Source organism: Hemitrygon akajei, unplaced genomic scaffold, assembly GCF_048418815.1.
Source record: "Hemitrygon akajei unplaced genomic scaffold, sHemAka1.3 Scf000044, whole genome shotgun sequence".
NCBI lineage: Eukaryota > Metazoa > Chordata > Chondrichthyes > Myliobatiformes > Dasyatidae > Hemitrygon > Hemitrygon akajei.
This window is the reverse complement of record NW_027331930.1, coordinates 5,179,951-5,252,039: the sequence shown is the minus strand read 5'-3', so window position 1 is coordinate 5,252,039 and position 72,089 is coordinate 5,179,951. Positions and strand designations below refer to the sequence as shown.

At 45.6% G+C, this 72,089-nt stretch overlaps 1 protein-coding gene across 1 annotated transcript; it reads right to left on the bottom strand.

Moving 5' to 3' along the window:
• Positions 1-14,859: 14,859 nt before the first annotated feature.
• LOC140720525 (E3 ubiquitin-protein ligase TRIM39-like) lies at positions 14,860-43,918 on the bottom strand. The gene is made up of 6 exons (XM_073035367.1): positions 43,842-43,918; positions 40,653-40,711; positions 37,258-37,280; positions 22,052-22,074; positions 21,859-21,977; positions 14,860-15,975 (listed from the first exon to the last, which is right to left on the bottom strand). The coding sequence occupies exons 1-6, from the start codon at positions 43,916-43,918 to the stop codon at positions 15,422-15,424; spliced, it is 855 nt and encodes a 284-aa protein (XP_072891468.1). The 3' UTR covers positions 14,860-15,421.
• Between the last annotated feature and the right edge of the window lie 28,171 nt (positions 43,919-72,089).

Genomic DNA, 72,089 nt, shown 5'->3' with positions numbered 1-72,089 from the left:
GGGTGCAATCCCCGTGGTGACAGATTATGATTAAATAATTAACTAGTGCAATGTTTGGACTGTTTGTGTGAATTAGTTTGTCCCAACAAAGGTGACTGAACCTTCAGTAGTTTCTTATCAATTCAATGTGCTCCCACTGTAAATATGTACTTCAATGGAGCCAATTGAGAGACACAGAATATTGAAGTAAATTGTGTCATTGTAGCTTGTAAAATTGTATTGAATCACCTACTCTTACCATTCTCCTCGAGAGTATAAACACTTGAAATAGTTTCTGCTTGGGGGACTCTAACGAGGGGGTCGCCAAGAAAAGATCTGCTTGTGATGGTGAATAAACATTTTCATATCCACAAAACCCTCCAACATCTTCACTGACTTAGTGACAGTCAGAACATTTCGGTGCTCGTCCAGGGCCCACCCTTAACCCTAATACGTGGCCATAAAGTCTAGTAGGGGGTTAAGTATGTTTCAATCATATCACCACGTATGTGTTAAAGAACACGACGGAGCACTGGAGAGGCGGATAAGAAAGTGCAGTTCTGTGTAGCGTGTTTCTGTGTCTCTGTGTGGATCTACCTGCCTGACCCTGCCTGACGTATCCATCGTGGTCAATTTATCCCCTCGGTTCAGACCGTCCCATCTGTCTCCGTAAACTGCAGATGCTCTTGAACTATCATTACAAACACATCACAAAATGACTGCCTGAACCATAACCATCAAGAACAGAGGTCAAAATTCAAATTACATCCATTATTAATCTATGTACAAATGAAACAATTGAGATTCGTCAGAGCTCCGAATCAGCAGACACACCTGTACATTGGATCAGAGCAAAATCATTTCAAATAGTTCACAAAATGACTGCCTCTGCCTTAGAAAATATCAAGAACAAACTTCAACGTTCAACATGCATTTGTTGTTAAATTATCTCAAAATAAAACAAGTCTGATTGTCGTCACACCTCCAAATCCTCGGAACCATGAAATGCATACCCCAATGTATGCTTCAAAACCAGCGAACCCCCAAAATCCGTATGCACCCTGAAATCCACTGATATTCCCAAATCTCTGCACACACTGAAATTCACACCGACACAAAAATATGCGTGCAACCCAATTCCGTGGTGCATCTAAGCTCATGTGTGCCCTCAATCCGCATGTATCCCTAATATTATCTGGCAAACACCCGTTCCTGTCCACATTTCCAAATCCCTGTGCACCCTCCATATTCTACAAAGCACTTCTAATTGACCGCATATTCACAAATCCGTCATCACTCCCGAATCCGTTGCGCACCCTAACCCGCTGATTCTCCCACATGCATATTAGGTTATCCCAGCGAAGGAATCATTTCAAGTAGTTCACAAAATGGCTGCTTCCATTTCTAAAAACAAGCACAAAGGTCAAAGTTCATGTTGCGTTTCTCTATAAACGAAACAGCCTTGAGATTCGACACATCTCTAAATCCAACAGCTCCTCAAAGTCAGTGTTCACCCCGAATCCGCCATCACACCCAACTCTACATGAACCTGCAAATCAGTGTACACCCATAAATCTCTGCTCACCGGCAAACCCTCATTCAACCCTCAAATCAGTGTGCACCCCCAAAACAAGTGACACCCCAAAATCCCTGTGTACTCACACATTCGCTGACAAACTCCGAAATATTCTCATATCCCCAAATCCTAGCTCATCCCAAATCCGTGGTACACCTACACATGAGTCTTGCCCAGAGCAGGAAGCATTTCAAACACTTCTCAAAATAGCTGCCTCCACCTTAAAAATAGCAAGAACAAAGTTCAAAACCACATCCACATGTGTATTCACCCGCATATTCGTTGACGTCCCCTTAAATCAGCGCAAATCCCAAATCTGTATCCACCGAATCAGTGTGCACCCCAATTCCATGTGCATCCTAAACCCGCCAACACCCCGACATACGCATCAGATTATACCAGAGCCAGCATAATTTCAAACAGGTCCGCCTTAATAATTTAGCAAGAAAAAAATTCAGCGTTCAAGCTGCACTTATTGTCAAAATCATCTATAAATGAAACAACTTTTTATTCACCACACCGCCACATCTTGAGTACCGTGAAATACGCGCGCACCCCAAATCTATGAACACCTCCAAGTCTACCAAATCCCAAAATCCGTGTGGAACCCCAAATCCTCTGACATTTCCAAATCTTCGCACGTCTGCAAACCCATCTTCATGTCAGTAGATGCCCCTAAATCCACTGACACCCCCCTATTCGCTGACAACCCCCTATTTCTGCACACATCCACAAATAACTCTGCACCCCCATAATCGCTAAAACACCCCTAAGTCAGCGCAATCTTCTAATCAGTCTGCACCCCCAATTCCGTGCTCACCCCAACCTGCCAACACTCTAAAATCTAACGACATAAACAACTCTGTTCACACTCCATCCCAACGACACCCCCACATGCACATTAGATTATCCCAGAACAAGACTCACTTCAAACAATTCACAGAATAGAAGCTTAAATTAAATAGAAAAATCACAGTTCAAAGTGCATTCGTTATTAAATTATTGATAAATGAAACAACCTTGAGAATCATCACACCCCCATATCGACGGACTCCCCAAAACATTGTACACCCCCAAATCCGCCGACACACCCAGATCCGTGTGCAAACCCAAATCCATGTGCACCCTGAAACGCGCAGGCGACATGTCACCCCCAAATTCATCAACGCTCCGAAATCCGTGCGGACCCCAAATGCACCGACACATCCTGAAATATGCGCACATCCGCGAATCAGTGTGCCCCATTTCCATGTGCACCCCTAAACCCGACGATATCCCCACAGGCACATTAGATTTTCCAGGAGCAAGATTAATTTCAAACAATTTGCAAAATAGCTGCCTGCATCTTGAGAGAGTTCAAAGTTTCAAATGCATTCCTTATTAAAATATCTATATGCGTCTGCACCTCTGTGTGTTTGTATGTGTCCACATGTGTGTCTGTCCATCTCTTTGTGTGTGTGAGTGTTTGTGTCGGAGGCCAGCGAGCAGACAGCTCTTAGTCTTTGTCGTGATGGTGTAACTACTGAGAACAGATGGCGAGTGTGGAGGAAACCCTTCAGGACACCAGAGTGATGTGTGGACACTGGCTCAGGGAACTGGATAACATTCTATTGCTTGTCAGTGATACAGACATATCATGGGCTTAATTCTGAAGAGGGGAGAGCTCGGACAGTCTTTACGCAATGCATTGGGGAGGCTGAAAAGGGAAGGAGAGACTGAACCTATGAGGAGCGCTTGATGGCTCCAGGCCGGAACTCGATGAGTTTAGAAAAGTGAGGGAGAAATCGGATTGAAACCCGCCGAATATTGAATGCAGACCGAACAGAGTGGAGACCTGGGGGCGGAGAGGGGGAGAGAGGGAGAGGGAGAGGGAGGGAGAGGGAGAGGGAGAGGGAAAGGGAGAGGGAGAGGAGAGGGAGAGGGAGAGGGAGAGGGAGAGGGAGAGAGAGAGAGAGAGAGAGAGAGAGAGAGAGAGAGAGAGAGAGAGAGAGAGAGAGAGAGAGAGAGAGAGAGAGAGAGAGAGAGAGAGAGAGAGAAGAGAGAGAGATGGGGGAGAGTGGGAGAGAGAGAGAAAGAGAACCTACCTGTACCTATGTGGACGTCTGTGTCTCTTTGCACTTTGAAAACTTTAATATCCCGGGCCCCAATCGCCTCACTTTGACCTGGATGTCTAGCACCTATTAACTTCTATCCCTAGCAGGAAAGCCTTAAAACACATCGCTTGCTTCCCGACAACAGACACAACCAGTTCCCCTTCATGGACACTTTATTTGGAGTCAGAGGGCACTATAACAAACAAACAAACCCTTTTTTCCCATTTGGTCCGTACCGAATTGTTATTCTGCCAAGTCCCATAACCGCAGCTGGAACATGGCCCTCAATATCCCTCCCTTCCGTGTACCGATCCAAACTTCTCTGCAGTGAAATCCATAACTTCCACTAACAGCTCTTCCCACACCCTCACCACCCTCTGAGTGAAGGAAATCCCACTCAGGTTCCTCATAAATATTTCACCTTTCACCCTTAAACTGCGACCTCCAGTTCCCATCTGACCCAACCTCAGAGGAAAAATCCTGCCTGCATTTACCCTGTCAACAACACTCATAATTTTGTATAAATCTGCAAAATCCCCTTTCATTTTCCAACACTAAAGGCAATAAAGTCCTCAGCTTTTCCTAAAGCTCGAGTCCTCAAGTCCCAGCAAACGTATTGTAAATTTCTCTGCACTCTTTCAATTTTGTTGATAATTTTCCTTCAGGCCAGTAACAAAAACTACACACAATACTCCAGATTAGGCCTGACCAACGTCTTATACAACTTCAACGTAACATCCCATCTCCTGTACTCAATACTTTGATTTCTGAAGTCCAATATGCCAAAAGCTCTCATTTCGATGCTATCTACCTGTGATGCCACTTTCAAGTAATTATGAATCTGTGTTCCCAGATCCCTCTGGTCCACCGACTCCTCAGGACCCGACTGCTCACCGTGTCTTCATGCACCCCAAATTAGTGCACACACCGAATGCAGTCCTCTGAATATGAAGCAATGTTTGATGAGTTTCCAGCAGTAAATCTGAGCTGCTGTGAGAATGACAGACTCTTCAAAAGACTATTCAAACCAAAAGGGAATCTGAACAAATTACACCTTCCATGGACAAATTTCCTCCACCCACTGTAAGCACGAAATGATGGCAAGTGATTCTGATGTTTAATCCTGATAAATGGTTGCTAAGTCGTTTCTTTATTGTTACCAATAATTCACACATTACACAGCAACAACAACATTCCGAGTTAAATTATATTTTGATTCTTCTGGGAAAACGGTTAAACTATCTCAATAAATTTTCTTAATATATACTGAACCAACAAATTCTCAGGCAGAACAGAGTCATTAGACTTCATTAAATCGTGTGTCCTATAATCAAATAAAGGCATTGGAAGAAACAAAGTGGGGTTACCGAGAATGTGACTGTGGGACAATTTGCATAACCCAACTGTTACCTACCCGTGGGTATCTTGTACTCGTCACGTGACAGTGGTGTTGCAGATATACTGGACTTAAGGTAGTGGTCTTGTGATGGTGGAGTGACGTCATTTCCTGCCAGTAGAGGTCGCGTTACAGTTTTTCAACAGGGTATAAAAGTAGGGGCAGTTCGTTGATGGATTTTCCATTTCTGACTCCATGCTACTGCGTGGTCCAATATTATTACGCAGTTCTGTTGAAAGGTGGAGTTTTATTTAGTGCCTAAAGTTTAAAAAGTCATTGCCGGCAGTTTCGTTATAATACTGCCAGTTAAAAATCAGTGGAGAGTGAAGATCGGAGTTCGGGAGCAAAAAGATGGAGGAAAGTCGATTGAGACGGTGAAACAGGTTCGACCTTAACACCAACAAACACATATTTCAAGCATGATAAGAACCCAGGCACCCCAAACTAAAAACACTCTTGTTGTGAGTTTCCCAACAGTCCTCCAACACACCTTTAACAGCATGATCATTTCTTCCCCCTTAAATTAATCCAGTATGTTAACATTAAATTCAAACTCCACAATTTCAAGCAGTAAAGCCGAAACAGGGAACGACCTGACTGCACCACGACACAATCTCAAAGCCTGTGCTTGTATCACACCCAAACATTATAAAGTTGAAGATGAAGCTGATCGATAAACCACAACCATAATCAAGAACAGATCCAATTAAACAAACAAAATTGGTCAACAAATATTTTCATGTAACACCCCAGAATACCCACAGAGATAGCTGAAAATATTTAATGTTTCTTTATATTTATCAATTATTTTCTGATCCGGTGCTTCCATGTCAGCTTATTATCCGTCCACATGCCTGGAAATCTCACCACTGACACCTTTTCAGGAGTTTGACCATATCAGTTCCTATCATTTCCAATCAATTGCAGGTCCATTACTCCTGCTTGTAAAACTCATAAGTTGTCCCATCTATTTGCCGACTGTTTGACCTTACTAATTGCTAATGCATCCTATACACAGTCAAATTGAAATTTCTACCTCGAACCCATAAACTTCCATCATTTGCATATAGTGATTTACAAACTCCAAAACCTATCTCAGAGAAAAATATTATTAATTATAATATGAAATAATAAATACTGCCTTGTGGGATCCCAATCTCTATCTCATAACAACCGGAATATAACTTGCCCACCCATACCTGACACAAGACGTCCAACTAAAACCCTCAGAAAAAGTTAGATAATCGCCCCTCCATCCTCACTTCCACAAATTCATTAAAATTCTTTCCTTCCATAAATACCATCTGCCTTTTGAATAGTAAAAATACTGCTGTTACAACATCTGTATTTAACTGGCTTTACTAATACCATCTTCCAAATATAAAAATGAATTCAATGTCATACTTGCACACTCAAACCTTTACAAGATGTACAAATAAAGGCAATCAGGATAAATTGTACAATAGCCCCCTCAATTGCATTTCCAAAAATTAATCAGAAGTCCATCCTGCAATAAATATCATTTGCCTTTTCAATATCACAAAATATTCCACAAGTTTACATAAATAAGACGTTAATGGTATTGGCCTATAACAAGGAGGATCAGACGGGGAGCTCCAGGTTTTAGAATGGGCACTACTACAACCATTTTCCATCAGGAAAGTTGGTGGCCAAACCTCTAAATACGATTCAAAAAGTTAATATTTTCACAAAAGAAAATTGCATACATACTGTGGAATCAAGAATTTCTACTGCAAGTTCGTCATTTATTTTATTCCCATTCAAAACTCTATACCCTGTCCCTTTCCTTATAAAACTGGCAACACCACCCCTCTACCAACTAACCTGTCAAGCCTAACGACAATATAATCCTGCACAGGAATAAAAACTTAAAATGTGCTGGTTTCCTGAACAGATATAACATCCGAAGAAACTGAAAAACAGAAATGAACTTCTTAAAGTCTTGACCATTATAAATCAGAGTTCTCGCATTTCATTGCAATATTTTAATCCTATTGTGTATGCTCCCAAGTAGACTGGGATACAGAGGCCCCACCCAACAAAACTTCATTTAAAGCTTCCCACAAAACACCAGTTACACCAAGATACCTTTCTGCAGCTTTCACAATAATTTTAATTTCCTCAGTAGGATGAGATGTCTGAGCAGGACAATTCATTACATTGGTTATAAACATCACAAACTTCATTTTATCCAGTAGTGAAGTATCTTTGGTGAGAGAACTGTGATGCCGGCATATATCCACTGACGTCACAGTCTGTTCTCTGAGTGGAATCACTTTATCCAGTTTACCTGCTCTGCTTGCTGTACTTGTCCTTGAACAGGCCCTTCTGCTCACTGTGTTGTTCTGAACCCATTGAACTGGTCACTTCGTGCCTTACTAAACCAATCCCTTCTGCCTACACAAGGAACACATCCCTCCATTCTCCTCACATCCACGTGGGATCTAATAGCCTCTTTCACGTCTGCCTCCATCACCACCCGATATTCACTCCAGACACCCACCACTATGGGAATGAAAAACAAAACTTGAAACGCAAATCTTTTTTAAACATTCTGAGTCAGGTTTTTGACATCATTGTCTTTTCTAATTGTTTTTGTTTAACCGCAGCTATGCAGAGAAAAGATACAAAATTACACTAAATTACAAAATACTTCAATAGTGCAAAAAGGACCAAGGAGGATGTGTTCCCCCTTTCTACTGAAGTGCATGCCCACTGGCATTGGACATTTCCTCCTTAGAGAAAAAATCCCGGCTGTCCACTCTGTCTGTGCCTCTCACATTCCTGTAAACGTCTGTCAGACCTCCCTCAGCCTCTGCCACTCCGGAGAAAATTCCCCGAGATTGTCCGGTCTCACTTTATCCAGGCAGCATCCTGTTAAGTGTCTTCCACTCACCATCCGAAACCTTCGCCTTATTCCTGTCTTCGAATGTAATTCTCCAGATGTGGTTAAACTAGAGATTTATACAACTGCAACATAACTGCCTGACAATGGAACCACTATCTGGGAGATATGAACTCGGATTCCAACATCCCCCTGTAGATCATCACAGTCCAATCTCGCCCCATGAATATAACAGCAAAGCGATAATGCTGAGGCTTTATAAGACACTAGTCAGGCCACACTTGGAGTATTGTCAACAGTGTTGGACCCCACATCTCAGACAGGATGTGTTGTCATTGGAGAGAGTCCAGAGGATGTTCACTAGGATGATTTGGGAATGAAGGGGTTACAATATGCGGAGCACTTGGCAGCTTTGACCCTGTGCTCACTGGAAATCAGAAAAATGCGGGCATCTCATTGAAACCTACCGAATGTTTAAAGGACTGGATAAGGTGGATGTGGAGAAGGTATTTTCTATGGTGGGGAACAGCCACAATGTTGAGCGGCCACCTTTTCAAACAGAGGTAAGCAGCTTATTAGTTTTAATAGCCAAGGTGTATTGGATCTGTGGAATGCTCTGCCACAGACTGCGGTGGAGGCCGAGTGTGTGGGTATATTCAAGGCGGAAGTTGATCGTTTCCTGATCAGTCAGGGCATCAAAGGATATGGCGGGAGGTCAGATATCTGGAATTGAGTGCGATCTTGGATCAGCCATGATGGAAAGGTGACTGACTCAATGGGCTGAATGGCCTAATTCTGTTCCTATGCCTTATGGACTTATGAACAGAAGCCCCCTCAATCATGATGAATCTCCTCTGCACTCTTCCAGCACAAAACATCCTTTGTACAGAATGCTAAGCGGAACTGAATGGAAATTTTCAAGAACGTTGTCAAGTCAGGCAGCATCTGTTGAGGGGAATAGAGTCGATGGTTGGGACAGAACCCCTCCCTTACGGCACTAACACAGGCCCTTCGGCCCAACCCTTACATGCTGTCCTCCAGTCCATTTAAACTAATTCCACTGCCTGTCTTTGACACAGAACACAGAAATCTACAGCACATTACAGGCTCTTCAGCCCACAATGTTGTACCGACCATGTAACCTACTCTAGAGACTGCCTAGGATTTCCTGATCCTATATCCCTCTATGTTTCTAAGCTCCATGAACCTATCTAAGAGTCTCTTAAAATATCCTATTGTATCCACCTCCACCATCGCTGCAGGCAGTGCATTCCATGCACCCACCACTCTCTGTGTAAGAAACTTACCCCTGACATTCCCTCAGTACCGACTTCCGAGCAGCTTAAAACTACGTCCCCTCGTGTTAGTCACTTCAAGCCTGGGAAAATGCCTCTGGCTATCCATATGGTCAAAGCCTCTCATCATCTTATACACCTCTATCAGTTCACCTCTCATCCTCCGTCGATCCAAGAGGGAAAGGCCAAGTTCACTCAATCTATTCTCATAAGGCATGCTCTCCACTCCAAGAGCAACATCCTTGTAAATCTACTCTACACTCTCTATAGTATCCACATCCTTCCTGCAGTGAGGCCACTAGAACTGAACACATGACTCCCAATGAATTTAAGACGTTTATTAATAATGCAGGTCAGGTGTCCCCAGGAAAGAGTGATATTTGAAATTGTAAATGTACATATTTCTCTTTTGTGAAAATATTAAATGTTTGAATTGTGCATCTACTTTCCTCATGGAAAATGGAAATAGTAGTGCTTATTCTAAATCCTGGCAGATCCCCATTTGATCCTTTAGTTAAGGGCCTATATCGTGAATGTCTCATTTATGTAACCTTATGGAATGTATGGTAATCGAGCGCTTGAGTTATATTTTGGAAAGAGTGGTGATAAAGTGTTTTATTAGAGTGGATTTTGGAAGGGTGAAATGACATTAGATTCAGTTTTAGGTTTGGAAGATGATATTCGGAAAGCACAATTAAATAAAGATGTTGTAATAGCAGTATTTCTTGATACTGAAAAGGGAAATGATATGGAAGAAAGGACTTTTGATTAAATTAGGAGTGAGGGGGACATTGTATAATTTTTCTGAGTTTTTTTTTTGGATGGACTGTCCAAGTACCGGTCAGCATGTTATGTTTGTGTTTCTATGAGATAGAGAAAGGGATCCCACAAGGCAGTATTTGTAGCCCTTCGTTATTTAATATTATGATTAATGATATTTTCTCTGAGATGGGAAAATGGGATACCCTGGGTAAATCACAATATACAGATGACGTAGCTTTATAGATTAGAGGTATTAATTACAATTTACAATTAATAGGTCAAACAGTGGGCAGATTGATGATGATTTTAAGCTTTCAGTCGTTAAAACACATTATGTGGTTTACAAACAGCATTAATAGACTTGCATTTGATTTTAAATTATATGATTAATATCTTGAGGAAGTGTCAGTGGGAAGATTTCTCAGTATGTGGATGGATAATAAGCTGACATGGAAGCACCTATCAGTAAAATAATTGATAAATGTAAAGGAGCTTTAAATCTCAGACATCTATGTGGGTATTCTTGGGTGCAACATGAGAATCTTTGTTGACCAATTATATTTGTTTAATTTGATCTGTTCTTGATTATGTCTGTGTGGCTTATGGATCAGCTTCATCTTCAAATTAAAGATATTTGTATGTGATACAATTACAGACTTTAAGATTGTTTTCTAGTGCAGTATTGTTGTCTCCTGTTTTGGATAAACTGAGTGCAATGGGACAATTGCCCTCAAAGTAACTGAGGTTCAAGTTGATGTCAAATTACTGGATTAATTTGCGGGGGCAAGGAAATGATCATCCTGTTAAAGGTGTGCTGGAGGACGGTTGGGGACATCACATGAAGAGTGTTTTTTTTTGTTTTGGGTGGCTGGGTTCTTACCACGCTGGGAATATGGGTGTATTTGATGATACAATATGTCCCACTGTAGCTTTCTCTGTAACCCCACCTTGTTTTTTCCAATGACTTCAGTTGATTTTAGGTTAAACGATCGGATTCGGTTCTGCCTGAGAGTCTGTTGGTTCATCAGTATATTAATGAAAGTTATTATCCTACAGTAACAATTTTTACAGATGAATCAGAAGATAATTTAACTGGGGATGTTGGTGTGGCTGTTTTTGTGTGCCTGAATTGCAGTTAATGATAAAGAAATGACCTATAGTCATTTATCAGCATAGGAAGTAGAATTCTTTGCCAACAGTTTAGGCTTACAGTGGGTGGAGGAAATTGGTCCTTATAATTTGCTCAGAATACATTTCGGTTTTGATGAGTATTAAACAGGTCATTCTGGCAGTAGGTCAGATTGACTGTTGGAAACTTGTCAAACGGTATTTCATATATAAAGTTTGATTTATATGTCTGCACATTATGGGCCCTGCATATCACACTGTTGAGGGAAATGATGATGTTGACTGTTTAGCACCAAAAGCTGTTAAATGTTAAGCTGTGGATATAGACCTTCCATTTAGCAAATTAGAAGCTAAAGGGTTGGTAGTGTTAAGAATTATGGGCTTATGGCAAGACGTAGGATAATGGACATAAGGACAGACACCTTTACAGAATACATAAACCTATTGGGTTTATAGAAGAAGGGCTTAAAACAAGGGAAGGAATGATATTCACATGACATAGAAATGACCACACTGTGCTTAATTATGCCTTGTATCTAATTGGAAAATTTCATTCTGTGTCGTGTACATTTTGTCATTATGAAACTGTCGAAACACGTACTATTTCAATGTGAAGCGTACAAGGCTGAAGAAAAATCAAATGCAGTCTTCAGTACAATCTTTGCGAGGGTAGATAGTTTTCAGATAAAAAATATTAAATTATGGGACTGACTTTAAATCAATTCACAGTTTGAGCTGGAAAAGGCATGTAATAATTGTGTTAAACCTAAGGAAATGACATATTAGGTAGCAAAGGTGAGTGGGATGTTGGATTATTGGGATGTTCTTAAAATCCAACAAAAGGCAACGAAAAAAGCCATAAGAATGGTCAAGACGAAATATGAGGGCAAACTGGCCAATAACATAAATCAGGATACTAAAAGTTTAGTTTTCAGTTACATGAAGAGTGAAAGGGAGATGAGAGTTGATAGTGGACCACTGGAAAATGATGCTGGTGAAGTAGTAATGGGGGACAAAGAAATTGCAGATGAACTTAATGAACAATCTTCACTGTCTTTTCCGGTCAGCACTTGTCCCATTTAACCTGTCTCATTACGGGTGGACTTTAGGACCCGGGGGAGATCAGGACCCTCCGCCCGCAGCTGCTGCTGAATCCCCGGTGGTTCTGTTCAATTGACGGATGCGGTGAACGAGTTAAAATTAATCGATCGACAATTCTCATGTCGTGTTTATTTCACTCCACAGAACCATAGAACACTACAGCACAGAAAACAGGCCATTTGTTGCATCTAGTCTGTGCGGAAACTTTATTCCGCTCGTCCCATTGACCTGCACCCAGTCCGTAACCCTCCAGACCTCTCCCATCCAGGTATCTATCCAATTTATTCTTAGAACCTAAGAGTGAGCCCACATTTACCACTTCAGATGGCAGCTCGTTCGACACTCCCACCACTCTCTGAGTGAAGAAGTTCCTCCTAATGTTCCCCCTAAAGCTTTCCCCTTTCACCCTAAAACCATGTCCTCTCATATTTATCTTTCCTAATCTAAGTGGAAAGAACCTGCTCGCATTTACTGTCTATACCCCTCATAATTTTGTAAACCTCTATCAAATCCCCCCTCATTCTTCTACGCTTCAAGGAATAAAGTCCTAACCTGTTCAATCTTTCCCTGTAACTCAACTCCTGAAGACCTGGCAACATCCTAGTACATCTCTGCACTCGTTCAATCTCTCCAACCTCTCCATGGATACCTCATGTCTGAACTTTCTGAACTAACCTCCCATGTGGGACCTTGTCAAAGGCCTTACTAAAGTTCATGTAGACAACATCTACAGCCTGTCCTTCACCTACTTTGTTGGTAACCTCCTCGAAAAACTCTTCAAGATTCATTAAACACGATCTACCATGCACAAAGCCATACTGACTATCCTTAATCAGCCCTTGGCTGTCCAAATACTTGTAGATCCGATCTCTCAGAACATCTTACAATAATTTACCTACTACTGATGTCAGGCTCACTGGCCTGTAATTACCTGGTTTACTATTGGAGCCTTTTTTAAACAATGGAATAACAAGAGCTACCGTCCAATCCTCTGACACTGCACACGTGGCTGAGGACATTTTAAATATTTCTGTCAGGGCCCCTGCAATTTCTACTCTAGTCTCTCTCAGGGTCCGAGGAAATATCAAGTCAGGCCCGGGGGATTTATCTACCTTTATTCGCTATAAGGCAACAAGCACCTCCTCCTCTTTAATCTACAAATGTTCCATCACACTACTGCTTGTTTCCCTTCCTTCCATATACACTATGCCAGTTTCCTGAGTAAATACTGATGCAAAAAAACTGTTTAAAATCTCCCCCATCTCGTGAGGCTCCACACATAGACGACCACTCTGATCTTCTAGGGGACCAATTTTGTCCCTTACTATCCTTTTACTCTTAATATACTTGTAGAAACCCTTCAGGTTTTCCTTCACATTATCTGCCAAAGCCACCTCATGTCTTTTTTTCCTTCCTGATTTCCTTCTTTAGTATTTTCTTATGTTTTCTATACTCTTTAAGTAACTCATTTGCTCTTTGTTGCCTCTACCTGCTATACACCTCTCTCTTTTTCTTAACCAGATCACCAATATCCCTTGAAAACCAAGGTTCCCTATGCCTGTTAACTTTGCCTTTAATCCTGGCAGGAACATGCAAACTCTGCACTCTCAAAATTTCGCCTTTGAAGGCCTTCCACTTACTGAACACGTCCTTGCCAGAAAAAAAATATCCTAATCCACTCTTCCTAGATCCATTTTCATTTCCACAAAATTGGCCCTTCTCCAATTTAGAACCTCAACTCGAGGACCAGACACATCCTTATCCATAATTAATGTGAAACTAATGATACTATGGTCACTGGACCCAAAATGTTCGCCTACACATACTTCTGTCACCTGACTGTCTGGTTTCCTAATAGGAGATCAAATATTGCATCCTCTCTCGTAGCTACCTCTATATATTGATTTAGAAAACTTTCCTGAAAACATTTCACAAACTCCAAGCCATCTAGCCATTTTACAGTTTGGGAGTCCCAGTCAATATGAGGGAAGTTAAAATCCCCTACCATTACAACTTTCTGTTTCTTACATCGGTCTACTATCTTTATACAGGTTTGCTGCTCCAATTCTCTCTGACTATTGTGCGGTCTATAATACACCCCTATTAGTGTGGTCACACCTTTCCCGTTCCTCAGCTCCACCCTAATGGCCTCTGTAGACAAGCCCTCCGGGCTGTCCTGTCTACGCACAGCTGTGATATTTTCCCTGACTAGTAATGCCACTCCTCCCCCTCTCATCCCTCCCCCTCTATCACATCTGAAACAACGAATATTTCTATCGTGTATAAACCTTAGGTGGGAGGTTAGCTTTTTGTATTAATGTATTAAAAATAAATTATAAATTATACCAATGTAACCTCTTACTAAAGGATTCTTATTCAAAACAGTATCCAACAAATCGGATTAATATATGTAAACTTAGATAATTATTTTTGTAAAAAATGTCTAACCTGAAGATATTGCAGAAAGTGTGTATGAGAGAGAGAATATTTGCTAATTAACTCTTCAAAAGTCATCAATCGACCATCACAAAATAAATGAAAATAAAAATAAATAAATCTGCAAAAAGAAAAACAGATCCTCTTAATCACTAAAAATTAAACAAGATTGGGATAGAGAACTTAATATGACCTTTGTTAATGAAGATGGTCAATTCTTGTTTGATATGTGCCAATCAGTGTTTAATTCAATTTAAAATTGTTCACTGTTACTATTTAACAAAGGAGAGACGATCCAAAATATTTCCTAACATAGACAATTATTGCGATAGGTGTAAAACTGAAGTAGCCATTTTTCACATATGTTCTGGTCATGTTCTACATTAAAATCTTTTTAGATATCTTTGTTTTCCACCATTTCTAAAGTTCTGAAAATTAATTTACAACCTAATGTACAAACCTTTGATTTCTGTCTATACATGCAGTCCTCGCATGACCTTTATCCTCCTCCACCTCACTATCTGCTCGAACACTCTGGTTCCCCTCCTACTGCAAATCTAGTTTAACCCCCTCCCCACCAAGCAGCACTAGCAAATCTCCCCCTCCAGTACCGGGGCAAACGGTCCCGTCGGAACAGGCCCCACCTTCCCGGGAACAAAGCCCAATTGTCCAGAAACATGAAGCCCTCCCTCCTGCACCATCTCCTTAGCCACGTATTTAGCTGCACTCTCCGCACATTTATATTTACAGGGACTTTACTCCTGACGCAGGTCCCGGGACCCGACCCGTTTACAGACCCGGAGCGGAACCGGAGCAGATTCTCAGCCACTGGTTCACAACCCAAATCCGGAAAAAAGGATAAAGTTTCCCCCAGAATTTATTCCCAGTGAAGGTGTGGAGATGGGACTTGGTCTCCGCGTTGTAAAATGAAACTGTCCCGGACTCGTAACTGAGATAAACTCCCACCCTCCCGGGGATGGGACCGGCAGGGAGACGGGACTCGGGGGAGGGGCGAACAGCGAACACCTCACAATCCCGATATAACACGTCACCAACCCGCCTGATGATCCAGAATCCGGTCTCCGGACTCAGTCTGACCCCTCTCTTCCTCTCCACAGACTCTGCGGCGACTCCCAGACACCAGTCCCGAATCCCCGTCACCTCCACCTCCCAGTAATGTCTCCCCAATGTGAATCCCTCCGAACCCAGCACACAAGGCCGGTCTGTGAATCTCTTCCCGGTGTCAGGGAGATTCCTCCGGGTCCCGGTCCATCTCACACTCTTCCGATCCTCAGACACCTCGAGATACGGATTCGCCGTATCCACATCCAGGGTGACAGAGACTGGGGGGAGAAGCAGAGAATTAGAGAGTCCCCGGGGATCGGGGGGAGACTCGGGCAGCACGGCCCCGGGGATCGGGGGGGAGACACGGTCAGCGCGGCCCCAGGGATCGGGGGGAGACTCAGGCAGCGTGGCCCCGGGGATGGGGGGGGGAGACTCGGGCAGCGCAGCCCCAGGGATCGGAGGGGGGGGAGACTCGGGCAGCACGGCCCCGGGGATCGGGGGGGGAGACTCGGGCAGCGCAGCCCCAGGGATCGGAGGGGGGGGGGAGACTCGGGCAGCACGGCCCCGGGGATCGGAGGGGGGGTGGAGACTCGGGCAGGGATCGCTGGGCCTCAGGCGCAGTCGGGTGGCCGACACGAACCTTCGACTCGATTGTTCTGTGAACTGAATGGCTAAGAACCCCAAAAACACCCCCCCTCGGGTGCTGAGAATTCCAAACACAGTGACGCCTGAACTCCTCAGACAGGGGAAACATCCTCCCGAACTCCTGCCTGTTGACCCCTAAAAGAATTTCATGTTTCCCTCAGACCTCCTCTCCTTCTAAACTGGGAACAGAGAACATAGAACAGTACAGCACAGGAACAGGCCCTTCATTCAATGTTCACATTCATTTGTGAGTGTGAAGTGGGGCAGTGATGGTTTGAGACAGTAAAGGAGGTGATAATGGGAACCAGTAGCGGAGAGATGAATGGCAGATTGAACCAGGAGGGGGAGGGGTGGAAAGCCTGTGGGTGAACTGTGTGTGTAGACGTAATGAGAAGCTGGAGGGGGCAAAGATGGCAGATGAGGATGACTTTGTCCCCTTTCCCAGAACCCCATCCCCCGCAGCCCCTCATTAGGACAGGGGATGAATTTGCAGGAACCCTTAAGCAATACAGGTCCTGATGCAGTGTTTCAGTCTGAACTGTGGACTGTTTACTCTTTTCCAGAGAAACTTCCCGGCCTGCTGTTCCCCCAGCAATTTGTGTGTGTTACTCTGCTTTAAATATACTCAATTATTTGGCCTCCACAGCTGCCTGTGGCAGATTCACTATCCTGTGGATAAAGGAATTCCTCCTCATCTCTGTCCTAAATGGACATCCCTGTAGTCGGAGGCTGTGCTTACCGTTCTCGACCCACCCAGATCCTCCCAATATCAACTCTCTCCAGACAGGTATCAGAGAGATCTGGCGAGACCCTTCATCAGGACCTGTGTAGCTTGGATTACCAGCATCTGCAGATTTCATCCTGTTTGATTTTTAAAGCAGAAGTTAATAAGTAAACATCTTGATTAGTCAGAGTCTCAAAAGTTATGGGGAGGAGGCGGGAGAATAGGGTTGAGGGGGATAATAAATCAGCCATTCTTCTAAACTCCGGTAAGTACAGGCCCAGAACATATATGTTAACTCTTTCATTCTTGGAATTCTTCTTGTGTATCTTCTGGAACCCCTCCAATGCCAGCACATGTTTTCCAATAGAAGGGACCAAAACTGCTCACAATACTCCAAGTGTGGTCTGACCTATGCCTTATAAAACCTCAACATTACATCCTTGCTCTTGTATTCTAATCCTCTCGAAATGAAAGCAAACATTAAGTTTGCCAATCTTACCACTGAGTTTTTTTGGCAATCTTTCCCTCATATCTCATTTTCTCTCCTTATGGCTTTGTCATTCCATTCTGTTGATTATCAAAATCTTCTCGATACTCCAACATCCTGCTGATTTTTGTTCTATTGAATGCCCTCTCCCTTCATCATTTTCCCAATCTACCTCCTTGTCCTTTTTTCTCCCTCCTGGTGTAATTTGTATCCCATTTCTATTCATGGCTACTATTTGGAAGCCTGTACACAACTCTCATCAGGGTCTTCTTACCCTTGCAGTTTTTTAACTTTACCCGCAATGATTCTACGTCTTCCAATCCTATGTCACCTCTCTCGAAGGATTTCATTTCATATTTTACCAACAGAGCCTCCCCAGCCTCTCTGCCTACCTGCCTGTCCTTTGAATACAAGGTGTATCCTGGAATGTTGAGCTTCAAGCCAGGATCTCCTTCCACCACAACTTAGTGATGCCAGCAACGTTGTCCCTGCCAATCTCTACCTGTGCTACATCATCTACCTTATTCCGTATACTGGTGCATTCAAATACAACACCTTCAGTCCTGTATTCATCAGCCTATTCCACACTGTCCACATGAACTTAAGTAAGGTCTTTGAAGTCGATGATAGACAACATTTGGAGTATGGTCTGCATTTCCGGTTCCCGAATATGGGGAGGATGTCATTACACTGGACAGGAGGCTTCAGGAGGATGTTACCAGGACTGGGGTGGGGGGGGGGGGGCTTGGGTTAGAAAAAGAGATTGGATAAGCTTGGACTATTTAGCTGGAGTATAGGATGTTGAGGGATGACCCCTTATCGAGGTAAATACATTCATAAGGGGCTCAGATAAGTTGAGTCTTTTTCTGAGAAATGGGAGTACAGAACCAAAGGGCTCAGATTGAAAGTGAGACAGAAATTTTTATGAGGGATCTGTGGGGTAACTTTCCCACAGAGAGAGTTGGGTATACGGATATACAGCATAAAATGATGACCCCTGTAGAATGCCATTAGTCACTGGCGGCCAACCTGAAAAGGATCGCTTTACTCTCATTTGCTGTTTCCTACCAGTCAGCCAATGCTCTAACTAAGCCAATAACTTTCTGTAATACCATGAGCTCTTAACTTGGTAAGCAGCTTCATGTGTGGCACCTTGTCAACGTCCTTCTGCGATTCCGAATATACAACATCCACTGCATCCCTTTTATCTATCCTACTTGTAATCTCCTGAAAGAATCCCAACAGGTTTGTCAGGCAGGATATTCCCTTAACGAAGCCATGCTGACTTGTCCTATCTTGTCTAGTGTCACCAGGTATTCCATAACCTCATACTTAACAATTGACACTAACTTCTTCCCAACCACAGAGGTGAGGCTAACTGGTCTATAATTTCCATCCTGCTGCCTTCCTCCTTACTAAAGAGTAGAGTGACATTTGCAATTTTCCAGTCCTCTGGCACCAATGATTTTTGAAAGAAAATTTCAAATGTCTCCACAATGTCAACCGCTACTTTCAGAACACTAGGGTGCAGTTCATCTGGTCTGGGTGACTTATGTACCTTTAAGTGTTTCAGATTTTTGAGCACCTTCTTCCTTGTAACAGTAACTGCACTCACTTCTCTTCCCTCACACTCTTCACCATCTGACACAGTGCCAGTGTCTTACACAGTGAAGACTGATGCAAAATACTCATTTAATTCATCTGTCATCTCCTTGTCCCCCGTTAGTATATATCCGGGCGATTCTATAGCGATCTACTCTCATCTCTATTTTTTACAATACGAAACACAATTTGATTTTGTTTGCTAGCTTGTTTTACAAAGGCAGGAGTGTAAAAAGGGCCTGAAGAATCATTGGAGATAGAGTCACCCCAACCACAAACTGTACCAGTTACTGCCATCTGGGATACAGTACCGCAGCATAAAAGCCAGGAGCAACAGGCTCCGGGACAGCTTCTTCAACCAGGCCAGCAGACTGATTAACTCATGTGGACACAACTGTATTTCTATGTTATATTGACCAGCATGTTATACATATAATTCATCATAAATTACTATAATTTGCTCTTTGCACATTTAGGTAGACATGTAACCTATAGGTTTTTACTCCGTGTATATGAAGGATGAAAGTAATAAAGTGAATTCAACTCAATTCAATTTCCTCTCTGTAGTTCCTGTCTACAGATAGTTCCTCTCTGTAGGTATTTAAAAGCTTTCCAATCTTCTGTCTTCCTATTAATTTTTGTTTTGTTGTATGCCCTCTCTTTTGCCCTTACATTAGCTTGTCTTCCCTTGTCGGCCACGGTTTTACTATTTTGCCATTCGAGTATTTATTTATTTTTGGAATACATCTATCCTTCACCTTCCTCATTTTCCCAGAAACTGACACCATTTCTGTTCTGCTCTCATCCCTGCCAGGATCTTCTTCCAATTTGCTTTGGCCAACTCCTCTCTCAGACCACTGTAATTTCCTTTACTCCAGTGAAATACTACAACGTCAGACTTTACTTTCTCCTTATCAAATTTCAAATTGAACTCTGTCATGTTGTGAGCACCGCCTCCTAATGGTTATTTTACCTTAAGTTTCCTAATCACCTCCGGTTCAATATATAACACCCAATCCAGTAGAGCTGATTACCTAGTCGGCTCAGGGACAAACTGCTCTAAAAAGCCACCTCTTAGTCATTGAACAAATTCACACTCTTGAGATCCATTACCAACCTGATTTTCCCAACTGACCTGCATGTTCAAATCTCCCATGACTAACACAACATTTGTCCTTTTGACATGCCTTTTCTATTTCCAGTTGTAATCTGTGGTCCACATCCCAGCTACTGTTGGGGTGACTGTATATAACTGTCATCCGGGTCCTTTTACATTTGTAGTTTCATAACTCAACCCACAAGGATTCAACATCTTTGTATCTCATGTCACAACTTTCTACTGATTTACCAGCAGAGCCATATCACCCCCTCTGCCTACTTTCCTATACCACCGATACATTGTGTAACCTGGGTCATTCAGCTCCCAACTGCAACCATCATTCAGTCACGATTCAGCGATGGCTACAACATCACACCCGACAATCTGTAACCTTATTTTTATACTCCATGCATTGAGATCTAACACTTTGAGTTCTGTATCTGCTACCCTTTTTGATTCTGTGTCCCTAATGCACTGATACTCACCCTGCTGACTGCAATTCTGTACTCGCATCTGCCGCCCTATCTGACAGTCTAACTGCACGCTATCTTTGTATTTTTACCATCAGTCCTACCCAGAGTCCCTTCACTCTCATTCCCACCCCTCTGCCAAATTAGTTGAAATCCTCCCTAACAGCTCTATCGAACCTCTCTGAGAGATTATTGTTCCCCCTCGGGTTCAGGTGCAACCCGTCACTTTTGAACAGGTCACACTTCCCCCAGAAGAGATCCCAATGATCCAAGAAGCTGAAGCTCTGCCCCCTGCACCAGCTTCTCAGCCACACATTTATCTGCCAAAACGTCCTGTTTCTACCCACACCAGCACGTGGTACAGGCAACATTCCAGAAATTACAACCCTGGAGGTACTGCTTCTCAGCTTTCTACTGAGCTCTCTAAATTCTATCTTCAGGACCAATTTGCTTTTACTTCCTGTGTCATTGGTACCAATATGTACCAAGATATCTGGCTGTTTTCTCTTCCTCTCTGAAATGCTGTGGACACGATCCGAGACGTCCCTGCCCCTGGCACCTGGGAGGCAACATACCATTCGGGTGTCCCGTTCACATCCACAGATTCTCCTGTCTGTTCCCCTGACGATTGAGTCCCTGTCACTACAGCTCCCCACTTCTCCATCTAACATCAGTGAGAGTTGCGGGTTCAGGAGGGGGTGGGGTGAAGACCTGTGTCAGTCAGAGTCTGCACTCACAGGGCACATGAAGGACTTGTGTATTTTCCTGACAATCCCAGTCACCGCACTGATACCCGCTTTTATTCCCTACAAAATCACCGTCAGTATTAAATTCCCAGCTCCTGTGGTAGGATTCAAATTCATGTCTTGGCGGGTTGTGCAGTGTGCCTGGGATCAGGACACAGTGGTTCAACTGCCAGTCCCGTGTATTGGTTGTATTGTGACCCTGTGCTGGTGTGTCCAGGGGTCTGACATCTCCAGCTGACCATGTGACAGTGATGCCTCCCAGTCGGTGGGGTTGATGTGGAATAAACTTCAGTTCCCCTTCAGTCCATTATCACAGCCAATCCTTGCTTCAAGTTGGAACTTAATTGAACTTCATAAACAAGGAGAAATGAATCTTTGTAAGTTTTACCTCGGTTAATGGCATCAAGTGTTTCTCTCAGCACTGTTTTCAACAAATAGGGGTGATCGAATTTTTCAACCGGTAGGGCCTCATCTGTCACTGACAATTCCTGGACATTGTCATTAATCCTGTAAATATTAAACTGCTGGTTATAAACTGCAATTTTGAACTATACAGGTTTTCAATAAAGAGTATCTCCTACCTCCTGTTCCAATGTGCTTCCTCCTGAAATAAATCAAAGATAAATCTGATTAGACTTGGACTTACTGTCCACATCCTGAGTCACATCCAAATCATTACAAGGTGTTGAAAATTCCCACTCCCGCAGTCACTCACACACACGGACAATACAAAACCACGGGGTAAATTACAGGGAAAGTTTCTGAATGTCAGACCATTACTAAGAGGATGAAACTTCCAGGGAAGACAGGACAGGTTGTGCATTTTCATCTGGATACGACATCAGGGTGATAAGATGTAGGAATTTAAGATCAGTGCTGGATTTAATTGTGGGGGGCCGGGGGTGATGTACCTCTCTTTACGGGAAGAATTGTGGGAGAAGAAATTCCAGATGGATTTTAATAAATCCCATAAGAAATTTAGTGAAGAGGAACTCGCTGCCACAGGAGTGGTTGAAGCAGAACAGCAGAGATTGAATGTAATGGGGGAAACTGGATAAACACGTGAGCGACCATCCAGTTCGGGGCTCTGTTGCTGGGTGTGGTGAGTAGGTGGGAGGAGAATTCTGAAGCAGGGAAATTGATAGAAGCTGATGGACCGAATGGCCTGTTTCTGATGGAGACCGGACGAGATGTACCCCAGGCCACTGTGGGAGGAGATTGTTTCTGATGGAGACCGGACGAGATGTACCCCAGGCCACTGTGGGAGGAGATTGCTTCTGATGGAGACCGGACGAGATGTACCCCAGGCTACTGTGGGAGGAGATTGTTTCTGATGGAGACCGGACGAGATGTACCCCGGGCCACTGTGGGAGGAGATTGTTTCTGATGGGGAGCGGACGAGATGTGTCTTGTCCGTTTCACAAAACAGCTTCAGTTCTTCCTCATGTTCCTTGCAGTGACGTTTACTTTCCTTCCCTTTCGGATTCAGGCTTAGATTTTGAGCTTTTTCAGCCAGATTTGTTAAGGCCCGATTCACCCTGAGGGTGCGGTCAGCAATCGCCTCTCTACATTCCGGGCAGGAGTTTCTCCCCTCCCTTTCCCAATACCGTGTGATACAAGAGCGACAGAAGTTGTGTCCACACTCCAGTATAACCGGATCGGTGAAGAAATCCAGGCAGACGGGACAAATTAGCTCCTCGGTCCAACTCTCGGCCGGTCCTTTCGAAGCCATGTTAACTCCCGGCACTTCCTGATTCAGAATGCTTTCACTTTCGGGGAGCTGCTGATCCCCTGCAGTACCGCGATTGTCCACTACGCGCGCTGCAGTCTCAGGGAGTGAACATTACGTTGCTGTCTGTGGGAAGGAATTGTGGTATCTATATCAATGAGGGATCAGAAACAGATTAAGCAGGTCAGAACAGAATGAAAACCGCCATGGACTGCCTAAGCCCGGTTATGAAAGGAGAAGTGTTGGGGATGGGGCTAGCAAACCAATCGTGTAAAAACCCAGTGTGACAGAAACGTCAACTGAATCTCCACAGGCCTCATCCCTGGGATCAGAAGGACCTTCCACTGGAAGACGATTGAAGTCGTGTGGTGAAAGCAGAGGCCACAGGGCTGATCAACCCTCGGAGAGCTGCTGGTGGTCGCCTGTGTCCCGGTCGGCGTGATGGGCCGATCAACCCCCAGAGAGCTGCCGGTGGCCGCCTGTGTCCCGATCGGCGTGATGGGCCGATCAACCCCCAGAGAGCTGCCGGTGGCCGCCTGTGTCCCGATCGGCGTGATGGGCTGATCAACCCCCGGAGAGCTGCTGGTGGCCGCCTGTGTCCCGATCGGCGTGATGGTCCGATCAACCCTCGGAGAGCTGCCGGTGGCCGCCTGTGTCCCGATCGGAGTGATGGGCTGATCAACCCCCGGAGAGCTGCTGGTGGCCGCCTGTGTCCCGATCGGCGTGATGGGCCGATCAACCCCCGGAGAGCTGCCAGTGGCCGCCTGTGTCCTGTTAGGGTTAATGTTAGGGTTAATTCGAGACTGTCATTACAGGTCAGGAGTGGCTCACGTAATGAGAGGGTGGGGGGAGCGAAACTGGGGACCCCGCTACACCGAAACTAAATAAACCAAAGTTTTGTAATATTCCGGTGTTGGTTGTCTCTCTTCCTAAACGAACACAGGGCAGAATTTCAAGCCCAACATTTGGTGACCCCGACGTGGGGAGGGAGAGACAACACAGGCTGGCGGGTCCGACAGCAGACAACTTGCGGCCGCAAGCTCGACTAAGGTCAGGAAGTGCCTGTTATATCGAAGACTTCCACTAGATAGTTAAATCACTGAGTTAGATCTTGTCTGCTGACGGATCCTCACCAACCCCAAATTACCCTGGGAGAGATCATTCCCGGTGCAGAATCGTGACTGGTAAGTACTAACTCTTATCTGTTTTTATGAAGATCCTCCGCCCGTGGAAAAGTCTTCTGAGTGAGGGTACCCGCCGCCCACGATGGGCATAAAAGTCTCAGGAGTGAGGAGGAGAAGAGGAAGTGTTCCGCGGTACACCTTAGTGCACGGGGATAGACTTAGACTGGTTGTTAAGAGGAGAAATCTCCCACACGAAGGTCAGGTTTTGAAAGGCGACCGTCCCATATTTGATCCTCTCTGTGTACTAGGGAGCCATGGAGCACATCAATTTCGAGTTACCGAAACACACATTTGTGTGTTGAGTAACAGAGTATATGAGAGTTTTTAGAAATATGGTAAAATTGATAACTGTGCGAGTTCAATAATCTAACAGTGAGCAGCCGCAGGGGTCGGACACCATCAAGGTAGGAGTGGAAGTGTTCCTCCGAGGCCCGGGGAAGCTCACCTGGAACGGAAAACGGTGGCATGGTCCATACCCTGTCACCGAGGTCTCCAACAGGGCATTAAAAGGTAAGAAGGGAGGGGGACAATAACTGGCATCATTTTCTACTGGCTAAATAAGACCTCTGGCAAGTGGGGAGCGTTTCTGGGACAGTCGTCTCTAGGACTGTCTATTTCAATTGCTATCTTTATTACGTGTGGTTGTTGTTGCGGGACTATAGATCGAGCCTTGACCGGAAAGGATGGACCTCCACCGGCGTACCAGGCACCCTTGTTCCCGGTGGAAGGGGAGGACACGGCCCTCCCGGAAAGCGGACGCGCTATGGGAGGACACGGACTGAAATGGACCATGGCAAGGGGGGGATTGTGAATTTGTTCTTGAATAAGTTTTCTGAAATGTTGCATGCTTCTTGTAAAAATTGCGGATGTTTAGGGAACCCCTACCCATATTTTGTGACCCTAGGTCAGACAAATCAGGATAAGCAAATAGGGAGGACACGCCAAAGAGTGCCGGGGGACGCTCACCTCCCTGCCTGATCCTGGCAGCCGCGGAAAAGCTTGTAAGGGGTGTGGCCTCTGGGAGGCCAAGGGAGGGAGTGTTAGAGTTAATGTTAGGGTTAATTCGAGACTGCCATTACAGGTCAGGAGTGGCTCACGTAATGAGAGGGTGGGGGGAGCGAAACTGGGGACCCCGCTACACCGAAACTAACAGTGTCACGCGATTCAGTAAACAAAAGAAACAGGTAACTCGTGAGCATATGGCTGCGGGCCAATAAGATGGACACAAGTGCCCGATATTACCTAATATGTAGCGGGGGGTTGTGCTGGGGGGAAAAGGGATATAAATAAGAGCAGATTGTAAGGGGAAAACGGAACGCGCCTTCTCCAGCGATTCCGTCGATTCGCTGTACCAGTTACGAATTCTGCAATAAACCTAAGTTTTGTAATATTCCGGTGTTGGTTGTCTCTCTTCCTAAACGAACACAGGGCAGAATTTCAAGCCCAACAGTCCCGATCGGCGTGATGGGCTAAAGAAGAAGCAGAACAGAAATGAAGATGGAGAGAAGAGCCTGGTTCAGTCTGAGGCCGGACTGAAAGGGACAAGTTCTGAAAAGAGACTGCAGATGCTGGAATCTCGAGTAAGAAACATGAGGCCAGAGTAACTGAGTGGGTCCGGCAGCAACTGCGGAGAGAAATGTACAATCGACTTTCCGGGTCAAGATCCTTCCGAAATGTCAATTTTCCATTTCCCTCCACAGACGCTGCCTGATGAGCTGTGTAACTCCAGCAGCTCGTTTTTACTTTTCTCCAGGTATAAAGAGAGTCAGGCTGGGTGGTGACATGATTGTTCAGTAAATATTTAAAACGATTATTAAATTAGTTCATACCATGCGATTGGGGATGTGGAGGATATTGTGCAGTGAGGAGACAGATGCAGTGGTGCACTGAGATGCTCCCACAACGAATGCTCACACTGGGCCTGTCTCCGAATGAGAGAAATAAGAGACAGACACAGTCTCACAGGGCTGGGCCAGGAATGATGATTCCTCCGGCTGGAGTGCGTAGCCAAGCGCCACAGACTCAAAACCCGACGTCATATTTGGGGGCTCGGCAGGAAAATAGTGATTCTGGGTGAATAACAGAATCAGAGTGAGGGGCCGAATGGCCATGTCCGCGCCTGCTGCTTATTTTCTAAATCATGAGTTTCCCTTTGTGCCTTGTTCTCCCTTGGCCTTCAGCCTGTCGGATTGCACAGGGGAGCGGTGAGAGCTCCGGAGATCCATCAGCAGCCGCTGTGGTTATTTCATGCTCTTGTTATTTATCCTCTTTCTCCATATTTGCATTTCCACAGTTTGTCACCTTCAGCACTCTGACTGATCTGTCATGACGCTGTTATAGTTACTACTCTACAGAATTCTGTTTAGTATGTGCGCAGGAAAATGAATCTCGGTGCTGTATGCGGTGATTTATTTGTACTCCGATAATAAAATTTACTTTGAACTTTGAGCTTCGGGGAACTTGCTTTGATTCTGAGAACAAACGTGACTGACAACTCCGGCTCTCAGTAGCAGCCCGACCTCAGACAAACTCACAGCCAATCAGAGAACAGCGCTGGAACAAACATGCTCTCATTGGCGGAGCGTGTCAGTGGGCGGGACGCCGAGCGCTCAGAATGGAACCGGAAGCGACTGGACCCGGTGAGAAGTCGGAGATCGGGAGCGGCACTTCGGGTAAAGTCTGCAACACCGGCCGGGGTCTTAATTCCTTCAGGTGGCAGAGGTGAGGAGACTGGGTGAGATTCCGTGAGATGTTTCAGCAACACGGAGGGTGCCTGGTCTTTCCCCGCCGTGGATCGGAGCCGGTTGTCCGAAGCTGCCTCCCAGACCCGTCCCCTGTTGCTGGGAGACAGGAGATGCCCTGAAGTGGCTGCCGAAGGATCTCCGGAACTCTTACCGCATTTCTGTGCAATCCGACAGGCTAAAGCCCAAAGGGAAATATTGCACAGGTAAACTTGTGCTTTAGGAAATAAACATGATCGGTGTGGCCATTCGGCCCCTTGTGCCTACTCTGCCCTTCATTCAGCGCCACTTTCCCGCAGTGTTTCCGTCACCACTGTGGCCCTAAATTTGCCTTTTGAACTTAGAAACCTTGTGGAGAAAATTGCAAAAATTCACTGCAGTCTGGGTGGGGAAATTCCTGTGAGACTGTCTCAGTCAGACCACCTCTTATTTCTCTAATTTTGAGACAGTCCCGGCCTGTGTAATATCTCCGAGGACACAGCCACCCCCACCCAATCAGTCAATGTGGGAAACCTTCTCTTCATTCCCTGCATCCCGAAGGCGGACTCGGGGAGGGAGATCAGAGCTGTGCACAGTGTTCCTTGTCCGCTCTCACCGGGACCCCATGTACAGTATCGTCAGCATCAATGACAGAATGAATGGCATCCCGCTTGCAGAACAGGTGGAGCATCTCACTGTGGTGTGAACTTGCTGATGTATCTTCAGCCTGGATGACTGAGTAGTTCCCCTCCCTCACACAGAACAGGTGAATGGCCTCTCCCCACGGTGAACTCACTGGCCTGTCTGTTGGTAGGCTGTGAGTGAATCCCTTCCCACACTGAGAGAAGGAGAATGATATCTCCCCACGGTGAACTCACTGGCCTGTCTGTGGGTAGGCTGTGAGAGAATCCCTTCCCACACTGAGAGAAGGAGAATGATATCTCCCCACGGTGAACTCACTGGCCTGTCTGTTGGTAGGCTGTGAGTGAATCCCTTCCCACACTGAGAGAAGGAGAATGATATCTCCCCACGGTGAACTCACTGGCCTGTCTGTGTGTAGGCTGTGAGTGAATCTCTTCCCACACTGAGAGAAGGAGAATGATATCTCCCCACGGTGAACTCACTGGCCTGTCTGTGGGTAGGCTGTGAGAGAATCCCTTCCCACACTGAGAGAAGGAGAATGATATCTCCCCACGGTGAACTCACTGGCCTGTCTGTGGGTAGGCTGTAAGTGAATCTCTTCCCACACTGAGAGAAGGAGAATGATATCTCCCCACGGTGAACTCACTGGCCTGTCTGTGGGTAGGCTGTGAGTGAATCCCTTCCCACACTGAGAGAAGGAGAATGATATCTCCCCACGGTGAACTCACTGGCCTGTCTGTGGGTAGGCTGTGAGTGAATCTCTTCCCACACTGAGAGAAGGAGAATGATATCTCCCCACGGTGAACTCACTGGTGTGTCTGTGGGTAGGCTGTGAGTGAATCCCTTCCCACACTGAGAGAAGGAGAATGGTATCTCCCCACGGTGAACTCAGTGGCCAGTCTGCGGGTAGGCTGTGAGTGAATCCCTTCACACACTGAGAGAAGGAGAATGATATCTCCCCACGGTGAACTCACTGGTGTGTCTGTGGGTAGGCTGTGAGTGAATCCCTTCCCACACCGAGAGAAGGAGAATGGTATCTCCCCACGGTGAACTCACTGCTGTGTCTGTGGGTAGGGTGTGAGTGAATCCCTTCCCACACTGAGAGAAGGAGAATGATATCTCCCCACGGTGAACTCACTGGTGTGTCTGTGGGTAGGCTGTGAGTGAATCCCTTCCCACACTGAGAGAAGGAGAATGATATCTCCCCACGGTGAACTCACTGGCCTGTCTGTGGGTAGGCTGTGAGAGAATCACTTCCCACACTGAGAGAAGGAGAATGATATCTCCCCACGGTGAACTCACTGGCCTGTCTGTGGGTAGGCTGTGAGTGAATCCCTTCCCACACTGAGAGAAGGAGAATGATATCTCCCCACGGTGAACTCACTGGCCAGTCTGTGGGTAGGCTGTGAGAGAATCACTTCCCACACTGAGAGAAGGAGAATGATATCTCCCCACGGTGAACTCACTGGTGTGTCTGTGGGTAGGCTGTGAGTGAATCCCCTCCCTCACTGAGAGAAGGAGAATGATATCTCACTGCGATCAATTCTCTGGCAATTCAGAAAGGTGAATAAGATGATAAGGGATGGAGGCTTATTCCCAAGAGTGAAAATAGAACATAGAATAGTACAGCACATTACAGGCCCCTCAGCCCACAATGTTGTGCTGACCCTCAAACCCTGCCTCCCATATAACCGCCCACCTTAAATTCCTCCATATACCTGTCTAGTAGCCTCTTAAATTTCACTAGTGTATCTGCCTCTGACTCAGGCAGTGCATTCCACGCACCAACCACCCTCTGAGCGAAAAACCTTCCTCTAATATCCCCCTTGAACTTCCCTCCCCTTACATTAAATCCATGTCCTCTTGTACTGAGCAGCGGTGCCCTGGGAAGAGGCGCTGGCTGTCCACTCTATCTATTCCTCTTAATATCTTGTACACCTCCATCATGTCTCCTCTCATCCTCCTTCTCTCCAAAGAGTAAAGCCCTAGCTCCCTTAATCTCTGATCATAATCCATACTCTCTAAACCAGGCAGCATCCTGGTAAATCTCCGCTGTACCCTTTTCAATGCTTCCACATCCTTCCTATACTGAGGCAACCAGAACTGGACACAGTACTCCAAGTGTGGCCTAACCAGCGTTTTAGAGAGCTGCATCACTACATCGCGTCTCTTAAACTCTATCCCTCGACTTATGAAAGCTAACACCCCATAAGCTTTCTTAACTACCCGATCTACCTGTGAGGCAACTTTCAGGGATCAGTGGACATGTACCCCCAGATCTCTCTGCTCCTCCACACTACCAAGTATCCTGCCATTTACTTTGTACTCTGCCTTGGAATTTGTCCTTCCAAAGTGTACCACCTCACATTTCTCCAGGTTGAACTCCTTCTGCCACTTCTCAGCCCACTCCTGCATCCTATCAATGTCTCTCTGCAATCTTTGACAATCCTCTACACTGTCTACAACACCACCAACCTTTGTGTCGTCTGCAAACTTGGCAACCCATCCTTCTACCCCCACATCCAGGTCGTTAATAAAAATCACGAAAAGTAGAGGTCCCAGCACAGATCCTTGTGGGACAACACTAGTCACAACCCTCCAATCTGAATGTACTCCCTCCACCATGACCCTCTGCCTTCTACAGGCAAGCCAATTCTCAATCCACCTGGCGAAACTTTCCTGGATCCCATGCCTTCTGACTTTCTGAATAAGCCTACCATGTGGAACCCTGTCAAATGCCTTACTAAAATCCATGTAGATCACATCCACTGCACTACCCTCATCTATATGCCTGGTCACCTCCTCAAAGAACTCTTATCAGGCTTGTTAGACACGATCTGCCATTCACAAAGCAATGCTGACTGTCCCTGATCAGACCATGATTCTCTAAATGCCCACAGATCCTATCTCTAAGAATCTTTTCCAACAGCTTTCCCACAACATACGTAAGGCTCACTGGTCTGTAATTACCTGGACTATCCCTACTACCTTTTTTGAACAAGGGGACAACATTTACCTCCCTCCAATCCACCGGTACCATTCCCGTGGACAACGAGGACATAAAAATCATAGCCAGAGGTTCAGCAATCTCTTCCCTCGCCTCGTGGAGCAGCCTGGGGAATATTCCTTCAGGCCCCAGGGACTTATCCGTCCTAAATTATTTTAACAACTCCAACACCTCCTCTCCCTTAATATCAACATGCTCCAGAACATCAACCTCATTCATATTGTCCTCACCGTCATCAAGTTCCCTCTCAGTGGTGAATACCGAAGAGAAGTATTCATTGAGGACCTCGCTCACTTCCACAGCCTCCAGGCACATCTTCCCACTTTTATCTCTAATCGGTCCTACCTTCACTCCTGTCATTCTTTTGTTCTTCACATAATTGAAGAATGACTTGGGGTTTTCCTTTACCCTACTCGCCAAGGCTTTCTCATGCCCCCTTCTTGCTCTTCTCAGCCCCTACTTAAGCTCCTTTCTTGCTACCCTATATTCCTCAGTAGACTCATCTGATCCTTGCTTCCTAAACCTCATGTATGCTGTCTTCTTCCACCTGACTAGATTTTCCACTTCACTTGTCACCCATGGTTCCCTCACCCTACCATTCTTTATCTTCCTCACCGGGACAAATTTATCCCTAACATCCTGCAAGAGATCCTTAAACATCGACCACATGTCCATAGTACATTTCCCTGAAAAAAACATCATCCCAGTTCACACCCACAAGTTCTAGCCTTATAGCCTCATATTTTGCCCTTCCCAATGTAACCCCTGGGTCACCTCAGGCATCGTTCAAACTCGTTCTAGTCTAGGGGGAGCGGCCTTCGGCCCCGCCAAGCTGGGTAATCAGCTGGTGTGGATGCTGTGTGATGTCCCCGCCTCGCCCAAAGACACACAGTACACCTTATGCGATTAAATGAGTACAATTTATAACGATTACTATAACTAAGCGATTACTAACGATACAGTATATATGAATAAGAGAAGAAAAAGAAAAGGCGCCAAACTTATCAAAGTCCAAACCACTTCGTGCACAATCGTTGGAGCTCAATTACTTATGTCTTCTGGTATTCGATCCTCTCCGATCTCCTCGACCCGCCTCCTGGGACCCCCACGGTGGTCGACCAGATGCTCCCCCACTCCTCTGTCTCCCTCTCCTCTCCTCAAGGAAAACATTTGGGCCGGGGACCACCACTCGGGGTCCATTCCGTCGCCCGGCTTCCAGCACTCCGTCCTCTCTCTGTCACTCCATCGCACCCGACTCCCAAAAGTCCCCACCAACAATCAGTTTACAGTCCCAAACAAGCTTCCAGCACTTATCATAACAAAGACAATAGCATTCCTACCATTAAGACAGGCGCCAGGATTCCTACTTGTAACAAACAAAGACGCCATTTTGATTACATACACAGTAACAAAGAAAAAGAAAAAAAACCCCGTTACACTCTCCCCCCACCAAATAAAAGTCATGTCCTCATGACTATTAGATAACTCGTCACCTTTCCTGCCAACACACCGTAACCCAAGCACAAGCAGTGACATCTCCTCCCCACACAGTAAACCTCACGCCCTGTTCCTTAGGCGCTATATAGGCCAACTATCTGGGCGTTCCCTAACCCTTCTGAGACCTCCGTACCCCCCTCACCTAAACCCTTAGGCTAGGACACAGCTGGGGATACCTTGGGTCCACTACCAACTCCTCTTTCAATCTCTCACTCATACCCCACACTGCACACAGCTAACCCTCCCCACTACACCTGACTCAGTGGAAGAAGGGCCAAAGGTCTCTTCCTCAATCGAGGGAAAGTCAGCAGAAGGCAGCATGTACCACACATCCAGCCATCAGCCTTTGAATCCGTATTCTTCCTCATTTCTTTGATCGGTAGCTGCTGTTTGATCTTCTCCAAACGGAAACACGTGACCTGCACTGCTCCTGCAGTCTCTTCAGCCTCCTGCAATTTAGATTATCCTCTTTTCTGGCCCCTGGCTCAGCAGTTCTGACTCCTGCATCCCGGCCATCTCAATCTGGAATGCAGTTACTCCAACAGCTTCTTCCACCCTGACCTGAAAAGCAGCAGTTAACGATTGGTCACCCTCCAGTTCAGTATTCACTGCACTTCTCTCCAGCTTCTTTTTTTTTCTCCTCATGACTTCTTCCAGATCAACCGTCAGGTTTGCACTTCATTTGAACTGTCGATGGTCATCTTCAGGTTCCCTTCAAGCTACCGCTTCCCCCTTCCAAGATTTGTCCGCAATTTCTTCACCTCCACAAACTACCTTCTCCAGGCTCTCAGTTTGCTGTGGCTCTCAGTCAAACAACTTTCTTCGTTCTCTCCAACTTGTAAGTCTTTCAAATGGTTCCAGATCACTCTCTCCGGTCTCTCAGTCTTCATTTCAAACTTGATTCCGTAGAGACAGACACTCACGAGCTGCGACCTTCGCCAGCCCTGGCACGTGTCCAGAAAACACTAACTCTGTAGTTCTCAGCCGCTCTGGCAACGACCTCACTTCATATTCTCCTGAGGCAAATCCAAATACCAGGAGATCATCCACATACGTCAAAATTCCAAACGCCTCCACACCCCATGGTCTTCCACATGCCCTGCAGGAAGGTTGCAAGGGCTCCGGAGATACCCTGTGGTATCTTTTCGGAACGGAAAGACTCCTAGGAAACTTTTAACCGCCGTCTTCTCCTTGGCGGCCTCACTCATCGGGATCTGGCAACATCCACTCCTCAGATCCAGCACCTTAAACCTCTTCGCACCACTCAGATAGGCCATCGCCTCTACGGCCCAATATAATCCACACACACGCTGCCTACGTCTGCCACGCTGTAGGGGCCAGTCGCCGCAACCTCTGCCTCACCGAGGTGTCTTCAGCAGTCAACTCCCCTCCCTGGTGGTATTTCGCAGCGTCCACTAAGAGGGTCTCACCCTCAGATACTCCTCCAGGCCATACCACCACCGGCTCTCGTTTGAATTCGGTATTGGCCCAATGCTGCTACACACGTCCGCACAAGCAGCTCGAAACTCTGGGTGCATCGATAATGCCTCTAAACAGCTCTCACCCGCCTCCTCCGGGCAGGCCCCCAAGCGCACCAACAGGATATTGGTTCTCTCCATAACCGAAACGCTGCCCGTCTCAACAGTGTCCGGACACATCAGCATTAACGATTCACGAACCTCAGTCACCTCCACATTTGCCTCTAAGAACTCCATTTTCACTGACCAACAACCGTCGTCTTTATAATCACCGGCACTGGTACCCCAAATCTCCAGTGCCGTCAATGTCATCAAGGGTAAAGGCTTCCAAAAACGGTTATAAAACAAACTGTACAGCAACTTAACCGGTGCCCCGGTGCCGAGGATGGCTTTAACTTGACTTCCATCCATCCGTAACAACACCTGAGTGCGTGGTCCCTCTAAGCCTTCAGGAATAGGGTCTGTTCCTTGCGGGAGTTCCTTGGTACATTGCTGGGAACGTGCTCCCCCAGAGACCCCAAGCCGTTCCCCCACTGGGCCTCCTCTAAGTTTCCCGACATCTCTCGGATCAACGGAACAACTGATCCCCTGGACAAATCCCCCTGTCTCCGCAAGCAATTTATCTGCCCTCCTAACCAAAAGGGATACCCTAAAAACTTCCCACCAATCTCCTGCCACGGATATGATAAGCCCCCCAGCTGCGGCATTTGACTTCCAGTCGAACCACACGCATTTTCCCACACTTTCCCAGAACTGGCAGCTGTCACTTCGAGATAATTGCGCCCGACAGTTCTAACAACGCTACCAGCCCGCCTACTCAAACTTTCAACCAATCCCTGTCGCTTTCCCTCAGCCAAGCACTGCCACTCACCCAACAACTGAGCGGTCTGCTCCGCCCACGTCTCCGCCGCTTTAGGGCTGGACATTATTCCAACAACCGGGCGGAGCCCACCGTAGCTGAAACATCCCAACCTGTCACTCCTCACTCTCCAAACAGTACGGACAACCCATGGTACCACCACCATTTCGTCAGCGCTAGTCGGAACTCGAACAACGACCTCCGGGCTACCAACAACTACCACACCCAACACACATACAGAAATAACCAGCAATCGCACACCCACAAAGGCACACCAGCTCTTCGCCGCAGACACAATTCAAAGAGGGCGATCACACAGCTTCCACAGAAATCAATCCCGGACGATCGCACCCACAATGTAACCCCTGGGTCACCTCAGGCATCGCTCAAACTCGTTCTAGTCTAGGGGGAGCGGCCTTCGGCCCCGCCAAGCTGGGTAATCAGCTGGTGTGGATGCTGTGTGATGTCCCCGCCTCGCCCAAAGACACACAGTACACCTTATGCGATTAAATGAGTACAATTTATAACGATTACTATAACTAAGCGATTACTAACGATACAGTATATATGAATAAGAGAAGAAAAAGAAAAGGCGCCAAACTTATCAAAGTCCAAACCACTTCGTGCACAATCGTTGGAGCTCAATTACTTATGTCTTCTGGTATTCGATCCTCTCCGATCTCCTCGACCCGCCTCCTGGGACCCCCACGGTGGTCGACCAGATGCTCCCCCACTCCTCTGTCTCCCTCTCCTCTCCTCAAGGAAAACATTTGGGCCGAGGACCACCACTCGGGGTCCATTCCGTCGCCCGGCTTCCAGCACTCCGTCCTCTCTCTGTCAGTCCATCGCACCCGACTCCCAAAAGTCCCCACCAACAATCAGTTTACAGTCCCAAACAAGCTTCCAGCACTTATCATAACAAAGACAATAGCATTCCTACCATTAAGACAGGCGCCAGGATTCCTACTTGTAACAAACAAAGACGCCATTTTGATTACATACACAGTAACAAAGAAAAAGAAAAAAACCCCCGTTACACCAATTAAAAATTTTCCTGTCCTCTCTGATTCTATCTTTTTTCATGATAATGCTAAAGATCAGGGAGCGGTGATCACTGTCCCCCAGATGCTCACCCACTGACAGATCTGTGACCTGACCCGGTTTGTTACCTAATACTAGATCTAGTATGGCATTCCCCCTAGTCTGCCTGTCAACACACTTAACAAACTCTGCCCCATCTAAACCCTTGGAACTAATCAAGTACCAATCAATATTAGGGAAATTAAAGTCACCAATGATAACAACCCTGTTATTTTTGCACCTTTCCAAAATCTGCCTCCCAATCTGTTGCTCGGTATCTCGGCTGCTACCAGGAGGCCTATAGAATACCCCCAGTAGAGTAACTGCTCCCTTCCTGTTCCTGATTTCTACCCATACTGACTCAAAAGAGGATCCTGCTACATTACCCACCCTTTCTGCAGCTGTAATAATATCCCCGACCAGTAATGGCTCACAGGAGGGGGCATAGTTTTAAGGTGCTTGGAAGTCGGTACGAGGGGGATGTCAGAGGTAAGTTTTTCACACAGAGTGGTGAGTGTGTGGAACACACTGCGAAGGTGGGAGAGCTGGATACAGTCGGGTATTTCAAGAGACTCTCAGATAGATACATGGAGCTAGGAAGAGTAGAGGGCGATGTGGTAGGGAAATTCTAGGCAGTTTCTCAGTTAGATTGCATGATCTGCATAACATTCTGGGACGAAGGGTGTGTAATGTAATGTAGATTTCTTTGTTTCTGTATGAACTCCTCACCTTCTAACAAGGCAAGGATCAGGCATCCAGAGTGACCATCAAATTCTCTGACTGTATTCCTGTCTGCATGAGAATGGGCTATTTCTGCCTTCAATTAACCTGTGACTTGGCTCAGTTTGTTCTTTGGTATTATTTCAGTTCTGGTCATGTTCCACAACACTGCAAAGAGCACTTGTTACTACATGTCTGATCCTGGGGATTTTCTGATTCCTTGGATTCCCTCCCCCCAGCTGACTGACAGTGATGAACCCATTGATGGCAATGGCAATGACATGAAAGTAGTTAATCTCATTGGAGTGTGGCACTTTTGTGATGTGAAAGTCATAACTCAGTTGGCATTCAGGACAAAGCTGTTTTATATCCTTCTTTACCCAGAGAGAACTAAATCTGACGGAAGGATTTATTTTGCCATACAGCACTAATTGACATTTTTACTGATTGGAAAGTAGACTTTTCATCCAAGATTAACTCGGAAATATATTTTTGTTCCGAGTTACTAATCCTTGCATTTATATAGCTAGACCTCGGCAGTGTTTGGGAGATAAATTCGCTCACATTTCCTCTGACTGTACCGGGACAACGCTGGCAGCGGCACCCATGGCTAATCCTTTACCCAGAAGGCCCCGCGAACGAGAAACCTGTCAGCCACCGAAAGATCCAGCGATGCGCATGCGCCGCAGAAATGGCACACTCATGAGCTGAAAACTCCCCGGGACACGGGTACGGATCGTGGGGCTGAGAAAGAGGGAACCGACCGGGACCGTCCTGGGGTGCAGGATCAGTGCGGCAGGAGCTCACAGTAATAACCCTTCAATCGCGTTTCAGACGCCGGAGATTGATTCCCGCCCGGAGACCCTCCTACCTGCGGCCGGTCCTCGTGAGCCCCTCGTCAACTGAGCGCATGCGCGACATTCGGGATGACCTCCGACCTCCACGCATGCGCATGTGAGCAAACAGGAGAAAATCCCCAGATGCGGAAATCCAAAGCAACAGACGGGAAATGCTGGAGGAAAATCAGAGGGGCCGGCAGCAACTATGGAGAGGAGAGAACAGTCGGCGTTTCAGACCGAGACCCTTCTTCAGGACTGGAAAGGAAGGGAGGGAGTAAGAATGTGGGGGGAGGTGAGATAATAGTGTGAACAGAAACGTGGACAGGACAGTTCTTTGTGAGTCTCCAGTACCACTCATCACCACTTCCGGCAGAGAAACACCGGCAGTGCAAACTGGGGTCTGTCTGTCAGGAAGGCAGTAACCCAGGAGTCAGTGAGTTTGTCCACGCCCATCCTTTGCAGGTTGTTGCACTGAAGACGTGACTGGATTGTATTGAAGGCACTAGCGAAATCCAAAAACAAAGCGATTCTCACAATGCCAATGGGAGTGAGCTCGCTGCAACAGGTAGATTATGTATCCACACCCTCATGAGGTTGGTAGGCAAACTCTAGAGCGTCCAGGGTAAGTCAGGACCAGCCTCTCCATCACCTTCATCACAGAAGATGTGAGGGCAATTAGACTGTCGTCATTAAGTTCAGACGGAGTCACCTTATTGAGCAAAGGGTCCAAGCAGGAAGTCTTCCACAGCACCGGTATCTTTTCCCGACTCAGTCTCAGATTGTAAAGGTGAGACAAAATACCAGAGAGCAGGCTCACACAGGCCTTCAGTGTCCTGGGGCTGATACCGACAGGGTCAGCAGATGTAGTCTCTCCGGCTGTCTCCTACCCTGACCTGCAGTCACTGTCAGACGGGTCAGCAGATGTAGTCTCTCTGGCTGACTCCTAGCCTGACCTGCAGTGACTGTCAGATGGGTCAACAGATGTAGTCTCTCCGGATGTCTCCTACCCTGACCAGTCACTGTCAGACGGGTCAGCAGATGTAGTCTCTCCGGCTGTCTCCTGCCCTGACCTGCAGTCACTGTCAGATGGGTCAGCAGATGTAGTCTCTCCGGCTGTCTCCCACCCTGACCAGTCACTGTCAGACGGGTCAGCAGATGTAGTCTCTCCGGCTGTCTCCTACCCTGACCAGTCACTGTCAGACGGGTCAGCAGATGTAGTCTCTCCGGCTGTCTCCTACCCTGACCAGTCACTGTCAGACGGGACAGCAGATGTAGTCTCTCCGGCTGTCTCCTACCCTGACCTGCAGTCACTGTCAGACGGGTTAGCAGATGTAGTCTCTCCGGCTGTCTCCTACCCTGACCTGCAGTGACTGTCAGATGGGTCAGAAGATGTAGTCTCTCAGGCTGTCTCCTACCCTGACCTGCAGTCACTGGCAGACGGGTCAGCAGATGTAGTCTCTCTGGCTGACTCCTACCCTAACCTGCAGTCACTGTCAGACGCGTCAGCAGATGTAGTCTCTCCGGCTGTCCCCTACCCTGACCAGTCACTGTCAGACGGGTCAGCAGATGTAGTCTCTCCGGCTGTCTCCTACCCTGACCTGCAGTCACTGTCAGACGGGACAGCAGATGTAGTCTCTCCGGCTGTCTCCTACCCTGACCTGCAGTCACTGTCAGACGGGTCAGCAGATGTAGTCTCTCCGGCTGTCTCCTACCCTGACCTGCAGTCACTGTCAGACGGGACAGCAGATGTAGTCTCTCCGGCTGTCTCCTACCTGACCTGCAGTCACTGTCAGATGGGTCAGCAGATGTAGTCTCTCTGGCTGACTCCTACCCTGACCTGCAGTGATTGTCAGATGGGTCAGCAGATGTAGTCTCTCCGGCTGTCTCCTACCCTGACCAGTCACTGTCAGACGGGTCAGCAGATGTAGTCTCTCCGGCTGTCTCCTACCCTGACCTGCAGTCACTGTCAGACGGGACAGCAGATGTAGTCTCTCCGGCTGTCTCCCACCCTGACCTGCAGTCACTGTCAGACGGGTCAGCAGATGTAGTCTCTCCGGCTGTCTCCTATCCTGACCAGTCACTGTCAGACGGGTCAGCAGATGTAGTCTCTCCGGCTGTCTCCCACCCTGACCTGCAGTCACTGTCAGACGGGACAGCAGATGTAGTCTCTCCGGCTGTCTCCCACCCTGACCAGTCACTGTCAGACGGGTCAGCAGATGTAGTCTCTCCGGCTGTCTCCTACCCTGACCTGCAGTCACTGTCAGACGGGTCAGCAGATGTAGTCTCTCCCACGCTGTATCCTACCCTGACCTGCAGTCACTGTCAGACGCGTCAGCAGATGTAGTCTCTCCGGCTGTCTGCTACCCTGACCGGTCACTGTCAGACGGGTCAGCAGATGTAGTCTCTCCGGCTGTCTCCTACCCTGACCAGTCACTGTCAGACGGGTCAGCAGATGTAGTCTCTCCGGCTGTCTCCTACCCTGACCAGTCACTGTCAGTTTGCTGAGATTGAAGCAATCCTATTATGAGCAGGGTGAAAAGGCTAGTAAACTCTTGGCCTGGCCAAGAGACATATACAAACAGAAAGGACAATAAACTCCCTACAATCAGATGAGGGGGTGACAACTGCTGACCCAAAAGAAATAAATAATATCTTTTTGAGTTTTTACCAAAATTTGTATACATCACAATATCCGGATTCAACTCCACAAATACAGAATGAATTTCTAGATTTGCTAGAATTTACACCCCTGGATGAAACGTCCTTGACCTTGCTGGAGTAGAACTTAGAGGATAAAGAATTGTCTGAAGTCATAACTAATATGAAGGGAGGGAAAATCCTGGGCGTGATGGCATTCCAATTGAAATATACAAAATCTTCAAAACTAAATTAACACCACCTCTGCTTGATACGTATCAGGAGTCATTTGATACTGGATCCCTTACCCCCTCTCTTAATATGGCAGTAATTACACTACTACTAAAACCTGGAAAATCACCGTCCCTATGTGGATCTTATAGACCAATTTCACTTCTGAATAATGATCTCAAAATTCTTTGTAAGGTATTAGCTAGGAGGCTGGAGCCACTCTTGCCAAAGATGGTCCACCCTGACCAAAATGGTTTTGTTAAGGGAAGACAGGGCTTCCACAACATCCGAAGAGCGCTTAATATACTCTACGAGAAGTCTGAAAGCTCTGATAGCGCTATTTTGTCACTGGATGCCGAGAAAGCTTTTGACAGAGTGGAATGGCAATATTTGTTTAATGTTTTAGAGAGATTCGGTATGGGGGGAAATTTTTACGATGGATACAGCTTCTTTATTCTAACCCACAGGCTGAAATTTTAACTAATGGGCTTTTTTCGGCACCTTTCAAACTCCAAAGGGGAACAAGACAGGGCTGTCCCCTATCTCCCCTCCTGTTTACCCTGGCCATTGAGCCGCTTGCTATGGCAATTCGAAAAGGGGCTACAATAGGAGGAATAACTATAGGAGATATAGAACATCACATAGCCCAGTATGCGGATGACATAATTTTGTTTTGTTCTAACTTGAAACAAACATTACCTGCCTTAATTGAGCTGATAGGTACTTCTGGTACTTTTGCAGGCTATACAATAAACAACAATAAATCTGTAATATTATTCATGGATAAAGATGAGAGACTCAATCCCTCATTTCAAACTCCATTCATGGTGTCAGTACAGGATTTTACTTATTTGGGTGTTAAAATCACTCCTACTATTGATGAAATTATCCCAACTAATTATAATCCTCTCACAGACTCAGTCGTTTAACTTATAAATAGATGGTCGAAATTGCCTATATCTCTAATTGGACGCGTAAACATTCTAAAAATGTCAATTTTCCCGAAGTTCCTGTACCTTTTTCAATCTATCCCACTTTCTCCTCCATCATCTTTCTTTTTTCTGACTTTATCTGGAATAATAAACGTCCAAGACTCAGACTCACCCTATTTTATTTGCCGTATGATAGAGGTGGCCTACAGCTACCAAATCATATATGGTATTTTTGGGCGGCCCAAATTAGACCAGGAATGTTCTACTTTGTTAAGGATCACTCCCCTACTTGGGTCTCAGTGGAATCCCAGTCGATCAATATCCCCCTAGATCTTTATTTCTATTCAGCAGATAAGAAAAAACTGATTAAACAAACTAAAAATCCTTTTTTAAAATATACAATGATATAAGGGCGATACATTCATGTCATTTGAAGAACTCAAGGCCACATATGGAATTCCAACAAAACACTTTTTTAAGCACCTTCAGTTGCTAAGTTTTATTATGTTCAGGCAAGGCCACAGTTTGAAACTCCCTCCTTTATCTACCCGAGAAGACATCACTCTGAACTTATCTGAAGCTAGGGGACATGTTTCTGTACTATACAATTTATTTGCATGCAGATGCAAAGAGTAATCGAACAACATACTGCAAGCATGGAGAATTGATTTGAATGAGAATCTATCTCAAAAAGAATGGTCAGAAGCTTGTTAGATAGATAGATAGATAGATACTTTATTCATCCCCATGGGGAAATTCAACTTTTTTCCAATGTCCCATACACTTGTTGTAGCAAAACTAATTACATACAATACTTAACTCAGTAAAAAAAAATATGATATACATCTAAATCACTATCTCAAAAAGCATTAATAATAGCTTTTAAAAAGTTCTTAAGTCCTGGCGGTAGAATTGTAAAGCCTAATGGCATTGGGGAGTATTGACCTCTTCATCCTGTCTGAGGAGCATTGCATCGATAGTAACCTGTCGCTGAAACTGCTTCTCTGTCTCTGGATGGTGCTATGTAGAGGATGTTCAGAGTTTTCCATAATTGACTGTAGCCTACTCAGCACCCTTCGCTCAGCTACCGATGTTAAACTCTCCAGTACTTTGCCCACAACAGAGCCCGCCTTCCTTACCAGCTTATTAAGACGTGAGGCGTCCCTCTTCTTAATGCTTCCTCCCCAACACGCCACCACAAAGAAGAGGGCGCTCTCCACAACTGACCTATAGAACATCTTCAGCATCTCACTACAGACATTGAATGACGCCAACCTTCTTAGGAAGTACATTCGACTCTGTGCCTTCCTGCACAAGGCATCTGTGTTGGCAGTCCAGTCTAGCTTCTCGTCTAACTGTACTCCCAGATACTTGTAGGTCTTAACCTGCTCTACACATTCTCCATTAATGATCACTGGCTCCATATGAGGCCTAGATCTCCTAAAGTCCACCACCATCTCCTTGGTATTGGTGATAATGAGACGCAGGTAGTTTGAGTTGCACCATATCACAAAGTCCTGTATCAGTTTCCTATACTCCTCCTCCTGTCCATTCCTGACACACCCCACTATGGCCGTGTCATCAGCGAACTTCTGCACATGGCAGGACTCCGAGTTATATTGGAAGTCTGAACTCTAAATTATTACAATATGAATGGATAACCAGACAGTACATTACTCCAGTCAGATTGCATCATTTTAACCCCAACATTCCAGACACTTGCATGAAATGTAACCATCAAAAGGGTCTTTGTTTCATTGTATGTGGGAGTGCCCCCAGATAATTTGTTTCTGGAAGAAGGTGCTGGATTTGATTACTCAGATTATTGGGAAAAAGGTGCCCCTCAATCCTAAATTATGTATTCTGAGTATTTATCCAAATGACTTTGTAACCTCCAAAAATGTGAGGTCTCCGCTTAACATTTGTTTTTTGGAAGCTAAACGATGCATAGCCTATTCATGGAAGAAACCATCAACCAGTGGACTCTCACAATGGTTGAAAGGAATGACTTCTTATCTTGGTCTGGAAAAGATAAGCTACATTACAAAAAACAAACGACAAATTTTGAGAAATATGGAACATTTTCTACAAGTTCCTGGAGAATAATGTTCAAGATGATGAAAGTAATGAACTGAATTGACTGCTTCTTTTTCATGGAGGGTTGGTCACGTCTTTATATATATATTTTGTTTTTCTTTTTTTGTCGCTTCAACTTTGTCATATTTTCAACTTATGATATATATATATTGTTTTTTTTTTCTTTTTACTCCGTAAAAACAATAAAGAGATGTTTTTTAAAAAGCTGTTTTATATCCTTCTTTACCCAGACAGAACTAAATCTGACAGAAGGATTTTGTTTTTTCCATACAGCACTAAATGTCATTTTTACTAATTGGAAGGTAGACTTTTCTTCCAAGCTTAACTCGGAAATATATTTTTGTTCCGAGTTACTAATCCTTGCATTTATATAGCTGGACCTCGGCAGTGTTTGGGAGATACATTCGCTCGCATTTCCTTCAACTGTACCAGGACAACGCTGGCAGTGTCATCCATGGCTGCTTCTTTACCCAGAAGGCTACACGAACGGGAAACCTATCAGCCACCGAAAGATCCAGCGATGCGCATGCGCCGCAGAAATGGCGCGCTCATGAGCTGAAAACTCCCCGGGACACGGGTACGGATCGTGGGGCTGAGAAAGAGGGAACCGACCGGGGCTGTCCTGGGATGCAGGACTAGTGCGGCAGGATATCACAGTAATAACCCTTCAATCACGTTTCAGACGCCGGAGATGAATTTCCTCCCGGACACCCTCCTACCTGCGGCTGGTCCTTGTGAGCCCCTCGTCAACTGAGCACATGCGCGATATTCGGGATATCCTCCGACCTCCGCGCATGCGCATGTGAACAAACAGGAGAAAATCTGCAGATGCAGAAATCCAAAGCAACAGACGGGAAATGCTGGAGGAAAATCAGAGGGGCCGGTAGCAACTATGGAGAGGAGAGAACAGTCGGCGTTTCAGACCGAGACCCTTCTTCAGGACCGGAAGGGAAGGGAGGGAGTAAGAATGTGAGGGGAGCTGAGATAATCGTGTGATCAGAAACGTGGACAGGACAGTTCTTTGTGAGTCTCCAGTACCACTCATCACCACTTCCGGCAGAGAACCACCGGCAGTGCAAACTGGGGTCTGTCTGTCAGGAAGGCAGTAATCCAGGAGTCAGTGTGTTTGTCTACGCCCATCATTTGCAGGTTGTTGCACTGAAGACGTGACTGGATTGTATTGAAGGCACTAGCGAAATAAAAAAAAACGATTCTCACAATGCCAATGGGAGTGAGCACGCTGCAACAGGTAGATTATGTATCTACACCCTCATGAGGTTGATAGGCAAACTCTAGAGCGTCCAGGGTAAGTCAGGACCAACCTCTCCATCGCCTTCATCACATGAGATGTGAGGGCAATTAGTCTGTCGTCATTAAGTTTAGATGGAGTCGCCTTATTGAGCAAAGGAACCAAGCAGGAAGTCTCCCACAGCACCGGTATCTTTTCCCGACTCAGTCTCAGATTGTAAAGGTGAGACAAAATACCAGAGAGCTGGCTCACACAGGCCTTCAGTGTCCTGGGGCTGATACCGACAGGATCAGCAGATGTAGTCTTTCCGACTGTCTCCCACCCTGAACTGCAGTCACTGTCAGACGGGTCAGCAGATGTAGTCTCTCCGACTGTCTCCCACCCTGACCTGCAGTCACTGTCAGACGGGTCAGCAGATGTAGTCTCTCCGTCTGTCTCCTACCCTGACCTGCAGTCACTGTCAGACGGGTCAGCAGATGTAGTCTCTCCGGCTGTCTCCTACCCTGACCTGTCACTGTTAGACTGGTCAGCAGATGTAGTCTCTCCGGCTGTCTCTTACCCTGACCTGCAGTCACTGTCAGACCGGACAGTAGATGTAGTCTCTCCGGCTGTCTCCTACCCTGACCAGTCACTGTCAGACGGGTCAGCAGATGTAGTCTCCCAGGCTGTCTCCTACCCAGGAGTATTGAGAATTCATTCCTGACCCTGGTGCCAGTTAAATATCTGAAATGGCCACTACATCATAATTCCACGTGTGTATCCAAGCTCTCAGTTCATCACCATTTTTCCTGATACTTCTTGCATTGAATTACAGGCACTTTAGCCCTTCTACCTTACTACATTTACACCCTTTTTCCTGTTTCTCTTTCCTCAAAGCTTCTTTATATGTTCGATCTGGCTATTTCTCCATGCACTATATTTGCAGTTCTCACATGACCTTTATCCACCTCCACCTCACTATCCGCTCTAACACTCTGGTTCCCCGCCTCCTGCAAATCTAGTTTAACGCCCCACCCCGGAGCAGCAGTAGCAAACCTTCCAGCAAGGATGTTAGTCCCCCTCCAGTTCAGGTGCAACCCGTCCCGTCGGAACAGGTCCCACCTTCCCTGGAACAAGGCCCAATTATCCAGAAACATGAAGCCCTCCCTCCTGCACCAACTCCTCAGCCACGTATTTAGCTGCATTATCTTCCTATTTCTAGCCTCACTAACACGTGGCAGGTGTAACAATCCTGAGATTGCAACGCTGGAGGTCCTGGTCTTCAACTTTACACCTACCTCCCTAAATTCTCTTTGCAGGACCTTCTCCTTCTTCCTATCCACGCCATTGGTCCCTACATGGACCACGACATCCGGCTGCTCTCCCTCCCTCTTGAGAATACTGAGAACTCGGTCCGAGATATCGCGGACCCTGGCACCAGGGAGGCAACAGACCGTCCGGGATTCGCGATCTCTTCCACAGAACCTCGTATCTGTCCCCCTAACTATCGGATCCCCTATCACTACTGCTCTCCTCTTTACCTCCTTCCTTTCTGAGCAGAAGGTCCAGTCTCGGTGTCAGAGACGCAACCACTGCAACTTGTCCCTGGTAGGTCGTCCCCACCAACAGAATCCGAAACGGTGTACTTATTATTGATGGGAACGGCCGCAGGGGTGCTGTGCTCATTCTGTCTATTCCCCTTCTCTCTCCTGACAGTCTCCCAGCTACCTGCCTCCTGACTTTTAGGGGTGACTATCTCCCTGTAACTCCTGTTTACTTCTGCCTCTGCCTCACGAATGATCCGAAGTTCATCCAGCTGCAGCTCCTGACAAACCGAGTTATTTTCACCCGCTCCCTTAATCTATAGGGAGAAGCACTGTCGACGTTTCGGCCGAGACCCTTCGTCAGGACTAACTGAAAGGAAAGATAGTAAGAGATTTGAAAGTGGGGAGGAGGGGGAAATTCGAAATGATAGGAGAAGACCAGATGGGGTGGGGTGGAGCTGAGAGCCGGAAAGGTGATTGGCAAAAGGGATACAGAGCTGGAGAAGGGAAAGGATAATGGGACGGGAGGCCTAGGGAGAAAGAAAGGGGGAGGGGAGCACCGGAGAGAGATGGAGAACAGGCTGTGATGGGCAGAGAGAGAGAGAACAAAAATAACTAAATATATCAGGAATGTGGTAAGAAGGGGAGGAGGGGCATTAACGGAAGTTCGAGGTCAATGTTCATGTCATCAGGTTGGAGGCTACCCAGCCAGTATATAAGGTGTTGTTCCTCCAACCTGAGTGTGGCTTCATCTTGACAGTGGATAGACATCAGAATTGGAATGGGATGAGGAATTAAATTGTGTGGCCATTGGGAAAACCTGCTTTCTCTGGCGGACAGAGCGTAGGTGCTCTCGTACCGGCTGGGTAGCCTCCAACCTGATGGCATGAACATTGATCCTTCTAGTTATGATCCTGGTGGTGATGGACCTAAGGAGGGCTAAGGCACCGCTGGCCCCTGTTTCCATCCAAGGGGTCAGTGTGGACATGGTGGAGGATTACCAATACCTGGGGATACGAATTGACAATAAACTGGACTGGTCAAAGAACACCGAGGCAGTATACAAGAACGGTCAGTGCCGTCTCTATTTCCTGAGGAGACTGAGGTCCTTTACGAGTCTGTGGTGGCCAGTGCTGTCATGTTTGCTGTTGAGCGCTGGGGCAGCAGGCTGAGGGTGGCAGACACCAACAGAATCAACAAATTCATTCGTAAGGCCAGTGATGTTGTGCGGGTTGAACTGGACTCTCTGACGGTGGTGTCTGAAATGAGGATGCTGTCCAAGTTGCACGCCATCTTGGACAATGTCTCCCATCCACTCCATAGTGTATTGGTTAGGCACAGGAGTACATTCAGCCAGAGACTCATTCCACCGAGATGTGACGCTAAGCGTCATAGGAAGTCATTCCTGCCTGTGTTCATCAAACTTTACAACTCCTCCCTCGGAGTGTCAGACACCCTGATCCAATAGGCTGGTCCTGGACTTATTTCCACTTGGCATAATTTACTTATTATTATTCAATTATTTATGGTTTTTCTTGCTATAGTTCTACCTGTTCTTGGTTGGTGCGAATGTAACGAAACCCAGTTTCCCTCGGGATCAATAAAGTATGTCTGTCTGTCTGTCTGTTTTCTAGTTATGGACCAATATGGTTAACCTCTCATTTATGTAAACATATGGACGTGTAGTACTGGAACGGTTGAATGACAGTTTTGAAGAGAGAGGCAATTTATTGTTTTATCAGAGTATATTTTGGAAGGAGAGAATGACATTGGATTCAGTTTTATATTTGGGATACGATATTAGGAAAACACAGTTAAAATATGTTGTTGCACTGACAGTTGTTTTGATATTGAAAAGGCATGTAATATTTATGGAAGGAAGGACTTTTGGAAATTAGGAGACGGGAGATTGCAGCATTATTTTTCTGATTTTTCTTTTGTCATTTGGATGGTCTCTGCAAGTAAGGGTGGGAAAGATATATCCTGGTTTTTATGAGATAGCGAATGGGAGCGTACAAGACAGTATTCGTAACCCTTTATTATTTAATAATATGATTAATGATATTTCCCGAGATAGCGTCGGTAAATTACTATGTACAGATGAAGGAGCTTTCTGGATTAGAGGTAGAAATTTGAATTTTAGTGTATGGAGTTTCAATTATCTATTAATCTGTTTGAACGAAAGGGAAGTAGATGACGATGTAAGCTTTCAGTAGCTGAATATAAGTTATGTGTTTTACAAATAAGATTAATTGATCTGCAGATGATTTGAACTTACACGATCAAACTGAAGACGTGCCAGTACAAAGATTTTCAGGCATATGGGTGGGCAATAAGCTGACTTGGAAGCATTACATCGTCATAATAACTGATAAATAAAAAGGAGCATTAAATATTCTCAGCTGTCTATGTGGATAATCTTGGGTGGTAGACGAAAGTCTTTGTTAATCATTTAGAATTGTTTAATTAGATCTGTTCTAGATTCTGTCTGTGTGGCTTATGGATCAGCTTCATCTTCAACTTTAAAATGCTTGGATGTGATGCAAGCATAGACTTTAAGATTGTGTTGTTATGCAGTAAAGTCGTCTCATGTTTCGGTTTTACTGGGTGAAATGGGATAATCACCCTCACAATTGTGGCTGCTGAAATTGATATTAACATACCCGATTAATTTCAGGGGGCAGAGACATTATCATGCTGTTGAAAGTGTGTTAGAGGACGGGTGGTAACACTCAGGAAGAGTGTTTTTAGTTTAGGATATCTGGGCTCTTATCACGCTTGGAGTATGGGCTTATTGGATTATATAATATGTCCCAGTGTCGCGCTCTCAGTAACTCTACTTTGTTTTTTTTCCAATCACATTAGTCGATTTAAGGTTGAACAGTTTAATACAATGTAAATATTCTGTTCAGCCTGAGAATCTGTTGACTCATCAGTATATAAAGGAAAATTATTATCTGTGAACCACCAATCGTTAGTAATCATGTCAAGTTTTTAACATTTTTCCAGATGGAACGAAAAATAATTTAACTGGGGAAGTTTGTGCCTGAAGTATAGACAATGATAGAGAAATTACTTTGCAACCATTTATCAGTATATACAACAGAACTGGTCGCCATCATTTTAGGCTGAAGGTTGGTGGAGAATTTTATTCCCACGTGACGTTATATTTGTTCAGATTACTTTTACGTTTTGATGACTCTTAAACACGTTATTCAAGCAGTCGGTCAGATTTACCGTTGGAAACTCACCAGGCATTAATTCATATTCAAGTACTTGTTTATATATTTTCTTCTTATAGGTCTCTGAACACAGAGGTATTGAGGGGAATGAGTGGGTTGACTGTAAGTTACAGAAGTTCAACTGTGGATAAAGACCCTTCACTTAACAAATCAGAAGTTCAGAGTTATGTATGTTGAGAATTAGGAGCTTATGGAAAGACTGATGGAAAAATGGATTCACCTTCAGAGAATACATAAACGTGTTGGGTGTAAGTGGGAAAAGGGGTAGAACAAGAAGGGACTGAATTATATTGACATGAACTAGAATGGGAACATAAAAGTGCTGGGTTTATGGGAGAAACAAGAAGGGAAGGAATTATATCGCCATGAATTACTATGCTTAATTATTCCTTAGTCATGTTGCAAAACATGCTTCCGGATCATGTAAGTTTATTTTTCATTATGAAACAATTGAACACAGGGCATTTTAGCGTGAAGCATATCAGGAAAGAAATCATGCAGTCTTGACTGGGAATTTGGGGAGCCTTGATTGGTTTCATTTAACCGCTTTCTTAAGTCATGGGAGTGACTTTAACTAAATTCGCAGTATTGTGCTTCATTGGGTATAATCGATAGCATTTGTTGGGGGTAACTTAGCTTTCATTAGAAGACAGAAATAGACAAGGTTTTATTTCACAATTGTCTACATCACACTCCAGTCCAGCTGACAGCGGGAAAGCGCCTTTAAGTTGCAGTGTCAGCCGCCGTTTATCCAAATCCTGACTTAATTCCTTAATTTAGCCACTCATTAAACTAGAGAGCGGAGACTGGTGTGATACACATTGGGTTAGTAAACGAGCATCTGAGTCGACCCCCGCCGTCTTGTGGGAATGTCTGACAATGAATGGGAATAGATGGACATATCCGCAGACGAATGTGAGCCTTGGCGACTACTCAGGTCGCGGCTTTATTAATGAACTGAAGCATCGAAGTGACGGGATATTTCACCGCGCTGATCGCCTGCTCCCTGAATTTCGACTGAGTCACCGCGTAAATAAATGTGTTCGTGCAGCAACTGAAATTCATCAGGAAAGTCCCGACGTAGAGAAAGATCCATTCAGAATCATTGAAATCGTTTCCTTTTCCTGAGACCTGATAATATATGACATTTACAACTATTGTCATCCACAGGAGGATGAAGCTGCCGGAGAGGGTGAAGAGTAAAACCACAGACCTCCTCCTGCTCTCCATCTCCGGGTCACTGCGGTTCTCCCCCTTGCTCTGACCCTTCAGCCCCTTACGGACCCGACTGGCCACTAAAATGTGCCTGACTGTCAGAGCATTGAGCAGCAGGATCCCAGCGAAAGGGAGGAACGGAGTTAAAACCGTATCGAGCCAGTCATATCCCACCCACCAGGGGTCAGTGAAATAATTGTCCTTGGTAATACAGGACCACGGTACATTGTCGATGATCATCCAGGGTTCCCATATGAAGTATCGGGGAACGTTTCTCAGACAGGACAGTACGCCGGTTGTTGTCAGAACCACAGCCGCAGTTTTCCCGGTGCAATATTTTGTTTTCAGTTTCTGACAGCAAATGGCGACAAACCGGTCAAAGGTGAAAGTGACGGTGAACCAGACAGAACAGTGTGTGGCTGTGAAGCTCAGTACATCGATAACACTGCACACAGGGGTGATACCCAGAAAACTCCACGGGAAGTAATACACTCTGATTCGATTCAAAATGACGCTGATGACAATGGTCAGTAGATCCGCCGCTGACATTGCTACCAGGTAGCAAGTGGAGCAGGTAGAGAGGCCGCACTTTCCCCGGGACAGGATCACAATCGCCACTACATTCACTGGAGAGGGAGAGCAGACACTGGACATTACTGAAAACATTCTCTGGGAATTAACATGGGATCGGGCTTTAGCTAAAACTTGGGAGTGCTAGAGTCTGTAAAATGCTGCTAATCTAACACCAGAAATGGGTCGCACTGTCTCTCACCTGTCTTCTTCAGTGTGGAGACAAGACGATATGTGGGGAATCGTTGGCGATAAAAGCGATCTGCATGAACAACAACGATCTGTGCTGATCCCCATTCCAGTCACTGATGGGGCCGGTTTCACTGAATTAACTGTGACTGACCAGGACTCTGGAAAATCAGCATCTGATGAGGCCGAGAAGGGATACAAAGAGGAGCCACACACAAAACTGAAGGAACACACTAGGTCAGGCAGCATCCATGAAATTGAATCATCTTTCGTTTCGGGTCGAGACCCTCCCTCAGGTCGAAGCGCTGCCCCGATTTATTTCGGGTTTGAGAGGGAAAGAAGGGACCATTTAGTGACCTGTGGCTGAGTTACTCCGTTAATGGATTAATTCTACAGCGCAGTTTAATTCGATAACACACGACAGCAGATCCGTGAACACTAGTTCAGGTGATCAGACACAATTATTGACCAACAGACAGTGGGATCCGACTGTGACAGACTCCACAGGGAGACGTGAAGCACAGTACTAGGGTTTCCCTCTGATCAATAACTTCGGAAAAGTGTACTTCAGAATGCAAACATCTCCCAGTCACAACTTCCCGGAGAGATCCCTGGCCCCAGCACTGGGACATCTCTGGACAAGGTGTCATTCAAGGCAAGACCAGCGTTCTATTCGATCCCGTGAGATAGAGGAGAAACATGGACTTAGTTCCACTTGTTATTAAATATAAAAATTCAGAATGTGACCTTGGCAGGATCGATATCTCTGATGGATATTTGTGCAATGATGATCAGGTTGTAAGCTTGTAACATTATCTTAAACAGGTTCACATCGGTTAACACACAGAAATACCGAACATGAATTGCTCTGCTCACTCACCAGGAACTCCAATGACGGCAATGAACACGTACAATATGCTCTCCACACTGATATACCGATCGAACATTGCAGACATTTTCTCTGCCCAGTGATTTGTCTCTTTGTGCGACAGGCGATCTCTCGGAATGAAATGTTAAGGCAGCACATGCCTGGGGTTTTTAAATACAATTCAGCAATTCCACAGGGAGAAATTTCAAAAGATTTAAATAGAAAGGTTTCTAAATTATTTACAAACCAATTACGTCAGACAGCTACAGTCCCTGCGATGACAGATTGTGATTAAATTAATGAATAATTTTTAGATAATTTGTGGGAGTTAAATGTGAACCGTCCAAGATGCCTTCCCAATTAAATGTGCTTCCACTGTAAATATGTACTTTAAAGGAACCAGTTGTTGGACACAGAATATTGAAGTAAATTATGACACTGTGCCTGTGAAATTGTACTGAATCACCTACTGTTACCATTCTCCTCAAGAGTATAAACTCTTGATGTAGTTTGTGCTTGTTGGACTCTACTGAGAGGGCCTCGAAGAAATTGTCTGTATTGATGAATAAACACAATTTCATATCCACTAAGTCCTCCAATTGCTTCAGTGACTTAGTCAAACGCAGATCGTTTGGGGGATCATCCAGGACCCATCCCTAACCCGATCACATGCCATGAAATTGAGCAGTCTGGTGTGTGGAGGGGTTATGTTTTAATGATGTCACTCCGTATGTGTTAAAGAACAGGGCTGAGAGCTGGAGAGGCGGATAAGGAAGTGCAATTTTGTGTGTGTGTGTGTGTGTGTGTGTGTGCGTGTGTGTGTGTGTGTGTGTGTGTGTGTGTGTGTGTGTGTGTGTGTGTGTGTGTGTGTGTGTGTGTGTGTGTGTGTGTGTGCGTCAGTGTGTTTCTGTGTCTGTGTCTCTGCTTGTCCCTGCCTGACTATACACGTGCCCGTACACCTCCAATTCAGTTTATCCCCCTTGGTTCAGCCCCTTCCCATCTGTCTCCGCAATGCAGATGTTCCCGAACTCTCATTTCAAACGCTTCACAAACGGCCGCTAAACCGTAACAAAGCAAGAACAGAGGCCAAATTTCAACTTGCATTGATTATTCATGTATGTAGAAATAAAACAACCTTGAGACTCGTCACAGCTCTATTTCAGCAGACAACCCCAAAAACACATTAGATTATCCCGGAGCAAGAATCATTTCACAAAATAGCTATCTCCATTAAAAAAAAACCAAGAACAGAGGTTAAAGTTTATATTGAATTAATTATTATTACATTAAAACGGAACAACCCTGAGATCTGACACACCTCCAAATCCACCGGCTCCCCAAGCCAGTGCTCACCCCCGAATCCGCCAACACCCCCAACTCTCTGCAAATCAGTGCGCATCCGCAAATCTGTGCTCACTGGCAAAACCTCATTCAACCCTCAAATCAGTGTGCACCCCAAAGGCAACCGGCACCCGAAAGTTCCACTGGAATCACACGTTCTCTGACATTCCCTTAAATCTGTGTACTTTCGCAAAGTAACATTCGCCGCCAAATCCGTATGCACCCCCAGATTCACCGAGAGGTCCCGAAATATGCGCACATCCGGAAATCCATGTGGACCCCAAATCCGTGCGCACACCGACACATTACACTCTCACAGAGCAGGATTCACTTCAACCACTTTACAAAATAGCTGCGTCCACCTTAAAAGTAGCAAGAACAAAGTTTAAATTGCAACCACCCGCCCACATGCATGTTCCTCATGTAATCATTGACATCCCCTTAAATCTTCACGCCTCCCCAAATCCATCTTTATCCCCTCATCAAAATGAATGACGAAGGGTCTCGGCCCGAAACGTCGACAGCGCTTCTCCCTATAGATGCTGCCTCGCCTGCTGTGTTCTACCAGCATTTTGTGTGTGTTGTTGTTTATTCCCTCATCAGTGGGTTTCCCAAATCCACCGAATCCCATATTCGCTGACAAACCCCTACGTCTGCTCACATCCACAAATCCCTGTGCACCCCCATGTTCAGCAAAATATCCCAAAGTCAGCCAAATCCTCAAATCTGTGCAGACTTCCAAATCCGTGCCCACGCCGAACCCGCAGACACACTCAAATCCACCGACATACCCAGATCAGTGCGCACCCCAGAACTGCCGACACTCCCAAATCCGTGCCCACGCCGAACCCGCAGACACACTCAAATCCACCGTTATACCCAGATATGTGCGCACCCCAGACCTGCTGACACTCCCAAATCCGTGCCCACGCCGAACCCGCAGACACACTCAAATCCACCGACATACCCAGATCTGTGAGCACCCCAGACCTGCCGACACTCCCAAATCCGTGCCCACGCCGAACCCGCAGACACACTCAAATCCACCGACATACCCAGACCTGTGCGCACCCCAGACCTGCCGACACTCCCAAATCCGTGCCCACGCCGAACCCGCAGACACACTCAAATCCACCGACATACCCAGATATGTGCGCACCCCAGACCTGCTGACTCTCCCACATGCAAGATAGATTATCATTTCAAGAATCATTTCAAGCAGTTCTCAAAATATCTGCCTCCACCCTAAAAAATAGCAAGAACTGAGGTCAAGGTTCAAGTTGCATTTATTATTAAAGTTTGTATCAATGAAACAGCCTTGAGATTCGACAACCTCCGAATCCACCGGGATTCCCAAATTGCGCTAATCTGCAAATCTGTGTGTTCTCCCAAAACTGTGCACACCCGCAAAGCGGCATGCAAACCACAACTCAGTGTTCGCTCCCAATTCAGTGTGTATCCCCAAATCCATGCGCACCCCCAAACCTGTCGTCACTCCCGAATCCACCTACATAACCGGATCCGTGCTCACCCTAAACCTGCCGACTCTCCCAAATCCACCCACATACCCAGATCCGTGCGCACCCCAAATCTGCCGACACTCCCGAATCCACCTACATACCCTGATCTGTGCGCACCCCAAGCCTGAATACTCCCCACTTGCACATTAGATTACCCCAGAGCAAGAATCACTTCAAACAAATCACAAAATAGCAAGAACACAACTGAAAGTGTATTTGTTATTAAAGTAAATGAATTAATCTTGCGATTCATCACACCCCTAAATTCAAGAGCACCCCAATCTGTGTGGATCCTCAAATCCGCAGTGCAAATAGATTTTCACTCCCAAATAGCTGCCTCCATCTTAAAAAGTTCGAAGTTCATAATGTGTTCATTATTAATGTATCATTATGTATATGTATCTCTGAGTACTTACATGCGTTCGTGTGTGTGTCTTTGTGTCAGAGAGTAGCTGGCAGACAGAGCACGCGCTTTGTCGTGACGGTTTGGCTACTGAGAACACTTGGCGAGTACAACAGAGGGATGTGTGTACACTGGTTCGGGGAACTATATAGCATTGCATTGTTTGTAAGGGATACAGCAATATCATGGGCTTAACTCTGAGGAGGTTCAACAGGGAATGAAAGGGTAAACCTTTGAGGAGCGTTTCATGGTTTTGGGAGGAAAATGAGGGAGAAACCCTATAACCATATAACCGTATAAAAATTACAGCACGGAAACAGCCCATCTCGGCCCTTCTCGTCTGAGCCGAACTCTTGCTCTCACCTAGTCCCACCGACCTGCACTCAACCCATAACCCTCCATTCCTTTCCTGTCCATATACCGATACAATTGTACACAGCTATCACTCTCTGAGTAAAGAGGTTACCCCTCGTGTTACCCCTAAACTTTTGCCCCCTCTCAACTCATGTCCTCTTGTTTGAATCTCCCCTGCTCTTAGTGTAAAACAGCCTATCCACGTCAACTCTCTCTATCCCCCTCATACTTTTAAATACCTCAATCAAGTCCCCACTCAACCATCTACGCTCCAAAGAATAAATACCTAACTTGTTCAACATTTCTCCGTAACTTAGGTGCTGAAACCCAGGTAACATTTTAGTAAATCTCCTCTGTACTCTCTCTATTTTATTGAGATTTTTCCTATAATTTGGTGACCAGAACAGTACACAATACTCCAAATTTGGCCTCACTAATGCCTTGCACAATTTTAACATTACATCCCAACTCCTATACTCAATGCTCTGATTTATAAAGGCCAGGATATCAAAAGCTTTCTTCACCACCCTATCCACATGAGATTCCACCTTCAGGGAACTATGCCCCATTATTCCTAGATCACTCTGTTCTACTGCAGTCTTCAATGCCCCACCATTTACCATGTATGTCCTATTTTGATTAGTCCTATCAAAACGTAGCACCTCACACTTAACAGCATTAAACTCCATTTGCCATCTTTCAGCTCACTCTTCTGACTGGCCTAAATCTCTCTGGAAGCTTTGAAAACCTACTTCATTATCCACAACGCCACCTATCTTAGTATCAGCTGCATACTTACTAATCCAATTTACCACCTCATCATCCAGATCATTAATGTATATGACATACAACATTGGACCCAATACAGATCCCTGAGGCACATCACTAGTCACCGGACTCCAACGTGACAAACAGCAATCCACCACTACTCTCTGGCCTCTTCCATCCAGCCACTGTTGAATCCATTTCACTAGTTCAATATTAATACCTAACGATTGAACATTCCGAACTAACCTTCTGTGTGGAACTTTGTCAAAGGCCTTACTGAAGTCCATATAGACAACATCCACTGCTTTACCCTCGTCAACTTTCCTAGTGACCTCTTCAAAAAATTGAATAAGATTTGTCAAATATGACCTTCCACGCACAGATCCATGTTGACAGTTCCTAATCAGACCCTGTCTTTCCAGATAATTTTCCATACCATCTCTAATAATACTTTCCATTAATTTACCCACCACTGATGTCAAATTTACAGGCCGATAATTTCTGGGATTACTCTTAGAACACTTTTTAAACAATGGAACCACATGAGCAATACGCCAATCCTCCGGCACCATCCCCATTTCTAATGACATTTGAAATATTTCTGTCAGAGCCCCTGCTCTTTCTGCACTGACTTCCTTCAAGGTCCTATGGAATATCCTGTCAGGATCCGGAGATTTATCCATTTTTATATTCTTTAAAAGTTCTAGTACTTCCTCTTCTTTAATCCTCTTAATTTCGATAACTACCCTACTTGCTTCCCTTACATTACACAATTCAATATCCTTCTCATTAGTGAATACCGATGAAAAGAAATTGTTCAAAATCTCCCCCATCTCCTTTGGCTCCACACATAGCTGCCAACTCTGATTCTCTGAGGGACCAATTTTATCCCTCACTATCCTTTTGCTATTAATATACCTGTAGAAGCCCCTTGGATTTATTTTCACCTTACTTGCCAAAACAACCTCATATCTTCTTTTAGCTTTTCTAATTTCTTTCTTAAGATTCTTTTTACATTCTTTATATTCCTCCAGCACCTCATTTACTCCATGCTACCTATATTTATTGTAGACCTCTCTCTTTTCCGAACCAAGTTTCCAATATCCTTTGAAAACCTTGGCTCTCTCAATCTTTTAACCTTTCCTTTCAACCTAACAGGAAAATACAGATTCTGTACCCTCAAAATGTCACCTTACAATGACCTCCAATTCTCTATTAAATCTTTCCCATAAAACAAATTGTCCCAATCCACTCCTTCTGGATCCTTTCGCATCTCCTCAAAGTTAGCCTTTCTCCAATCAAAAATCTCAACCCTGGGTCCAGTCCTATCCTTCTCCATAATTATATTGAAGCTAATGGTATTGTGATCACTGGACCCGAAGTGCTCCCCAGCACATACCTCCGTCACCTGTCCTATCTCAGTACCTAACAGGAGATCCAACACTGCCCCTTGTCTAATTGGTACCGTTATGTATTGCGGCAAAAATCTATCCTGCACACATTTTAAAAACTCCAAACCTTCCAGCCTTTTTACAGAATGGGCTTCCCAGGCTCAGTGTGGAAAATTAAAATTTTCCACAATCACAGCTTTGCTTACTACAAATATCTGCTATTTCCTTACAAATTTGCTCCACCAATTCTCTCTCCCCATTCCTCAATTCCACCTAAACAGTCTACCTAGACGAGCTCTCTAATCTATCCTGCCAAAGCACCGCTGTAATATTTCCTCGGACAAGCAATGCAACACATCGCCCTCTTGCCCCCCTCCCCCGATTCTATCACACCTGAAACAACGAAATCCAGGAATATTTAGTTGACAATCACACCCCTCCTGCAAGGATGTTTCACTAATAGCTACAATATCATATTTCCAGGTATCAATCCATGCTCTGAGCTCACCCACATTTCTTACATTGCTCCTAACATTAAAATATATACTTTTAAGAAACTCTCTACTTCTTCCTCTCTGTTTAACCCTAACGGTGCAAACAACTTTATTGTCTTTTTTTACTTCTCCCCTCCATCTTCGGTTTGAGCGCTCCCCTTTTCTGTCAACTGCCTATCCTCCCTTACACACTGTCTACCAGCTTTCTCTATTTGTGAACTAACCTCCTCTCCTTTTGTCTCTTCAAATTGATTCCCACCCCCAACCATTCTAGTTTGAAGTCTCCCCAGTAGCCTTAGCAAATCTCCCCGCCATGATTTTGGTCCCCCTACAATTCAAGTGTAACCCGTCTTTATTGTACAGGTCACACCTGCTCCAAAAGAGGTCCCAATGATCCCGAAGCTTGAATCCCTGCCCCATGCTCCAATCCTTCAGCCACGCATTTATCATCCTCCTCATTCCATTCCTACTCTCACTGTCGCGTGGCTACCATTGCGGTCCTTCTTCTCAACTGCCTTCCTAACTCCCTATATTCTTCTTTCGGGACCTCTTCCCTTTTCCTACTTATGTCATTGGTATCAATATGTACCACGACCTCTGGCTCATCACCCTCCCACTTCAGGATATTTTGGACGCGATCAGAAACATCCCGGACCCTGGCACCAGGGAGGCAAACTACCATCCGGGTATCCTGACCGCGTCCACAGAATCGCCTATCTGACACCTAACTATAGTGTCCACTATCACTACTGCCTTCCTCTTCCTTTCCCTACCCTTCTGAGCTACAGGGCCGGACTCTATGCTGGAGGCATGCCCACTGTTGCTTCCCCCAGGCAGGCTGCCCCCTCCCCAACAGTACTTAAACAGGAGTACTTATTGTCAAGCGGTACAGCCACTACCCTACTTGTTTCCCTTACCTTACATAGTTCAACATCCTTCTCCTTAGTGAATCCCGAACAAAAGAAATTGTTCAGAAAGATAAATTCTGATAGTCTTGTGTCTTGTAAAATTTGCAAAAATAGAAAATATTCTGTGAACAATGAATGAAAATAACACAACTGCAAGAAATTGGACAAATTGTCAATGGTGGGAACGGAGACGGGCTAATAGTCAGTGGTTCATTAGGTAATTTATCTGTACATTTGTTGAAATTGTTTGATGAAGCCGACTCACAGATGACACCCATATAACTGTGGATTCGGTGACGTCCAACGGGTAACGTAACGATGCTAATCGTTTATTAAGTTATTTCTCATCCACGTTGACGGTTTTGTGGCACCAAACCAAACTAAAACCAAGCAGGCCTGAACATTCCGTACCGAGGGAAAGGATTATCGAATTTAAGAGCCGAATCAAATGCCTTTTCAAAACTTAAAAAAAAATCTTAATATACTTCGCCTACTGTTAGTTATTTGGAGTTGTTTCATTTCGAAACTGCAAACTCTGTGACCGATATATTGCAGTGATATTAAGCCTGATGTAGGTTTTGATTCCGAATCTCAGCTACCGACATTCACCCACCTGGGTATTTGAATATATGGCGTATTTACCAGAGATATGAATGATCCAGCAATTTATTTGATCTACCAAGAAGACTTACAATTGGATTTGTGTTCGATCCACAGTGTCGACCAGAAAACGTCACTGCATGTTTGACTCCATTCCTCAGCCCCTCCCTGAACTTCCCTCGTGTCACTGTGTAGATAGTTTGAAGTACGCGGGAAACAAGAGGACGGAACGTGAAATGCAGCGAGGTGGTAAGTTTCCGTCCAAGGAAGTGGAGCTGCTTCTGCACGCGGACATTGTTTATTTTAAATCTCTCTCGTTTAACGTTATAGAATTCAGCACCTGTGCTGCGTGAAGTATTGGTCGGTCCTGTTCCTAGATCATTGCAATTGGCGAAATTTTAAATTTTAAAGACACAAGATATTAGATTCAATGCTTCTGCAGAGCGGGCATTTTAATTACGTAGGGAAAATTGACACAAAAAATGAACACCCAGGTTACCGTTGAGGGTACAAGTAAATTCACAGCTATTTTCCATACCTGGATTCTGGATGAAATTCCACGCTGATCATTTTCCCTGGTAAACGGATGAATCTATAACTGCAGTTTACCACTCTAACGCAATTTCATAGACACGACCATGTGCTGTGTTTCTTACAGCATCCCCTTTCCGAGAAATCTATCCCCCCCCCTCCTCCATTCTCAGTTGGATTCGGTTCTCTTTTGTTTCTGCACAAGCCGCTGCCCTCTCTTCATTCAGTACCTCAGTCATCCTCTCTGCACCACCTGAATGTCAATCTGTCCGGACCTAATTTCTGCCGTAAGGCCATAAGACATAGGGGCAGAATTTGGCCTTTCGGCAAATCATCTTTTTCACCATTTCATCACAGCTGATCTAATCCCTCTCATCCCCAATCTCCTGCCTTCTATCCGTATCTCTTCATGAACCAAACAACCAAGAATCTATCAACCTCTGCCTCAACTGTACTGTAGATAAAGACTTGGCCTCCACAGCTGCCGGGGGAAAATCATTACACAGATCCAGCATTCTCCTTCTCAAGAAATTCCTCCTCATCTCCGTTCTAAAATCACGCACTTCCGTTCTGAGTCATTCATTCCCACATCACAGGAAGCATCCTCTGCACATCAACTCTATCAAGGTCTGACACTATACGATCGATTTCAATGAGGTTATCCCTCAGTCTTCTGAATTCTGGGGTATACCAGCCGGAGCCATCAAACACTCTTCCTATGACAAGCCATTCAATCCTGGAATCATTTGCGTGAACCTCCTTTTGAAACTTCCGCAGTCTCGGCACACCCTTTCTGAGATAAGGGGCTCTAACCTGTTGACGACAATCCAGGGGCAGCAATAACATACACACCAGGGACTGCAGCCGTTCAAAAATGCAGCTCATCAGCACCTTCTCAAGCACAACTGGGAATGGGCAATAAATGATCACTTCCAATAAATTAAAAAAATTTAAAACGTGAAGCTTCACCGCCGCTTTAAAATGTTTCAACATTACATCCTTCCGTCATTCCGTCATGTTTGATTTATTGTCACTACAACCTTTGACAGCCTTGCTCGAGAAGGGATGGGAGAATTGTTTATCGCGCCACAGCTGCATTTCTAATACCATCCCCTCTCAGTAAGAATATAAGAGCATAAGAAATAGGAGCAGGAGTGGGCCATCCGGCCCATCGAGCCTGCCCTGCCATTCAATAAGATCATGGCTGGTCTGTCCGTAAACTTAGCTCCATCTACCTGCCTTTTCCCCTTAGCACGTAATTATCTTACTGTGTAAAAATCTATCTAACTGTATCTTAAAAATATTTAATGAAGAAGCCACAACTGCCTCTGGGAAAAACAGTTTCTCTGCATCTCCGTCCTGAATCTTCTCCCCTGAATCTTGAGGCAATGTCCCCTAGTTCTACTCTCACCTGCCAATGGAAACAACTTTCCTACTTCTATCTTATCTATCCCTTTCAGAATTGTGTATGTTTCTATTAGATCCGCTCTCATTCTTCTGAATTCCGGAGAATATAGTCCCAGGTGACTCAATTTCTCCTGAGAGGTTAACCCCTTCATCTCTGGAATCAACCTGGAGAACCTTCTCTACACTGACTCCATAGCCAGTATATCCTTCCTCAAGTATGGAAACCAGAACTGCACACAATACTCCAGGCTCGGCCTCACCAGTACCCTGTATAGTTGCAGCATGACCTCCCTGAATTCTCTTGAATTCAAACCCTCTAGCAATGAAGGCCAACTTTCCTTTTGCCCTCTTAATAACCTGTTGTAGCTGCAAGGCGACTTTTTGCGATTCATGAACAAGCACTCCCAAATCCCATTGCACAACAGCATGCTGCAATCTTTCACCATTCAAATAATAACCTGCTCTTCTATTATTCCTTCCAAGTTGGATGATCTCGCATTTACCAACGTTGTATTCCATCTGCCAGACCCTGGCCCACTCACTTAACCTATTTATATCCCTCTGCAGACTCTCCACATCCTCTGTACAATTTGTTTTTTTGTTTTTTTTTGCACTCAGTTTAGTGTCATCAGCAAATTTTGCTACGCTGTACTCAGTCCCCTCTTCCAAATCATCAGTGTAAATGGTTAACATCTGCGGGTCCAGCACCGATCCCTGCGGCACCCCACTCACCACTGATTACTACACATCTCCATTTATAGTTCAAACTGCGGCGTCGTGCAGTTTTAGACCCGCTTTGGAAGGGACCGCGCGCTTTCTGAATGAAAAGACAGTAATCACATATTTTGCACTGTTGTAATGGAAATTCTAGGTATCCTAGGCTCTAGGCTCTATTCTAGGCTCACTTTAACATATTTAGTTTTCCATGTTTCATGTATATATCTCCAGTTGTTACATAAATCCCTGGGATAATCGATAGTCCAGTGTATTAGAGAAGAATTCTACCAATCTAAGAAAAATCATATTGGCTTCACATAGCTCTTCGCCCCAGATTCTGGCATTAATCCAATGTTTTGAATACAATTTCGGCTATGTAGCGATCACATCAGCGCCTTTTTGTTGAATTCAATTAATTTGCTCATTTTACTAGAACCGGCAAACCATTAACAGTCGATCACCTGTTTGTAGGAATATAGGCACATTTACCAGATATATAAATAACATAGAAATGACTTTCAACTCCCGTCAACGCTTGCAATCCGATTTGCGATTTACCTACAAAGCCGACCATTTAACGTAACCAGACGTTTGACTCCACGCTTCAGCTCCTCCCTGAATTTCCTCTGTGACAGAGTGTAGATACACGTGTTGGTGCAGGTACAGAGAAACTGCAACATGAACCCAAACTGTTGCAGGAAATACGTCGGGGTGTTCAAATATCTGTCTGTGTAAAAGTAATTCTGAATTTGCCAGTTCATAGTATATACAATAATGGGGATCCACAACAATATGAAATTGGCCGATAGAGCGAACAACAAAATTATTGATTTTCTCCGGTTCTCCACCTCTGGATCATTCTTTTTCTCTCTGCTGTTCCTGAGCCCCCGGCGAACTCTGTTTGCCGCGACAATATGACTGACTGTGAAAGCATTAAAAAGTAGAATCAAACCGATCGGCAATAAAGGTGTAGTTATAGTGTTAAACAACTGGTATGCTTTCCACAGCGCTAAAGTAAGATAATCCTTCCCGAAAACGCATCGCCAGGGTATTTTATCAATGATAAGGTAAGGAGCTACCACAAAGTACAATGGAATACACTTCGCACAGCTTCCTAAACCCACAATTACTATCACAATAGTCGCCGTCCTCTCGGTGCAGTATCGTTCCCGCAGCTTTTGACTGCAGATTGCAATACAACGATCGAACGTGAAAGCCACCGTGAGCCAAACAGAAGAGTCCATGGTTGCGACCCTCAGGACAAGAGTCAGGGCACAAACCGGGGTAACCAGCAAATAAGGGGCATAAACATATATATTATTGACCTGATCGAGTACAACAGCAATAATAACACCCAATAAATCAGCTGCTGCCATTCCCACCAGGTAACGGGAGATGCATTTAGAGAGTCCGCAGTTTCCCAGAGACAGGATCACAATCGCCACTAAATTAACTGCAAGGAAGCAAAGAAGAGTAAGGTTAATGCGCGGAAACCCTGATCATTTTTACCTGATATGCATGCACAGAAATATGTTAAATCGGATTGAGTGGACGTCAGACATCTGATCCCATGCCGGGTCAGGCAGGCTTCAGATCAGAGAGTGGAAATGTTGTTCGTACGGTCGCCGTCACTGTCCTTCGATTGGATGGTAACGACGGACCCGAGCAAGAGTCGAGCAACAACTTTCAGTTGATAACAGACATTCCGGTGCGCTGCTTATCGACCCCCTCATCCAGACAGACACATCGTTGTGGATGAAAATGTTGAAGGTTTTATACTGCGGGAATAAAGAGGACTCAGGGAGACTGTTTCTCCGGAGGTAACAGTTTGGAGTGGAGGGACAGCAGAGCTAACTGCATGTTTCGATGTACAGCTGGCAACAAACTTGAATCCTGTACATTGTGACGGGGACGCAACATAAATGTTTTTACTCCCTCATGCTGTCAGATGGTTGTAAGATATAAAATAAATCATATCTAATCTCATGTCCATTAAATCCGCCGGAAGGAGGAGGGCGTGGTAAAATGGTTATCGTGGCAATTGCAAAGACATTCAGACAAATGAATACAGAGAAATAAAATTTTTGTTATTCCAATATGGAGAGCGGAAAAAAGTAGGTTTTCCAGACAAACCGGGGAGCCCGCAAAGAGAGCTGCAGCGATATTAAAGATACTGTTGCCATTTCAGTAAACGTTTGTGTTTCCATTTTGATACAGAATCAGATTTAGGACAATACCTGCTGTTACAGATGAAAGGACGAATATGGTAAAATGCTAGAAGGGTATCAACATTAATCAGTTGTTAAAATTGACAAAACGATCGGACTCGAGAAACGAGTAACAATTCCAGAGGAAAGTAACAGCAGAAAATGAAATAAATATTGAAACCTGAACCGGCTTAACACACTCATCAGATGAGGCGTTATGTGGAAGAAACGTTACAAGACCATCTCATATACATGCAGTCGGAGCCAATTCCAGTTACTTACCAGGGATACCAATCGCTGCCAGTACAGGATAGTAAATACTCGCCATGTAGTAAATTGATGGATATCCCATTTTCTGTGTGAATTTGTGATGAGTTGTAAATTGTCCAACATCCGATGTCTGCAGTTGATTGCTTTGCAAGCTCTTATAGAGGAGAGGGATGTGAACTCTGACAATTAATCATAACAAGTGGTCGGTAACATCAGTGACAGTCCACTGAACAAACACACTTCATGTTTGTTTCCATTTATATGAATTGCATCATCTTGCAATTAAAATCGCGCCCTCAGAGGAATCACAAAAAATTATGTTTATTTTTGTTTATTCATACCTTCAAACGAGAAAGTTGTACGTTCTTTCTCGATGCCACTGAGTTGGTGTTTTTCAGATAAAATAATCCTTAGTCTCAATATTTTTACGACGTGGACTATCATCCTCAAATAATTATCAATTGTAACAATTGGCGAAGCGCATTAAAATTCTGAGGTTAAAGGAAGGCATCTAGTTTGATTGTTCAATTCAATTGTTCAATCCTTTTGGATTGGTTTGGTGTCACCAGACTTTCTGTGAAACTAGATACAATCAACAGTATTTTTTGTTTTGCATGGAACTGCACTGTTTAACACGAGTTCTTGTATTTCTCCCACAAACATACCGATCCATTTCCCCTCTCTCCATTGGCATTTTGTGCCATTTCTTGCAGGTGTGTTATTTTCATACATTGCTCACTGCACATTTTTCTTCTATTGATTTGCGCATTTTACGAGGCTCAGAGTGTCCATGTGGGAAGGCAAATGACGTCTAGTAGAGGTGGTTTATTCACAGGTGATGTGGCCTCTATCTTTTCCTTACTGGATTTAAGAATCGTTGCATTTAAGTCGAATTAATTGATATCCGCCAACTAAAATGGCAATGACATACTCGCGCTGTCCCTGTCTGTGGGAAGTCCCATGCCTTCGTTATTTCTCTGATGAATCATTTCGGAACAGTTTTTGTCGTTCCAGTCGCACGTTATTTTAATACAGGATCTGTTTCTGATAAATATTGCGTTTGGGAAGTCCCAGGCCTTGATAATATCTACATGAAACACTGTATGGTTGGATAAGTTGCCCTATGAAAGAAGTATCTGCGATTCGCCGTATTTCCTAAACATTTTGTGCCCAAAGGGATAGCTCCTCTCAGTTACCTTTATCAGTATTCCAACGCTAGGTTTCTTAACTCGCCATTTACAGCAGAGAGTCAGAGGAATTGGAATCACGCTGTACTGTGCCGCGGTTTTTCCAAGTCAAGTGGTTCAGTTTTAGTTCTGCTGGAATACCTTTTCATTACTTTGTGGTTAATTTAACGGCCATTGTGATCCTGCCTCGGGGAATATGTGCATTTTCGATACGCATCTCCCGTATAGGTGGAAATGGCAGAAGGATATCTCATGCTAATTGTATTCGTTGTGATTGTGCAGTCGAATTACATCTATTATTATGCTATTATGATCACTCATATTTGCGCTCAAGTTCTTGCACCGAGTTTTGTAAATAGGGACAGTGTCATCTGACTAACAGTGGGTTTCATTGTCAATTGCTCTATCGCAGTTTGTTGACAAACGCTACGGGAAAGATGCTGCACGAAGAGAACGGACTTTGTGGTCGTAATGATTATGTTGTTCTCTCTATCAGCCAATTTCAACAGCCCTAGATAGTATCATCTATCATCTGGCATTCACCAGGCACCTGTTCGCATTTATGTTGCAAGTGGTGAGTATGGGGGTGAACACGTGTACCTTTGAAATAATGTTGGCAAATTTCCATGAGGAGCTCAAGAATGGAAGGAAGCTGTTGTGTAGATAACGCGCGACTCTGATTGCACGTCGGCAGAGATTGGAAACAAAACTTGTGAAACATTAATGCGTTTGGCAGGTCTGCCATTTATTCATTGAATCATATATTCGTGGCTTTTAGACACTGAAATGGGCACATTCGCCCAGCTGATCTTTTATAGTCAAGACACCTATCTAAGCTCATCTCATCCCTGTCTGTCAGCCATTTCCATTTAAACTGTGTGACTGCACAAATGCCTTTTAAAGATTTCAGTTTTACATATCTTACGGTTATATCAGCGCGTTTCATGTATTTACCAACTTTTGAGTGAATCTCCTTTCCTTGTTAGCATGTTTAATCGTAAAGTGACGTATTTCAGGGCATGGCTGTAGGTTGAACCATTAATTCATGAAGGCATCTCCTTGACCACTGGGATCCTCTTCCATCCGCCGAAGGTTCCATCTTTAGACAGGATGGGAAACTGGAGCAAACAACGAAGAATTGCGGATATTATTTCTGCGTTGGTAGAAGCTAATTATAGGAATGATTTGGCAGCTATTGTGTGATGCAGATGGGATTTTCCAGGACTTGAGGTCGTTTCCTATGAAGGAAAGTTAACCACGCTAGAGCTTCTCTTTGGAGCAATGAAGGATGAGGAGTGAATTAATACAGGCACAGTGGCATGCAAAAGTATGGACACCCCTGGTCAAAATTTCTGTTACTGTGACTTGCTAAGCGAATAAAAGATGACCTGATTTCCAAAACGCGTAAAGATAAAGACGAAACATTTCTTTAATATTTTAAGTAAGATTATTTTTTTCTTTCCATCTTTAACGGTTTCAAATAACAAAAAAAAGAAAAGGGCCCTAAGCAAAAGTTTGGGCACCCTGCATCGTCAGTACATAGTAACACTCCGTTTGGCAGGTATCACAGCTTGTAAACGCTCTCTGTTGTAACGGTCCCTTCTGGCACCTGGCTATTTTCCTCAGGAATTGAGCCTCAATCACCTCGTTTAGTTCCCAGTCATTCCCAAGTTCCACCAACTACAAACACCTGCTGTCCATCAGCAAATGCAGTATAAAAACTCTGTGATCACAACAAGGAGTTGCCAGCTCGTTGGTCGACTCGTGTTTGAGTAACCTCGGTCCATGGTTCTTAGGACTATTAGTTCTAAGTCTAGCATCGCTCCTGAATTCTCTGCTAAGACCAAGACTCGGGGTAAAGATTCCCTTGGCACCAATTCCACGCTCGCTCCGACCGTAACGCCTCCCGACTTGGGCTCCGCGCCCGTGTTCAGCACTTGGGTTCGTTCCACCGCCACGTCCTTGCAACAGAACGAACTGGCCACGATGAACCCAGCGGACACGGATCCCGTACAACAGGCCCTGGCCAGCCCGGTTACCTATTGGGCGCCCACGACCAACTACTTCGGGAGATCACGGAAAACCTTCGGACACTGACCACGAATGTGAAGAAGGTCAGTGAACAAGTGGACCGGGTCTCCGCTTCTTTTTCTCCGTCCCCTCCAAGAACGCCGGCTCCCCAAACCGCAGTGCTCGGGATGGCTTCACCCCCGGAATCAGCGACACCATCCCCTCGAGAGCCCTATGTACCCGAGCCTGAACCCTACGCCGGGGACCTAGGTAGGTGTCCGGCCTTCCTGTTACAATGCTCCCTAATCTTTGAGCTGCAGCCGCGTACCTACACTTCCAATAAAACAAAGATTTCGTACATCATGGGGCTGCTACGAGGGGATGCCTTGGCCTGGGCAACTGCGATATGGGATAACCGACCAGAGGTTTGTTCCTCCTATTCCTCCTTTGTCCCTGAAATGAGGAAAGTCTTCGAACAATCCATTCGCGGAAAGGACGCCGCGAAACGGTTGCTTACTCTTCGTCAGGCTTCGCGAAGTGTGGCCAGGTATTCCATTGAGTTCCCGACCTTAGCCGCAGACTCCGGGTGGAATAACGAGGTCCTAAGGGAGGCGTTTCGACAAGGCCTCTCTGACCAGATAAAGGATGAGTTGGCCGCGGGGGACGACACGGACTGTCTGGACTCTCTGATCTCGCTAGCCATTCGATTGGATTATAGACTTCAGGAGCGTCTGAGAGAGAGAACCAGTTGCCCCAACGCTCGGGGAAGCCCACAGTCCACCTTACCAGTCTCAACCAGACCCCATTCCCGAGCCGCTCCCAGTGTGGCTCCTGCCACGACCGTCCCCACCCCCCTGGGGGAGGAACGGATGCAGCTGGGACTGAACCGTCTCTCCCCGGCCGAACGAACTCGGAGGTGGAGAGCTTGGGATTGCTACTATTGTGGCCAGCCAGGACATTTCCGGGATACCTGCTCTCAAGCGGCCGAAAGGGAGGGCATCAGTGAAAAAGGTTGTCCTGGTGAGCCGGGCGATATTCCCTTCAGCCCCCAGACTCGGATGCAGATCCTGGCTCCCGTGAATTACCAACGACAGTCTCTGTCCCTGTCTGATTTGGTGGATTCCGGTGCCGCAGGCAATCTGCTGGACGAAGCCATAGCCTCCCAGGCTGGAATACCTCGCGGGCCGCTATCTACCCCGCTGGAGGCCCGGGACCTGGACGGAAAACTGCTGGCTCGGGAGACCCACTGTTCGCCGCCCCTGACCTTGATCCATGTCCGTCAAGTCCTCCAGAGACTATGGGAAAACCAATTATTTGTGAAGGTGGAGAAATGTGAGTTCCACGTTCCTTCGGTCAGCTTCCTGGGTTATATCATCGAGAGCGGGCAGGTGAGAGCAGACCCCGAGAAGATCCGGGCAGTGGAAGAATGGCCTAGGCCCACGACCCGCAAACAACTTCAACGATTCCTGGGGTTTGACAATTTCTACCGCCGATTTATCAGAGACTGCAGTCGGGTGGCGGCCCCCCTTACCCCCCTAACTCGCCTACTACCCCCTTTTGTTCGGACTCCGAAGCTGACTCGGCATTCACCGACCTAAAGAGGCGTTTCACCACCACTCTCATTCTGGTCCATCCGGACCCAGCCCGTCAAATCACTGTCGAGGTGGACGCCTCAGACTCCGGGATAGGAGTGTGTCCCTGGTCAAACATCGCCCGAGACTTCGTCCCCGCCCCCCCCCCCCTTCACATGAGAACACCCCCGTACTCACCGATGCAGACCGATCCTCCAAGGCGGTGCGCATCGTTGTCCTCCCTAAACTCCCTTCCTCTCAAGAACCCGCAGATCCTCTCGTCCGTCTTCCGCCTCCACGGAATCCCCGCGGACATCGTCTCCGATCGAGGTCCCCAGTTCGTCTCACAGGTATGGGCCTTCTGTCAAGCCTCAGGTGCATCGGTCAGCCTGTCATCCGGCTTCCACCCCCAGACGGACGGGCAGGCGGAACGGGTTAAACACGACCTGGAGGCGACGCTACGTTGTGTAACGGCAAACAACCCGTCGACCTGGAGCGGCCACCTCCCGTGGGTTGAGTCCGCCCACAACTCTCTGGTGAGCTCTGCCATTGGAAGGTCTCCATTCCGGTGTCCCTGGGCTACCAACCCCCGCTGTTCCCGCACAAGAAGAGGAGATTGCGGTACTGTCGGCTCAGGACCATATCGATCGGTGGTTTAAGGTTTGGGAGGAGACACGCACGGCCCTGCTCAGATCAGCAATACGCAATAGGAAAACGGCCGACCGACACCGGACTCCGGCGCCCGAGTACCCACCTGGGGCGATGTTGTGGTTTTCATCCAAGGATACCCCCGCTCAAGAACGAGTATAGGAAACTCGCCTCTCGCTCCCTGGGACCATTCAAGGTCCAAAGTGTTATCAGTCCCGCAGCGTTCCGCCTAAAACTGCCAAGATCTATGCGCATCCATCCGACTTTTCATGTTTCCCAGTTAAAGCCAGTTTCCATCAGCCCCTTGTGTCCTCCGGCTGAGACTCCCCCACCACCCCCCCACCTGCCCGTATCATCGACAACCATCCGGCATACACCGTCCGAAGACTCCTGGATGTGCGCTGTAGGGGCAGGGGACTCCAATGACTGGTAGACTGGGAAGGTTACGGTCCAGAAGAGACTTCCTGGGTCCCTGTTCCTTCATCCTAGACCATTCTCTCATCCAGGATTTTCATCGGGACCATCCGGACAGGCTTGGAGGATCGCCGGGAGGCTCCCCTGGAGGAAGCGGTACTGTCATGGTCCCTTCTGGCAATCACCCACCTTGCTAGTTACCTCGGGAAGTGGGCCTGAATCCCCTCGTTTAGCCTCCAATCATTCCCAGGTGCCACTAACTACACACACCTGCATTCCGTTAGCAAATGCCGGATAAAAACCCTGTGATCACATCAAGGAGCTGCCAGTTTGTTGGTCGACTCCGGTGTGAGTAACCTTGTTTCATGGTTCTTAGGACTGCCAGTTCTAAGTCTAGCATCGCTCCTGGATACCGTTTCCATGCTCGCTACGTCAAGAACGCCTCCCGACTCTGCCTCTGCGCCCGTGTTCTGCACTTGAGTTCGTCCACAGCCACACTCGTGTAACATAATAATAATATTAACTAATGAAGGGTTATAATGGGGCCCTTGTGGGGCCCCATTCTCTAACTCGTAGAAACATAAACATAACGTGTCCCCCATTCCTGCACAGTCCGTCCAAATAAATATAAAACTCAGATAAATTATGCAATCTTCCTTCATTCCTAATTTTCAAATTTTAATCAAAGTCGTTCCTTCCATATCATATGCGTTTCCAATATTAAAATACTGTTATTGAAATATCTTTATTTAAGTGAGCTTTCCTGTAATCATCCTTCAAACCTAAAACTGAATTCAATGTCATTCTACCCTTCCAAAACCCAGTCTAATTAAACGCTTTCTCACCTTTCTTTAAAAAATACACCTCAAGCGATCGATTACCAAAAATTCCAGCAGATTACATAAATGATATATCCCCATAACTGGAAGGATCAGACGTGGATCTCCCAGGTTTCAGAATAGGCACGACTGCTGCCGTATTCCATGAGGAAAGTAGATGCCCAATCTCCCAACACGATTCAAAAATTTAATATTTTCACAAAGGAGAATTAAATACAATCATAAATATTTCCCTTTCCCGGGGACGCATTGCCTGCATTAATAATATAATATAATAATATTATTTCTAATAATACGTCTATTAATTAATATTATAACTATTATTTATTTCTGCAAAGAAAACTCGACATCAGTGATAATATCATTTCTACAGCGGAATTCCAAATATCATTTCTACAGAGGACTTCCAACACATCAGGGTATTCACTTAGAATCTTATCCCTACGTTCTTTATCTTCTTCACTTAATTTATCTTGATTATGAATCGTAGCAAATGGCCCAGTCAGGAACACAGCCTTCCCTTTTTCAGTA

Bases quoted from the DNA above. Each gene is read 5' to 3' on its own strand.
- LOC140720525 (XM_073035367.1), bottom strand. From the start codon at position 43,918: ATGCGCGGAGGTCGGAGGATATCCCGAATATCGCGCATGTGCTCAGTT. The intron at 40,712-43,841 runs GTAGGAGGGTGT...TATCTCCTATAG, and splicing joins CTCACAAGGACCAGCCGCAG to TTATTCCTCCTATTGTAGCC. The intron at 15,976-21,858 runs GTAAAACTTACA...TTCTCCCCCCAG, and splicing joins ACTTGATGCCATTAACCGAG to TCTCTGTCACCCTGGATGTG.